The sequence below is a fragment of the Pipistrellus hanaki genome (genome assembly GCF_964339955.1).
Source record: "Pipistrellus hanaki genome assembly, chromosome: 14".
In the NCBI taxonomy this organism is placed as follows: Eukaryota; Metazoa; Chordata; class Mammalia; order Chiroptera; family Vespertilionidae; genus Pipistrellus; species Pipistrellus hanaki.
Window position 1 is genome coordinate 216,013 of NC_140516.1, and position 55,519 is coordinate 271,531.

General features: G+C 40.7%; 1 protein-coding gene and 1 pseudogene across 2 annotated transcripts; one reads left to right on the top strand and one right to left on the bottom strand.

Annotated features, from left to right (window-relative positions):
* The first annotated feature begins 15,641 nt into the window (after positions 1–15,641).
* GHITM (growth hormone inducible transmembrane protein) lies at positions 15,642–51,562 on the top strand. Its single transcript, XM_084904185.1, has 9 exons — positions 15,642–15,782; positions 16,686–16,851; positions 18,316–18,415; positions 19,534–19,645; positions 20,530–20,671; positions 31,520–31,628; positions 38,217–38,405; positions 38,869–39,040; positions 51,039–51,562. The coding sequence occupies exons 2-9, from the start codon at positions 16,720–16,722 to the stop codon at positions 51,121–51,123; spliced, it is 1,041 nt and encodes a 346-aa protein (XP_084760311.1). The 5' UTR covers positions 15,642–15,782; positions 16,686–16,719; the 3' UTR covers positions 51,124–51,562.
* On the bottom strand, positions 27,040–31,480 carry LOC311632547 (tumor necrosis factor alpha-induced protein 8-like protein 3; annotated as a pseudogene). The gene has a single exon. The product of its transcript is annotated as a tumor necrosis factor alpha-induced protein 8-like protein 3 (transcript).
* Positions 51,563–55,519: the final 3,957 nt, after the last annotated feature.

The window sequence follows — 55,519 nt, forward strand, 5'->3', positions numbered from 1 at the left end:
CGGGAAGCAGAACCTCAATTATTTGAGATAATGCTTCATAGAATGGTGGGTTACATTTCTATTTATACATTGCCATCAAAGGAGGGACATAGGTGGGTTGCATGAAATTCATTGGTAATGGATTAAAGAGGTAGGAGAAAGCAAAGCTGTGGGAAACCCCTGGGCTTGAATGAAAAGTAAACTGATGGACACACTTAGGTGGGTAAGGAACAATTAACATGATAATGAAAGAATTTGAGTTGTGCCCTAGGGGCTCCAGAAAAAACGGAAGTTACTACCCTACCGTGTTTTCCAGAAAATAAAACATCCTCCGAAAATAAGACCTACTTACAGGTTTCCTTCTGAGTGAAATATAAGGCATCCCCCCGAAAATAAGGCCCCCCCCATACTCTGTCTCAGAATGAAAATTAATTTACTGTAAACTGGTCACTAGGCCGCCCCGACTGGCGTCTAGTAACCAGTGACGTTATGCGGAGTCCTGACATCACTGCTGTGTGGAGGCAGAGCAGAGGTCGGATTGAGTGGTGAGCGTGGGGTGGGAGAGAGGAGGAGACTTTCGTAGATGCGTGTAGAAGAACAGGAGGATTAGAGCGGAAGGGACGGGGCGAAGGTGGTGAGTGCTGGTCTGTCTCTGGTAACACTACCTGATGCTCGCGGCCGCCCTCATATGACTGAAGGTTCTCAGTCAGTGGCAGACCCTGCTCCAGCCCAGATCCAGGCCCCAGCAAGCCCAATGACAGTCCCCAGGCAGACACCAGGGAGTAAATGTCTGATAAAGGGGTAGGGGGGATGTCTGGCGAAGGTTTTCAGTGGCACAGGGGTGGGGGAAGGGGGATCACTTAAAATGACACAGAAGGATCAGAGGGGGCAATCAAAATGACACAGGAGGATCAAAAAGGTTACTAAAATGGTTATCCCCCTATGATTCTCCTGTGCCATTTTGATTCCCCCTTTGATCCCCCTGTGTCATTTTAAGTGATCCCCCTCCCCCCACCTTGATACCCCAATTCCTTTTTTTTTTACCCCTAGAAATGAGCGCAAAAAGAAAAAGCTACTCCGTGGAGTACAAGGAAGGAATCATGGAAGACTCTTGGGGCCAAAAATCTTACTGCTTTCTGCAAAGAGATGTTGAGTATCCGATTGGTACGAAAATGGTGAGCAGAGTATGGTAACCTCATTGAACAAGTGGACAAGGGAAATGCTAAAAAGTGCAAGTGTGGATCAGGTCGGCAACCATTATTTTCCGAGTTGGAAGACCTGATCTGTGAATGGGTTGTTGACAGGAGAACAGAGGCTTGGTTGTGAATAGGGCTCAGATTCAGGAATTTGCCCTTGCAATGGCACCACAGTTTGACATAGCCCCCGAAGACTTCAAAGCATCATGACACTGGCTGGATAATTTCCTTCAGCGAAGTGAACTGTCTTTAAGAAGATCTACCGGTACAACATTGTTTAGGTTGGAAGATACTCAAGTTATTAAGCGAGCACTTACATTCAAGTCCTTTATTGATGATGCTGACTTCTCTAAATACAATCTTTCCAACATGATTGCTATAGATGAAACTGCATTGTTTATGGGCTAATTGTCTCAAACAACAATTGAACAGCGGGGTGCCTCCTTAGTGTACATTCCCTCCACTGCTTATGAAAGTGCACATGTTTCCTGTATTTTGGCAATTTGTCTGGATGGCACTAAAATCCCACCTTTAATCATTTCTAAGGGCAAGAAGGAAAAGATTGAACGTGTTTTGGGCGTTTTTATTCTTGAAACTGAAAAAGCCTGGGCCACACAAGCAGTTATAAGGAAGTGGGTCGATTTAATGCTGCCCCTTGTTAAGCGAGGGAGCCAAAGAGGTCTGCTAGTCTGGGATGCAGCCAGCACTCACTGCGCTAAAAACATGAAGACATTTCCTCACGAAAGAAAAATAGATCAGATAATGATTCCCGCAGGAATGACAGCCTATCTCCAGACTCTTGATATTGCAATAAACAAGCCATTCAAAGACAATTTGCACATGGAAATTAATGACTACATTGAAAATACAATGGAGAGAAATCAGCGTGGAAACTTTGTGAAACCTAAACTGCAAGAAGTTGTGACTTGGGTGAAGAATTCATGGGAGAAAATCACTGACAGTTGCATTGCAAATGCACTGTGAGCAGGCTACCTTGACAAGAAGTACTCATTTAAAGACAGTGCAATTGCTAAACATGAGATATTTGGTCCACTGATTATGAAAAAAATGGAGTCACAAGAAATTCACCAGGAAATTCAGGAATTGGATTGTTATGATGATGTTCCAGAAGATGATGACATGATTGTCATTGAATAAATGAGTAAATTTTTGATACTGTAGGATTCACAGTTTGTCTGGTTTGTGTTGACAACTACTGTACTATTGTACTGTATACAGGTAATAAATTTCCTTTATTTTCATTTAACAATAAATGTGTACCATATTCTTCTTCATGGAAAAATAAGACATCCCCTGAAAATAAGACCTAGCGCATCTTTGGGAGCAAAAATTAATATAAGACACTGTCTTATTTTCGGGAAAACAGGGTAGTTAATCAAACATCTCACAGATATGTTATCTTAGAGGCTAAAAGGCAAATGGGCTCAGTAAAGAAGATTTAAGTTGATCTTTGTCAGGGAAAATATCAGCCTAGGACATGACTACCCACTATAACCTGTTTTTAGTTAAATATTTAATTTTAAGACCATCTGAAAATTATTTTAGGTCTCTGAGTTTGCAAGACTGCCATGTAGGCCTCCCCTGAGCTTGCCAGGTTAGCATCTTTTCATCCACACTGATCTCAAACTGTTAGAGAGTGGGAATATTTGAGCATGCTTTCTCTTAGTCGACTTGGCCATAAATCCCAGCAACAACTAATAAAACAGCCTTGCAAGATGGATCACTGTCAACTTTCCTGATAACAGGATGCTTACTCCCCCAGGCGCCAGGACCCTATAAATGGCATGTTGACTTTACCCAAGAAAAACTACTTTGTTTAAATTGTTTTAAAATTGTTTGCTCTGAAAAAACAGGAGATAATGAATGGGTATAAATATGGTTGGACACAAAGGGTCAGGACTGCTATGGGGGCTGCATGGAGAGAGAGCAGTCAGCCAGCCAGTTATTAAAAAGGCTCCCTAAATTTTAATTTGGTCTGGACTCCAGTGGTCATTTGTTTACTAGAGTTCGCTTCACAATAAAAGGTGGCTGGAGAGGGCAGAGCTATCAGCTCTCCGACAAAAAGATTACTTAAAGCTTTGTTTAAAAATTACCGGAGAACGCTTTGGGAAAACCAAAATTTAGTGAAAATCACCTTAAGTAGTAATTATTACTTTGGAAAGGGAAATAGGAAAAAATTGTAAATCTGTCTTTATCTATTAAACATGCCTTTAATTAGGGAAAGAAATGTGGTCTAACCAAAGCAAGCAGGATGGGGCGGTGGGGGGGGGGGGGGGGGAGGCAAAACACATGGCAATCCTGTAATATGGATGCCCACTCCCAGTATGCTAATTTAAAGTCTCCTTCTCCCCATGAAAAGTTTTACAAAATTTAGAAATGCATCTGGGATTTCCGCATATGTAAAAAGCTAGCTTAAAACAAATGCGTGCAACTGTCAGATTTTAGATATTAGGCAGTTTTGAGCTAAAAACTTGACTCTCTTTACGGATGGTACAGAATAAAACCCCAGGACTATTTTTTTTCCTGCAAAAAGAAAGATAGTGGCCAAAACCGATTTGGCTCAGTGGATAGAGCTTCTGCCTGCAGACTGAAAGGTCCCAGGTTCAATTCCGGTCAAGGGCATGTACCTTGGTTGTGGGCACATCCCAAGTAGGGATTGTGAAAGAGGCAGCTGATTAAAGTTTCTCTCTCATCGATGTTTCTAACTCTCTATCCCTCTCTCTTTCTCTCTGTAAAAAATCAATAAAATATTTTTTTTTAAAGAAAAGAAAGGTGGTGTATTTGAACCAAACATAAAGATACAAGCTGGTTCTAGCAACAACATTGTATTTCCATAATAAAGAGTAGTTTTTAAAATGCTAATGAACTGCATTCAAAAGTAACATAAAAGCCACCAAGAAAATCAGTAAAATTGTCTCTGTCATAGTATTTATCCAAAGTAAATACCTTAAAATAATTACAATTGGAATCAAATCTCAAAAAAAATTGTTGAAAGATAGATAAATAATATATTAGTTATAAAGATCTAAATAGCCCATGTAAAAACTGGCTATACCCTTTGTTAATTAAGAAGGCTGACTTCTCAAGGCCATCTTTAATGAAAGAATGGGAGGATTTTGCATTTGACTGGTTACAAACTTCCAAAAAATCAATAAAATATATTAAAATAAATAAATTAATTAATTAATTAATTTAAAAAAATGAATGGTTACAAATTTCCTCTAAAGTCATTTGGCAGCTTAAAACTTTGGAGTTTGCTAAATTAAATAAATAATCTAAGTATTTGACTTGCCAGCTCAAAAAATTTAAGGTTCCAATTAAATTGGGAGAAATTATATTTTTATGGTAACTAAATGCCTATAGAGATTTATTTTTGAGAAAATCTTGCCTTTTCTCTGAAAAATTAGGAATTAAAAAATATTATAGCCCATGTAGAAAAATTACAACATTGGTCTAATTACATAAGAAAGATTAATTCTATGATCTGAACCAAATTTTTAATACAAAACCCAGTTTTAATTTAATTCATACATTAAGATAATTATAAAAAGTATATAATCTTGACCTAACTGGTTTGGCTCAGTGGATAGAGTGTTGGCCTGTGGACTGAAGAGTTCCAGGTTCGATTCCAGTCAGAAGCATGTACATTGGTTGTGGGCACATCCCCAGTTTGAGGTGAGCAAAAGACAACTGATCGATGTTTCTCTCACATTGATGTTTCTAACCCTCTATTCTCCTCCCTTCCTCTCTGTAAAATCAATAAAATATATTAAAAATATATAAGAACCTTTAAATCATATATGTATTACTTAAATACATATATATATATATATATATATATATATATATATATATATATATACACACTAGTAACCCATTGCAGGAAGATTCCTGCAATAAGACTTCCTGCTGCACTCTCCCCAGCCCTGTCTGCTTCCTTTCCTTCTCTGCCACCCCACTTGCTTGCTTTTCCCCAGCTTTGCTGCCTTCTGCAGCTCTTCACTTCTTTCTAGCTGTCTCGATATGCAAATTAACCACCATCTTGGTTGGGTAAATTTCCATACTAGCCCTGATTGGCTGGTGGGTGTGGTTTGGGCATAGTGAAGGTGTGGTCAATTTGCATATTACTCTTTTATTAGGTAGGAGATATATATATATATATATATATATATATATATATATATATATATATTGTTATTATTATTATTTTATGGTTTTTTCAGGTTAACTTTCAAGGCTATAACTGAGGGATGATTTTTTAAAACTCCAAGGGCCCAGAGTGATTCAATGGGTTTGTTCTCTCTTCTCAAAAGAAATACTTTAAATATATTTGAAATCACATGGAAAGCTTTATCAAATTAAAATTAATCAATATATTTTACTTATATACATACTAGAGGATCGGTGCACAGATTTAGCACATTGAAAGGCAATTAATTAGAAGGTGGCCGGTGGGGCGGGACTGGGGGAGGTAGGCCAGACATGCCCTGGAGCCAACTTCCCATGGTCCCTCCCCAGCTGGCTGCACCTGGGGAGGTTCCACAGCTTAAAGGGTGTCTAAGGAGTGAGCAGGATTCCTACAGCAGGTGGGGTCCCTCAGCCTGGCCAGTGGGGATCGGGCTGAAAATGGCTCTCTGATATCCCCCAATTTCGAAGAGACGGTTCTTGACGCATCCTGAAATCAAACTCCCTCCTTTCTGGCTCCAGTTGTGTCACCGGAGAATTGCAGTTGTCAAGTCACTGCAGCTCAGCAACTCCTGCATTGAGTGTCTGCCACCTAGTGGTCAGTGCGCATCATAGCTACCGGTCAGATGGTCAGAAGGTTGGCCAGTCACTCAGGGTTTTATGTATAGATATATTTTATATTTTTAAATATATATTTTATTGATTTTTCACAGAGAGGAAGGGAGAGGGATAGAGAGTTAGAAACATCAATGAGGGAGAAACATCAATCAGCTTCCTCCTGCACACCTACCCAGGATGTGCCTGCAACCAAGGCACATGCCCCTGACCAGAATTAAATCCAGGACCCTTCAGTCCACAGGCTGACAGTCTATCCACTGAGCCAAACCAGTTTTGGCGATATATACATATATTTTAAATGTTATGAAGTTTTTGGCCTCTAAGGAGGGCAAAATAAAGTAACAAAATATTTATTAAAATCCAAGCAGAATTTTAAGATATAATTTTAATAAGAAAAGCTTCTAGCTGCCTGCCTGCATTTTAAACAGGCTAGAAGTGAGGCAGCATTTGTGCCTTGTGTATCAGACATATAAGTTTACTAAATTTACTTGCTTTGGTTTTTAATAAAGATACCTACTTAAATTGCTTAATAAATTAGCTTTTTAAAATATAATCAAGGTCTCAAATAAATTAAATTATATGAGAAGCCAATATTTTTATAACATTGAATCCAAATAAAGTCTAAGAAAGTTACTGAAGGCTTCTCATAATCCCTCTTTATATGCAAATAAGCCAAAGGGAATACTCTTTAAAAATACAATTCTAAGCTTAATAATAAGGAGAAATTTTAAATTTTTCTAATCTCTTCCACTTATATTTACAGGGTAAACTAAAGATTATTGTTAAAGTACCAAATCTGACAATAAATAGTAGTCAACATAATGTAAGGAGGGTCATTGTAATAGTTATTCGGCCGCATGACTCAGTATCCAATCAGCAGCCCTATAGGTTGTTTGGTGTAAAAAAGAAAGAACAAGACTTTTAAAGAAACTCTAAAAGCTGGCTTGGAGAGATCCAAGATGGCAACTTAGGTAAACACACCTAAACTGCTGCTGTGCACAACAATTTCAAAACTACAACTAAAAGACAAAGTGTCTATCACCCAGAACCATGGGAAACCTGGCTGAGTGAAAGCTGTACAACTAGACTGAAAGAGAAAGGAGCATTCAGGACAAAAGCGCTGAAAAACTGAGGTACGGGGCGCAATATGGGCTGGGGCGCGATATGGGCTGGTGGTGGATACCAGCTGGCAGAGGATCCCGGCTGGCAGAGGGTGTTGCTTTCTTCAACCCAAAGAGAGACAAGCTCCCAATATCTCTGAAATTCAGTTTCTGGGGAGAAGCAAGACTATCTGCCATCAGGTCGGAAAGTGAGGGTGACTTGCTTGCAGAGCTGTGTGCAAGAATAATTATTTGCTGTGTTTGGGCACAAGATGCAGGGACACAGTCAGAGAGGTAGAGACAGCTGACTGTCAGCCATCACTGTTTGCCACACCCTAGCGTAGTCACACCCTGAGAATATGTTCCATACAATCTATAAACATACCCAAGCTCCAAGCAGCGGCTTTTGCATAAGAATGGCCTTCTCTATTGCAGTTTTACCTAGCAAACTTGCAACCTGGTACAGACAGCTCCAAAGCCTCCAAGCTCTAAGCAGAGAGGAGAGGACTGTGGTTCTTACTGTAGCTCCTGCAGGGTGGCCTCAAACAGTAGCTGACATGCACCCCATTGGAGATCCAGAATCCAGTGTATCTAATGGTTAGTGTGAGTCACCAGATTTCCACTCCTCACATCCATAAATGACACATTTGGGAGGCAGACTCAGCACCAAAGGCCCATCGAAACAAGGCCTACACCATAAGTGTGTCTCCACTGCAGCAATTCTTCCATTATCAACACAGCGGGTCCTCATAGCCAATTGGCCTGGAGGTCAATTCCTCCCAGTGTCCCAACAGCAATCAAAGCTTAACTAAACCAAGAATTTGCACTCAGCCCACAAAGGGGTGTACCAAAAGCAACCATCTTGGGTGATTGAGGAAGCTGAGCTACTGGCCCTTATAGGTTACCTACCACACAAAGCCATTCCATCAACATAGGGAGGCAACCAAAATGCAGAGATACAGAAGCATGTCACTAATGGGAGAGATGGAGGAAAGTAAACTACTGGATGACAGAGTTCAGAATCACATTTATAAGATTACTCAAGAATCTTCTAAAAACCACAGAGAAACTTAAGAGACCTTCAAGGACCTTAATGAGAATACAAAAAGAAAATAAAGGAAAAGAAAAGAAAAGAAAAGAGAAGGAAAGAAAAGAAAAGAAAAGAAAAGAAAAGAAAAGAAAAGAAAAGAAAAGGGACCAGTCAGAAATGAAGCATACACTGTCTGAAATAAAGAGTATACAAAAACTCAAGTGTAGATCAAACCAAAGATCTGGAATATGAGGAAACAAAAAACACCCAACCAGAGAGGCAGAAAGAAAGAAGAATCCAAAAGAGTGAGAATAGTGTAAGGAGCCTCTGGGATGGCTTTAAGCATATCAACATCTGAATTTTCGGGGTGCCAGAATAAGAGAGAGAACAGGATATTGAAAGCCTATTGAAAGAAATAATGACAGAAAACTTTCCCTACCTGGTGAAAGAAATAAACTTACAAGTCCAGGAAGCGCACAGAACCCCAAACAAAAGGAATCCGAAGAGGACCACATCATATTTAAAAAGGAAAAAGACAAAGAGAGAATCTTGAAAGCAGCAAGAGAAAAATAGTTAGTTACCTATAAGGAAGTACTCACACAACTGTCAGCTGATTTCTCAACAGAAATTATGCAGGCCAGAAGGGAGTGTCAAGAAATATTCAAAGTGATGAACAGCACGAACCTACCCAGCAAAGCTATCATTCAGAATTGAAGGTCAGATAAAGAGCTTCACAGACAAGAAAAAGCTAAAGGAGTTCATCACCATCAAACCAGGACTGCATGAAATGCTGAAGGGTATTCTTTAAGAAGAGGAAAAAGGTAAAGATAAAAACTAGAACAACAAAAAGACATCAAGTACATACCTACCAACAAGTGAATCTAAAAATCAAGTGAATAAAAAAATCTGAAGAACAGAATGGACTGGTGAATATAATAGAATCAGGTACATAGAAAGGGAGTGGACTGACAATTCTCAGGGGGAAGGGAGTCTGAGGGGTGTGGGAAGAGATTAGACAAAAATCTTACACCTATGAATGAAGACAGTGGAGGGGGTTAAGGGCATGGGGTGGCGTGGGGAATCAGGTGGAGGGGAGCTATGGGGGTGAAAAAGAGGAACACCTGTAATAATCTAAACAATAAAGATTATATATATATATATATATATATATATATATATATATATATATATATAAATATAATAAACTGGTGAATATAATAGAATCAGGGGCATAGAAAGGGAGTGGACTGATAATTCACAGGGGGAAAGGGGTAAGGGGGGTGCAGAAGAGCTGTACAAAAAGTGTACACCTATGGATGAGGATAGTGGGGAAGAGGTAAGGGCAGAGGGTGGGGTGGAAACTGGGTAGAGGAAAACTTTGGGAGGGGTAAGGAGAACTATTGTAATAATCTGAACAATAAAGATTTATTAAATTTAAAATAAATAAATAAAAATAAAAGCTGGCTTGGAAATTATTCTGAAAGAAAATAAATAGAGGTTTCCTTCAAATGTCTAAAAAACTATAATTAAAAGTCAATGTATCAGGCCTCATAAAGGAAAGTAAATAATTTGTGTTTTTGCCTCTCTGACAAAGTTTATATAGTTACTCAGAAACTATTAGCAGAAATTTAATTAATGTTATTTACTGTCCATAACCTAGAACATGTTTAAAAATTAACTTTATTTCAGAATAATTTAACTTGACTAATTGAAATAAGTGAATATTCAAGAAAACTTAATTGTACTGGACAGGAAACTGTTCCTGAAGTATTAACTAAATTTTTTGCTGATAATTCATCTCATAGTAAACTTTATTAATATGCAGTGAATACAAAGCAGTCATATTTCTATACAGAAAATTTAAATGAAAAGTTATCAAGATTGCATTGTAAAATTTCCAAAAGCCATCTAACATTTAAATTTTAAAAAAAGGGGATGAGGGGGATAGTAGAATAATGTCCTGTAAGAAAAAATCCTGTAAGAAAATTACATCAAGCTTTAATTGCTTTAAATTTTTACTTTGAAAATTATTTTTCATTTGTAATACTGATAGCAAGACAGACACCCATGAAAATACACTTGGTTTCAGAATAAGCCAAAGGAAAATTGTTTGGGCAAAATGAAAGGATCCCAATTCTTTTCTAATTTATAGAAAAGAATTCCTTTATTAACCTTGGGTCAAGAATATTTTTGTATATTTCCAGAAAACTCCTTCAAGCCCCTGTAGATTCCTGAAATAACGAGTCCAGAGAGGAACTACTAAGACTGCTCCAGCTACAAAAATAGCAGTGGTCCCCCAAAACAGAGGAGAAACAGTCCAGAAATGAAGATGGGGAAGACACCTTGCCATGCTAGCAGTCAGCAGCTGTGTGTCACTGCAGGTTGCCCAGGACCAAACCAGAGAGGGTCGGACCTGCATTGCCAGCATTTGTCCATCATCCAGAACTAGAATATCATTGCTGGCATATACACATAAGTAACTGTTGAAATTTGGACTCAAAATAATTGGACATTAAAATTGGGACTCAAAGAACTGTTGGCCCAAAAAGAAACTGACTACAGGCTAATTCCTTTAATGCCTGACAGCAATTTAAATGGACTTGATAGAACTCTGTTCTTTCCATTGAATTTAAAAATCTTAAAATGTACATTATTGTTAAATTTAAAAAGTCAAAAAGGGCGAGATGCCAGAAGCCAATTCCAGCATGTCATAATTACAATAGTTTTAGCAAAAGGTTATGAAACTGCCCTAACCAGTTTGGCTCAGTGGATAGAGTATTGGCTGTGGTCTCAGGGGTCCCAGGTTCGATTCCGGTTAAGGGCATGTACCTTGGTTGCATGTACCCCAGTGGGGGTGTGCAGGAGGCAGCTGATCGATGTTTCTCTCTCATTGTAGTTTCTAACTCTCTATCCCTCTCTCTTCCTCCCTGTGAAAAATCAATAAAATATATTTTTAAAAAGAAGAAAAAAAGAAAATAAAAGATTAATGAAACTTGGGGGCTCAACAAGGGCTGAATCACATATGTAATCACCTGTTGGATTGGCTAATAGGCACTTCCCCTACACCTGAATAGAATGTTTCTTTGCTGCTAGATAGCTCAGGGCATCTTAATCTACATGTTATTGCTTCTTGTTGGCTAAACACCTGGACAGCTATAGGCTATTCACCAATCTGACAATGTACCTTACCCTTTGAAGTTTATGTCTCCACCTTGCCATAGGAAAATTGTGTTAATAAAAAGCAGGGGTCCTAGATAACTAAGGACTATGAACTAAGAACTTGGAACTTTAGCTCCTTTTGCTGAAACTTCTCTGACCACCAATGCCTTTCAAAATTATCTTTTATCTCTGGGCTCTTTCCTACTCTATGCACAAACTTTATCCAGATTGCTGAATCTTTTGTAATGCTGGAACTAGAACCCTGGCAGCTAGTATCTGGAAGGCCTTTGTCTGGCTTCATCCTTGGCCTGATCTGGTTTTGGGATTTGGGTATCCTTGACTCTGTTATTAAAGACCTTAAAGGTCATGTTTAAAAGGTCTCTTTGGGGAGTTTGTCCCCTCTGGGCTTGTAGGGTCATGACTGCTGTATTTTCTCATGGTCTGAGCAAGGCGAGAGAGGAAGCCTGCCGGATTTTGTGTCTTTCCTCGGTGAACTTTGCTAATTTTTTTTTTTTATAATTAATTGCTTTGTGGGCTGCGTTTCTCAGTCTTTCTAGGTAGAGAATAATGTGGTTTTAAGACCTGAGAACTGCCTGCTCTTCCTGCTAGTTCCATTGTGGGTCCTTGGTAGGGGCAGCACCCACTCCAACTGGGAGGGTGGGGTGCAAGGGGCCTGCCAGAAGAGGGTATCTGCATGGCCCTGGGCATGAAGCCAGATCTGGCATGAGCAATCACCAGAAGGGGCACTTTAAGGCTAGTGGGAGTGGGGGGAGGAAGAGAGCCCAAACCTGCTCCGGAGCGGGTGTGGACTGAGGGGTGAGGGTGGGACCCGCTGGGGAGGGTGCGGGCTCTCAGGCTGCTGGGAGGGGGAGCCATAGGCTGAGGGCAGGGATGATCTGCGGGATCCAATGTGAGGAAGGAGGGGGTCGGGATGGGGGCTGAGAGGAGGAGGGACAGTGTGCTGGAGAGCAGCTGTCACAGAGAAGGACGGCTGGCTGTACCTTGAGAATTAATCTGCACCAACATATGCAGCAGGGCTATTCTGAAACCTATAGCCAGTAGGGTACAGAACGCCTCGGACTCCCACCCAATCTGCTCTTCAGATTAGCTGAGTGCCGGTCTGTGCTTCATACGCCAGATGGATGGGTTTACTTGCCTTGCTTCTCTAATAAATGTGCATGCTTTTTTTTTTTTTTTTTTTTTTTTTTTTAATAAATTCACTTTAAGACAATGTGACCTGTGCGCATGCATATAAGCCTAACTAGTGGTCATGGACAAGGGGGGGGGGGCATAAGTGGGGAGTGGTTTGGGATGGGAATGGGGAGGGGGGGTGACAATTATGTGATACCATAATCAATAAAGAAATTTTAACAAAAGAAAACAACTGAAGATATGTAGTTAAAAGCATTTTAAAAATTAAAATATTAGCCAAGAACACTATATCAGGGAGGATCCAAGATGGCTGCACAGGTAAACACCTAGCTGCAGCCACACACAACAATTTCAATAAAATACAACTAAAATATAAAATGGACATTGCCCAGAGCTACAAGAAGTCGACTGATTGAAAATTCTACAACAAGAAGGAAAGAGAAAACCAGAAGGAAAATCAGAGGAGCTGTAAAAGCCTAAGGTACAGAGACACGGCTGCGGACGAAGCCGGAGAGGAGGGGAAGGCTGAGTACCTGGCTGGCGTTCCCTAGCGGGAAGGAAATAAAAGCTTTAGACTGGGCTGAACCCCAGTCCGACAACGCTGAACCCCAGTTCTGGGCCAGACCCTGGGGACCCAGGCTCAAACAGAGGGAGATGGTCCTGTGAGGCAGAATCCCAGGGGAGCGGCAAAAAGCAGAGCCCCCGGAGTCACGCACATTGCGTGTAGAGGACGGACTGTTGATTCTGATGCTAGATTGTCCTAGTGGGAAGGAGACAAAAGCTCCGGCTATGCTGAGCCCCAGTTCCGACTGCTCTGAACCCCAGTTCTAGGCCAGAACCTGGGGACCCAGGCTTAAACAGAGGGAGCCTGGGCTGTGAGGCGGAATCCCAGGGGAGCGGCGAAGGGCAGAGCCCCTGGAGTCGTGCACATTGCGCACAGAGGACGGACTGTTGATTCTGATGCTAGACTGCCCTGGCGGGAAGGAGACAAAGGCTCCAGGCTGGGAGGAGCGCGATGAGGAGCAGGCATAGGCAAGCCGGGCGCTGGCAAGGAGCCAGGCGACAGGGCCCCCGGGGGGCTGGGGGAGGTGCTGCTGGGCCCTCAACCGCTGATCGCCTGCCACGGAGCCGAGGCCGGGGGCTGCTTCCTGGGTGGTGCCGACCCCGGCAACAGGCTGAAGCCATGCAGGAGGCCGAGGAGAACAAAGGGGCACTGCGGGCCAGCCTGATGAGCTTCCAGGATGAGGAGGAAGAAATCGAAGAAGTTTTCAATGTGAAGAAATCAAGTTATAGCAAAAAGATAGTAAAATTACTTAAGAAAGAATACAAAGAAGATCTTGAAAAATTGAAGATTAAGACAGAACTCAACTCAGCAGCCAACATTGCAACATAAATGCGTTTAAAAAAAAAAAAAAGAAAAGACAGAATGTTGGAGCGGCAGCAGCCAGGCCCAGAGTGGCCAGGCCCAGGGCAGTGGCAGCCGGGCCCGGAGCAGCAGCATCCAGGCCCAGAGCAGCCAGGGCAGAGGCGGCTAAGCCCAGGGCTGCCAGGCCTGGAGCAGCCAGACCCGGAGAAGCCAGGCCCAGAGCAGCCGGGTCGGGAGTTGCCAGGCCTGGAGCAGCAGCATCCAGGCCTGGAGCGTCAGCAACCGGGCCCCAAGCAGCGGCCAGACCCAGAGCAGCTGGTTGTGGAGCAGCCGGAGCAACAGAGGCCAGGCCTGGAGCAGCTTGCTCCTCGCCTGCCCCAGGGCTTCTTCTCAGACATGGCTGGAAACTTTTGGGGGAACTTGAGGGTCTGCTGAATCAAGTGATGAAGGCTTAGATCTGGATGTGTTGAGTTGTTGTAGCGCTGGGGTGTTGATCTGTGAGTGCCTTGTGTGGGGTCTGGATGAGGTTGGTTGATCTATTTGGAAGTGTCTTTTGTGTGAAGTGTATCCTTGGGCATGTGGAGGTATTATTGATTTGAGAAAATGCTAAGTAATTGATTTACTACCTGAAAAATTTAAAGTTCTGAAAGTTTAAGGTCTCTTGCCAAAAAGAGGTTTTAAAGCTAACACCTTAATTTTAGTGGAAAAAGGGGAGGACAAGCCCTTCCCACCCAGAACAGGTAATCCAATTCCAGCCAGCAGCTATCTTTAAACAATGTGTTCATTTACATTTGAATTGCTATGCCTTTTGACAGCCTAAGGGCAAGTTTACATGTAAACAAGTTTGCTTCTCAGTTCCCAGGGCAGAAAAAATAAGGTTTAAAATTATTAGATTTTAAAATTTATTCTTAAAAATATAAGTTTATTAATTTAAAAAAAAACAAGGAAATTAAAAAACCTGATGAACAATATTAACTGTTGATTATAATAGAATCAGAGATACGGGAGGGGAGTGGACTGACAATTCTTGGGGAAAAGGGGAGTGGTGGATGTGGGAAGAGACTGAACATAAACTGTGCACCTATGGATGAGGACAATGGGGGGTGGGGAAAGGGCAGAGGGTGGGTGGAAACTTGGTGAAGGGGGAAAGAAATGAGGAACCTTTGTAATAATACGAACAATAAAGGTGGATTTTAAAAATAAATAAATAAATAAAAATAAAATATTAGCCAAAAAAGACAATGTGTTTATTATTCATTTGAATGTATTCCCAGGAGTATGACAGTAATTGAGTTGGGGACAGCACTCTCCCTCTGACTTAAGGGCTGTCCCCTAGCACCTCTGTGTCTGTGAGAGGTGCTGGCACAAAAATATCTAAACAGTCCTCAGAACCACCTGGACCACAGGCACACCCTGCGGCATCAGCCCTTCATGCACGTATACACTGCAGCGTGAAACGTGCAGTGTGCAGGCCACGCAGCAATGAAAAAAACGGAAACTCCTAGCTTGCTCTCCAACCTCCTGTAACTTAGATCCTTTCCAGATTTCAGGCGCTAAACCAGTTGGCTCCCGTCTGAAACCTGACACTGTCTATACTTTCCTGAGGAGCCACAAAAGACCGCCAGAGCAAAGAGTCGGGTAACTCTCACACCACGTCTTGCATGTGTTGAATAATGTTTGTAACCGCTGGAAGGAAACCGTTAAGACAGAGCTCTGGCCACTGGCCTGGGACTCAGGCCATCCCTTCCAACCCCCTGGCACTGGCCCCGCCCCTCGGCCCAGACCCCGCCCTCGTGCCCGCCCCTCTGTCGCAGGTCGTCCTGTGATTGGCTGTCTGTAGTGCGGCCGCTTCTCCGGACGTTACGTCACGCCGTGAGCAGGGGAGCTGCGCGCGCTGACGGCGGAGGCGGACGAGCTGAGCCGCCGCTGCGTTTCGCGCCTGAGGGGCCGTGCGGGTGAAGCGACCCGGAGCTGAGGTGCGGTTCCCGCTGCGGGCGCCCGAGGTCGCCGTGCTCTCGGGGCCGGGGCCGCTGGGGGCGCCGGGGCCGCCGGGGGCGCGAGGGCGGCGGCTGCGTCACAGCCCGCGGCGCGTCGCCTGTGCCGCCCGCAGTGACCTGTGGCCGGGCGGCGCCGGGCCTGCGCGACCGGGCTCGCCTCGCTGCCTCTCCCTGGACCGCGAGTGCTGAGTCACCCGCCGCCCGCAGGCGAGGGTGCCCGCGGCGATGTTGGGTGGGTGGACGGGGCGAGGCTCGCGCGGGCGCTCGCCCCGGCCCGGGCCGGGGGCTGGGGCGGCCTCGGGCGCCTTTAGGGTCGGATCCGAGGCCCAGGTCCAATCCGGGTCCTCCCACTGTCCTGGGGCAGGCCCCGCGAGCGCCCCCGCGAGTGCAGGCGGAGCTGGTGCTCGGTTGACGGTGGGGACCCGTGGACGCAGGGCTGGGAACAGAGCCGGACAGACTGAGATGGGCGTTCTCAGCGAGAATTACGGGCTTTGGGGTGCAGGTTAAAAATACATATTCCTGCGTCCCACCCTGGAGGTTGGATCATTAGGACCAGCAGAGTGAGAGTCCGGAATCTACACTTAAAGGTGCATCCCAGGTGGTTTTAATAACTTGAATACTTTGCATCCCATTGGAAGAGAAGTCATTTTGGCACGTTTGGCAGAAATGTGTTTGGTTTCCATTGATGTCTTATAAACTTGCAATGCAGTGTGACCTTAGGTACTTGTCTCTTCCTGGGTTTTGTAGGACGAATTTCCTGAATTAACAAGGGACAAGCAAAAGATTAAAATTTTAAAAGCTCACTTAGTCCCTCTTTTCAGCCAAATATGATTGGCCCCTTTTTGTCCCTGCTCACGGTGGTTTCTGTCTTTGTCTCTCCAGCACCTGCGACCTGCGGGGAGCCTGGCGCATCACCATGCTGGCCGCGAGGCTCGTGTGTCTCCGGACGCTGCCGCCGAGGGCCTTCCGCCCGGGCCTTTCCACCAAGGCCGCCCCTGTGCTGAGGGGCCCCATCAGGAAGGACCCCTGGCCCTTAGCCCCCAGCAGGGTAAAGATCACCTGGATGCCGCTAGGGCTGGCTCTCTGCTCCCCAGCCAGCTCTCTGCTCCACCATTAGTCATTTACTGGAATAGCTAGCCTTGAAAATGCCCCAGATTAGCTCTTTCTCCCCATTAGTTTTGTATCTTTCTGTTCCATCTTCAACTCGTGTGAAAGAGAAAAGGAACTAGAACTTTTCCGTTTTTTACAGCTCTTGGTTTCTCATTAAAATAACTAGTGAAGGATGAGAGCTATAGTGTAGCATAGAGATCATGGAGCCTATAGTGAAAAACTTTACCCTGGGATTATTACCAGTTGTCAATCATATTACTAAACTAGAGGCCTGGTGTAGACATTCGTGCAGTGGGGGAGGGGGGGGGTGGTGGTGGTGGTGGTGGTGGTGGTGGGGGGGGGGGGGGGTGTCCCTCAGCCCAGCCTGCACCCTCTCCAATGTGGGACCCCTCGAGGGATGTCCAACTGCCCGTTTAGGCCTAATCCAGGCAGTCAGACATCCCTCTCACAATCCAGGACTGCTGGCTCCCAACTGCTCATCTGCCTGCCTGCCTGCCTTCCTGATTGCCCCTAACTGCTTCTGCCTGCCAGCCTGATCACCCCCTAACCACTCCTCTGCCAGCCTGATTGATGCCTAACTGTTCCCCTGCAAGTCTGATTACCCCTAACTAACCTCCCCTGCAGGCCTGGTCACCCCTAATTGCCCTCCCTTGCAGGCCTGGTCCCTCCCAACTGCCCTTCTCTGCTTACCTGATCACCCACAACTGCCCTCCCTTGCAGGCCTGGTCCCTCCCAACTTCTCTCCCCTGCTGGCCATCTTGTGGTGGCCATCTGTGTTCACCTGCAAGCAAGATCTTTGACCACTTGGGGGCAGTCATCTTTTGTGTTGGAATGATGGTCAATTTGCGTATTACTCTCCTGTCATTTAAACTTTTGTTTAGGAAATAGTAAAATCGGGCAGGTAAGAGAAAGCCATTTCTTTAGATAATAGAATCCTGACATTCAGAGAACTATACATTTTGGAACGGGAGGTAGATAAGGACATATACAGAATCTAGAAGAGATTTTACCTTTTAAATGAACCGTTTCACTGTTGAAAAGGAGCTAAAATGGAGATAGTAGTCATTCCTTTGGCTTTGTGTTAAGGAAAGAAACTTTATTGAGCTCATTTTCCAGATGGAAAAAAAATGTAGCTAATAAAGTCTGTAGTTTATGAAATATACATTCTGAAACTTTAAGAAGTTAAGTTGTAAAGAATTAGCAAGTCACTTTGAAGTTAGAGCACAAATACAATGGGGTCTCCATTTAACATTTAAATTGGCTACCGTACTTTCATAGTGAAAGTACATGCACATAAAGTACCAACTTTATATAGAGTTTTTTAGTGTAATAAGATCCTGTTTTATCGTTAATGTTCTGTTTTGTTGTGGGTGGTGTATGTCTTTATTTTCATATGTATCAGGAATATGCCACCAAGACAAGAATTGGGATCCGGCGTGGGAAAACTGGACAAGAACTCAAAGAAGTAGCAATGGAACCGTCAATGGAAAAAATATTTAAAAGTAGGTGCCTAACCAGACCTAAGCCTAGTTCTCCGGGAAGGCCCTATTAACTGGCTACCCTAGAAGCTTCTCGGAAGCTGTACCTTCAGTTCACAGTTTGGAATTCAGCTTTGCAAGTTCAGAAACTAGATTGTTAATCTACTCAAAGCCAGCCAAGGTTCCTTAACCTTGCAAAATGTCAATATATTATGTGGGAGACAGCCCTAATCGGTATCCCATGGGATATTTCTGTTCAGTAAATTGGCCCTAGAAACCAAATTATATGAATACTATGGCCATAGAATAGTAACATTTGTGTACAAATTTAGACTAAAGGAAGTAAGCTGGTCTTCATGAATACCTTTATCTAGTTAAGTTCTTTCTTTCTCAGTATTAAAAGCAAAAGCACCCTCTCCCTTAATTCAGCGGCATAAACATGGTTCACTTTTTTCCTTAACTCCATATATAAAGCACCATCTTTGCTACTGTCACTTTAGACACAACGTGATCTCTTAACATTTCTTTCTTTAAAAAAATTATTGCTTGATTGATTTTAGAGAGAAGGGGGAGAGAGAAAAGAAAACATCAATTGTCTACTTTATATGCATTCATTGGTTGATTCTTGTATGTGCCCTGAACAAGGGTCAACACTAACCAACTGAGCTTCCCAGCCAGGGTTCTTTCTCATCTTTGCTTTCTAGTTGTCATGAGAACATACCCCAAACTTTTGAAAAATATATATTTTATTGATTTTTTACAGAGAGGAAGGGAGAGGGATAGAGAGCCAGAAACATTGATGAGCGAGAAACATCGACTAGCTGCCTCCTGCACACCCCTCACAGGGAATGTGCCCGCAACCAATGTACATGCCCCTGACCGGAATCGAACCCGGGACCCTTCAGTCCACAGGCTGACGCTCCATCCACTGAGCCAAACCGGTTTCGGCTCAGCAGTGTTCTTACTAGTCCCCTAATTCTAAGGCCATTTCTATATATACTAATTATAGCTATTACAAAGAAGTATGGTGTATAATTTGATTTCCCTCATTTACTCTAAGCATGGGGAAGGGCTTACTGCCAGCATTTTAATTTAGTTAAAACATGACAGTGTTAACCTGCATTTTCTCCTGTGTTCTGCAGTTGATCAGATGGGAAGATGGTTTATTGCTGGAGGGGCTGCTGTTGGCCTTGGTGCATTGTGCTACTATGGCTTGGGAATGTCTAATGAGATTGGAGCAATTGAAAAGGCTGTGTAAGTAAATTGTTCCCAAACAGTTCTAGCCTTAAAGGCTCCAATTTTCTTCTCATTCTTACCTTTGTCCACTCGGAATGTTTTATGTCAAGTCTTGTGTAGCAGAAAAATGAATACAGATAGGATCTCTTATTTCCCTGACCTATATTTATTCAAACCTAAATAAAATTCTTTTTCCAAGGTTATATATATATTCAGGTAAGGAGAAAATGTGTTGCTTTGTATATGAGTCAAATGCTTATGTCTCTTATTTTTTTTATTATGGCTGTGTTTATTTTTTAAGTAGATTTATTAAGGCATACTTTTTATAAGTTCACCCATTATGAGTATACAATTCAGTGATTCTTGAATGTATAGAGGTTCAACTATCACCACAGCTTTTTTAGAACATTCCCATCACCTGGTAAAGATCCCTTATGCTTAGTTGTAACCCTTCCTTTCCCAATCCCAGGAAACCATTAATCTACTTTTTGTCTTTATAGATTTACCTTTTTTGGACATGAAGTATGAATAAAATCATGCTGTGTGTGGTCCTTTGGGCCTGGATTTTTTCACTTAGCACAATGCTTTTGAAGTTCAGCATTTTGTAGAATGCATATATCTCATTCTTTTTTTGTGTGTGTTTTTAATTGCTTCAAAAATTTCCATCACCATTTATACCCTCTATGTTCTTTTCCACCTCCACCCATCAGCCCCCCCTATATGTCTTTATCATTTACGTTTTATGGTAACTTCAATGTATGCATCGTTTCCGAGATAAATAAGGTGAATAAGATTTAGAGCAGTAACATATTTCCCAAGACCTCCCAGCTACTCTGATTCAACCAAAATTCACATTCAGAATCTTATAAATTAACATTTATTTATTCATTTATTTTTTACAGAATTTGGCCTCAGTATGTGAAGGATAGAATTCATTCTACCTACATGTACTTAGCAGGAAGCATTGGTTTAACAGCCTTGTCAGCCCTGGCAGTGAGCAGAACTCCTGTTCTCATGAACTTCATGATGAGAGGCTCTTGGGTTGTAAGTCAGCTATTTTTTGTTTACCTTTTCCACTATGTATCAAAAGATTAGACAAAAAATATTGGGACGGTGTTAAAGGGAAAGAATGCCTTACTAAATTTAACAGGTTTTTGTTCAAATAATATATGAAATTAGTAGTGCAGCTGAGCTAGAGTAAAAATTCTACAGTGAAGTACTACGTCAGCTATATTTTCTTGGATGTGTATTTTATAGTGGCAAAGGGGTTAGAAATCAAACTTATAGGAATGTCCTATTTATCTAGCAGATAAATGTCTACCAAACTGCCTGTATTTTGCATATCTTATAGCAATTTAAGAGTACAATAGTGCTACAACTATTCTGAGTTTCCTTGATCACCCTATTTTGAATGAGTGTTTCTCTTTTTTTTTTTGTATTTTTTAAAGCACTTTTTAATCTCTTTTTTTTAATTAAGGTATTATATGTGTACATTGCCTTCCCCACCTCACTCCAATACATGCCCTTACCCCCCAGTGTTTTGCGTTGTCCATTGGTTATGCTTATATGCATGCATATAAGCCTGTCAGTTGATCTCTTATCTCCCTCACCTCTCCCTAACCTTCCCAATGTAATTTGATAGTCTATTTGATGCTTTGTTGCCTCTGTATCTACCTTTTTGTTCATCAGTTTATAATGTTATTTATTATCCACAAGTGAGTGAGATCATGTGGTATTTTTCTTTGGTTGACTGGCTTATTTCACTTAGCATAATGTTCTCCAGTTACATCCAGGTTGCTGCAAATGGTAAGAATTCCTTCTTTTTTTATGGCAGCAATAATACTCCATTGTGTAGATGTACCATAGTTTTCTGATCCAGTCATCAGCTGATGGGCACCTAGGCTGTTTCCAAATCTTAGCTATTGTAAATAGTGCTGCTATGAACATAGGGTGCATATATCCTTTCTGATTGGTGTTTCTAGTTTCTTAGGGTATATTCCTAGGAGTGGGATTCCTGGGTCAAATGGGAGTTCCATTTTCAGTTTTTGAGGAAACTCCATACTGTTCCCCACAGTGGTTGCACCAGTCTGCATTCCCACCAGCAGTGCATGACTTTCTTTTTCTCCACATCCTCGCCAATACTTGTCATTTGTTGATTTGTTGATGATAGCCATTCTGACAGGTGTGAGATGGTACCGCATTGTCGTTTTGATTTGTATCTTTTGGATAATTAGTGACTTTGAGCTTGCTTTCATGTGTCTGTTGGCCTTCCTTCTGTCTTCTTTCGAAAAGATTCTATTTAGGTCTGTTGACCATAAGTTGTATAATCTGCCTATAGATGTTGGAGATTAAACCTTTATCAGTGATAACGTTTGCATATATGTTCTCCCATACAGTGGGCTTTCTTGTTTTGTTGGTTTCTTTTGCTGTGCAAAAGCTTTTTATTTTGATGTAGTCCCATTTGTTTTATTTTCTCTTTAGGTTCCATTGCTCTAGGAGAAGTATCAGTGAAGTTTTTTCAGCATATGTCTGAGATTTTGCTGCCTGTGGATGCCTCTAGTATTTTTATCATTTCCCATCTTATGTTTAAGTCCTGTATCCATTTTGAGTATATTTTTGTGTATGGTGTAAGTTGGTGATCTAGTTTCATTTCTATGCATGTATCTGTCCAATTTTCCCACCACCATTTATTGAAGAGACTGTCTTGACTCCATTGTATGTTCATGCCTCCTTTGTCAAATATTAATTGAGCATAGTGGTTTGGGTCGATATCTGGATTCTCTATTCTATTTCATTGGTCATTATGTCTGTTCTTGTGCCAGTACCAGGCTGCTTTGAGAACAGTGGCTTTGTAAAACAGCTTGAATCTGGTATTGAGATACCTCTTACTTTATTCTTTTTTCTCAGGATTGCTTTGGCTATTTGGGGTCTTTTTTTGTTCCAGATGAATTTTTGGAGAGTTCTTTCTAGGTCTGTGAAATAATGCTGTTGGTATTTTAATGGGGAATGCATGGAATCTATAGATTGCTTTGGGTAGTATGGATATTTTAATGATATTGATTCTACCAATCCATGAACATGGTATGTTCTTCCATCTGTTTATGTCTTCCACTATCTCTTTTTTTAGAGTCCTGTATTTTTCCACATATAGGTCTTTTACCTCCTTAGTGAAGTTTATTCCTAGGTATCTTAATTTTTTTGATGTGATGGTAAATGGGATTGCTTTTTTGGTCTCTCTTTAAGTTAACTATTGGTGTATAGAAATGCCATGGATTTTTTGGTGTTACTTTTGTATCCTGCTACATTGCCAAATTCATTTATCAAGTCTAATAGTTTTTTGATGGAGTCTTTTAGTTTTTTATGTACAATATCATGTCATCTGCAAATAAGGACAATTTTACTTCTTTTCCAGTTTGGATGCCTTTTATTTCTTTTCTTGTCTAATTGCAATGGCTAATGCTTCCAGTACTGAGTCATACAGGAGTGGTGAGAGTGAGCATCCCTGTCTTGTTCTTAGGGGAAATGGTTTTAGTTTTTGCCCATTGAATATGATGTTAGCTGTGGGTTTGTCATATATAGCTTTTATTTTGTTGAGGTATGATTCTTCTATTCTCACCTTGTAGAAAGTTTTTATCAAGAAAGGGTGTTGGATTTTGTCAAATGCTTTTTCTCAATCAATTGATATGACTGATTTTTATCTCTCAATTTGTTGGTGTGATGTATCACGTTTATTGATTTTCAAATATTTTACCATCCTTGCATCCCTGGGATAAATCCTACTTGGTCATGGTGTATGATCTTTCTGATGTACTGCTGGAGCCGATTTGCTAGAATTTTGTTGAGGATTTTGGCATCTATGTTCATGAGGGATATTGGTCTGTAGTTCTCTTAAATTGTGTTGTTTTTATCTGGTTTTGGTATTAGGGTGATGCTGGCTTCATAGAAGAAGCATGGAAGTGTTCCTTCCTCTTGAATTTTTTGGAATAGTCTGAGGAAGATAGGTTTTAGTTCTTCCTTAAATGTTTGGTAAAACTCCCCTGTGAAGCCATCTGGCCCCAGGCTTTTGTGTGTGTGTGTGTGTGTGTGTGTGTGTGTGTGTGTGTGTGTGTGTGTATATATATATATATATATATATATATATATATATTGATTTTTTACAAACATCAATTAGAGAAAATCATCGATCAGCTGCCTCTTGCACACACCCCATTGGGGATATGCCCGTAAGCCAGGTACATGCCCTTGACTAGAATCGAACCTGGGACCTTTCAGTCCGCAGGCCAACGCTCTATCCACTGAGCCAAACCTGTTTCGACTGAGCCAAACATGTTTCGACTGGCCCCGGGCTTTTATTTGACGGAAGCTTTTTGATGACTGCTTCAATTTCTTCCATAGTTATTGGCCTGTTGAGCTGTTTGATTCTTCCTGATTGAGTTTTGGAAAGTTATATTTTTCTAGGAATATGTCCATTTCCTCCAGGTTGTCCAGTTCATTGGAATAGAGTTTTTCGCAGTATTTTTTAACAATCCTTTGTATTTTGATGGTGTCTGTTGTTATTTCACCTCTTTCATATCTGATTTTGTTTATTTGGGTTCTCTCTCTTTGTTTCTTGGTTAGCCTGGCTAGAGGTTCATCAATCTTGTTTATCCTTTCAAAGAACCAGCTCTTGGTTTTGATGAACTTTTGTATTTTTATTTTGGTCCCTATGTCATTTATCTCTGCTCTGATTTTTGTTATTTCATCCCTTCTGCTTACACTGAGCTTTTCTTGTTGCTCTCTAACTCTTTGAGTGGAAGGGTTAGGTAATTTATTCCCATTCTTGTTTTTTGCAGTAGGCTTATAGTACTTGAATTTCCCTCTCAAGACTGCTTTCACTGTGTCCCATAGATTTTGGATTGTTTTGTCATTTGTTTCCATGATGCTTTTTATTTCTTCCTTGATCTCTCTGGTAACCCAGTCATTTTTTAGTAGCATGCTGTTTAGTCTCCATGAGTTTGATTTCTTTGGATTGTTTTTATTGTAGTTGATTTCCAGTTTTATGCCACTATGATCTGAGAAGATGCTTAATATGATTTCTATCTTCTTTTTTTTAATCAAACTTTATTGTTCATATTACTACAAAAGTTCCTCATTTTTCCCCCTCCACCAGGTTCCCACCCCACCCTCTGCCCTTTCCCCACCCCCCATTGTCCTTGTCCATAGGTGCACAGTTTATGTTCAGTTTCTTCCCCCATCCAACATTCCTCTTTTGTCAGTCCACTCCCCTCCCGTATCTCTGATTCTATTATAATCAACAATTAATATTGTTCATCAGGTTTTTTAATTTCCTTGTTTTTTTTTTAATTAATAAACTTTTATGTTTTTAAGAATAAATTTTAAAATCTAATAATTTTAAACCTTGTTTTTTCTGCCCTGGGAACTGAGAAGCAAACTTGTTTACATGTAAACTTGCCCTTAGGCTATCAAAAGGCATAGCCATTCAAATGTAAATGAACAGATTGTTTAAAGATAGCTGCTGGCTGGAATTGGATTACCTGTTCTGGGTGGGAAGGGCTTGTCCTCCCCTTTTTCCACTAAAATTAAGGTGTTAGCTTTAAAACCTCTTTTTGGCAAGAGACCTTAAACTTTCAGAACTTTAAATTTTTCAGGTAGTAAATCAATTACCATATTTTCCGGCGTATAAGACGACTTTTGAAACGAAAAAAAGTCAACCGAAAATCGGGGGCAAAAGACCAAAATTGCACAAAAATTACCTGCAGATCTTGACGGCAAAGTAAGTCTTTTCTTTGAAGTGGGGTGTAGTCTTATACAGCGAATATAAGCCTAAACCTATGTTTTGACTAAAATTTGGGGGTCGTCTTATGTGCTGGAAAATACCGTACTTAGCATTTTCTCAAATCAATAATACCTCCACATGCCCAAGGATACACTTCACACAAAAAACACTTCCAAATAGATCAACCAACCTCATCCAGACCCCACACAAGGCACTCACAGATCAACACCCCAGCGCTACAACAACTCAACACATCCAGATCTAAGCCTTCATCACTTGATTCAGCAGACCCTCACGTTCCCCCAAAAGTTTCTAGCCATGTCTGAGAAGCAGCCCTGGGGCATGGACAGGTGAGTTGCGAGCTGTTACGGGCCTGGTTACTCTGGGCCTGGCCGCTGTTACTCTGGGCCTGGCCTCTGTTGCTCTGGGCCCGGCTGCTCCAGGCCTGGATGCTGCTGCTCTGGTCCAGCTGCTCCCCACCTGGCTGCTCCGCGCCCTGCTGCTCCGGGCCTGGCCACTACTGCTCTGGGCCCGGCTGCTGCCGCTCCGGGCCTGGCTGCTGCTGTTCCGGTCCTAGCTGCTCCCGACCTGGCTGCTCCGCTCCCAGCTACTCCGCGCCTGGCCGCTGCTGCTCTGGGCCCGGGTGCTGCTGCTGTAATGTGCCTTAGCATCGGTCTCTTGGTGTTCTTTTTGCTTGGGACTCTGAGCTTCTTGGATTTGTGTGGGTTTTTTCTTCTCTATCTCAGGGAAGTTTTCTGTCATTATTTCTTCGCACAGGCTTTCTATTCCTTGTTCAGTTTTCTCTCCTTTTGGAACTCCTATTATTCTAATATTGTTTTGTTTCATGTTGTCCCAAAATTCCCTTAGGCTCTCCTCCTGCTTTTTAAATTTTTTTTTCTAGAAGCTGCTCTACTTGGGTATTTTCCTCCATATTGCCTTCTAGCTCACTGGTGCAGTCCTCTGCTACTTCTAGTCTACTCTTGATGCTTTCTATTGAGTTCTTTACAGATTTATGTTATTTTTCATTTTTTTTTTTTTTTTTTTTTTTAAGGGTAGTTTGAATTTATTAACAAACTAGAGAAAACAGCACACAATGACTATGAGAAGCCAAGAAAGATGGGTGGGGTTCACTTTGCCTGACTCTCCTGTGCAGCCGGAATAGACCCTCCTGGGCCTCACGGACTGTGCTCCTTAGAGGATGGAAGGGGGTCCCGCAGGAAGCACAGTTCTCTGCTTCTGCGTGACAGGTGGGACTCTACCCCCCACTGGAGGATCATAGAACTGCACAGCTAAGATCCAGAAAACAGAGCTCTTTTCCCAATTTGCAGCTATACCTTTTCACACCTTTAGATTCATTTTCAATTTTTTGAAATAGCACGTCTAGAGACAGATTGAAAGCCCATCCCACCAGAGACTATTGTTCTGTTCTTTGCTGCTTAATAGTCGATCCAAGTGGCTCCCTCACACTCTGAAGAGAAGACCCTACATTAGCGTCTTCAAAGTCATGAACATACGTTGTTTCATTTGATCCTCACAGCAGCCCAGGGAGGGAGGCAGGCAGGCAGGCAGGCAGGCGGGCGGGCAGGATCCAAAGGATGGAGTCACAACTGGTAGAGCTGGGAAACCAAACCATGTCCTCTGCCTTCTGGGCCAGGGCTCCTTCTACTCAACAGGTGAACTGAGCTCTCCTTGATGAGCAGGGCAACCTTTCTGCTTAGCGTAGAACAGTGGTCGGCAAACTGCGGCTCATGAGCCGCATGCGGCCCTTTGGCCCCTTGAGTGTGACTCTTCCACAAAATACCACGTTTGGGTGTGCATGTACAGTGGTATTGAAACTTCGTGGCCCATGTGCCAAAGTCGGTTTTCGGCTCTCAAGAGATATTTCCATCATCGTACTGTTGATATTTGGCTCTGTTGACTAATGATTTTGCCGACCACTGGCATAGAAGACATGTCCTTTGGGCTCGCAAACAAAGGTGATTTAAATTCCAGACCTAGTCAGCAAGCTCAGGGGACAAACACACCTGAGCTCAATTCAGCATCCACATCAGAGGGACGAAAAGGACAGAACATGGGCATCTTTGACGAGGGTTTCTTCCCGTTTTCTTGGTGCTCACCCAGACCACACTGGAGGCTGTACCCAGAACGCAGCAAAGTCCAGGAGGAAGGAAGATATTCAGAGGACTTCCTCATCTAGCAATTTATTGATTGCTTCACACATCCTCTTGAAGCTGGATCTACAGTTTCCATCCAGACTATAAAGGGTAGAGAGGAACTCCACATCAGCAAAGTGGTTGAAGACGTGGTTGATGAGCCCATGGGTCCTGGGGGTCAGGTGTTGCTGCACCAATTCCTGCACCAGGTCCTTGCATTCGTGCAGGAGCTTGGAGAGCACGTTCCTATCAAAAGTGTATTCCACCTCAGAAGCTGACGATAGTCATGGTGGTCTGGTTCAGCTTCTTCCTGAACTTCTCCATGATAGTTACCTCCTCCTGGTTGAACTGGTTGTTCTGGTAGAGGATCCCAATTTTGATGGCCACCTTGATTAAGTCTTTCATGATCTTGTGGGCTTCCTTCTTGTTGTGGGTGTGCTCTTTGACTTTGTAGAGCTCATCAAAGATCTCACTGCTGGTGTCATCGATCAGCATGTTGGCCACAGTCTTGCTGGCTATTTTGCTCAGAATCTTCTGGGCTTGAAGGGCAAAACTCTTGGAACTAAAGACATCAGGACCTGCAGTGGCGGTGGGCTCACCCTCACTCTGCTCGCCGGAATCTGAATCTATGCTGCGGGCTGCGGGCTGGGCGTCCACAGTCTCTAGCCCGTCTGCGGGGCGCTGGGAGCCAGCGGGCATCCTGGCCCAGGTTGTCGGGCGTGGGTGGTGCAGTCACCCGAAGGCATAGCCCAGGAGGCATGGGCTGGGCTGGCACGGCGGCCACAGCTGCGACCAGGAGGCAACTCCCCGCTCCCCCCTCCCGGTGCCTTGGCCGGTGCCTGCGCAAGGGGAGCCTATTTTTCATTTTTTCTTGGCCCTTCATTTCCTCTTGGTTTTTACTCATATTGTCGAATTTGTCTTCCATTCTTTTCAGCCACCTAATGACCATTTCTCTGAATTCTTTCTCTGATAGGTTGCTTGCCTCTATTTCATTTATTTCCTTTTCTGGTGATTCCTGCTTTTCTTTCATATGCAGGCTGTTTCTTTGTCTCTCCATAGTCTCACGTTTCTGGGTGCCTGGTTATGTAGTTCTCTCTCTCCTTATCCCAGGTGAAATCTGACCTTTCCGTGTTTGAGTGTAGAACTCCTGTGAATCCAAGTGTTTGCACCAATTGGGGACCGGTGTTCTGAGGCTTGCAGCTGTTCGGTGGTTGCCATAGTTGTAGATTTTCAGGCTTCCAATAAGACCCACTTTCCCCTTCAAGATGGCATGGTCTGATGAGTGTTTCTTGTACATTTTTTATTTTACTAAATACCAAAAACTAATTTCAAGGGTGGTGAAATCACCCTATTTTTCTACTCTCTGGTTGAAGAGATAAACTAGAGTAAGTGGTAAAGAATATACAATAAGAAGTAGAAAGTTTTATTTATTTATTTATTTTTTTAAAATATATTTTATTGATTTTACACAGAGAGGAATTGAGAAGGACAGAGAGTTAGAAACGTCGATGAAAGAGAAACATCAACCAGTTGCCTCTTGCACACCCCCTACTGGGGATGTGCCCGCAACCAAGGTACATGCCCTTGACCGGAATCGAACCCGGGACCTTTCAGTCCGCAGGCCGACGCTCTACCACTGAGCCAAACCGGTCCCGGCGAGAAGTAGAAAGTTTTAAATCAGTTGAAAGATTATTTTTGTCTTGGACTAGTAGAGAAGTCCCGTGAAGTTTTATCTCATCAGGGCTATTGAAGCCTGTCATTTCTTATTTTAGGAGAGTACAAGGGTATTGCAAGTTTGCAAAAACAGCTTGAGCAAAGAAAGCAGTTATTAAAAGTGCCTTTACAATTCCTTAGCATATTTGAGGGCTTGAGTGTGAAGACGACATTAAGGGACTGTGTGATTGGCAAGCTGAGAGGAGTGCCTAAGCAGTGAGGCCATTGCAGAGGACTGGAACAGCAAAGGCCTTGTGGGTATTGGAGTATGGAGAACTAGTGTGGAAGTGCCAGTGTACTAGCTCTGCCTTTGCAAGATCTGATGATAAGAATGTGAACTAGAACAGTGAGTGTGAGGCTGGACGGGAAGAGAAGATGGGAGAGTCTATGTAATAATACTTAGAGATGTCCCATGGCACACCAGTTCTCTATAGGTAGCCCAAATCCATCCAACCTCCAAATCTGTAACATTTACACAGATTGTACATTCCAAAAGGAATACTTACAGTATCATAGCCATGTGGACAGTCAGTATTCTTAGGATATTATTTCTCAGATGGGTGGCATGGATTGCCTAGCCTACAGGTTCTACAAGGCACAGAGTAAGCATGTGCATTCTCACCAGGAATGTTAGTTGAATCAATAGTACATCATTTACAATAGTGCTTTTTGTAATTAAGCAAGCATGGCTATATGAAGAAGATCAAAATTCACAAAGGAAAAAAAAAAAATTCACAAAGGAATTTAGCCCCTAAAATAAGAATGTTAAAGAAGTTTTGTGCATGGGCTATATTCTCCTGTGGGCATTACCCTGTTTCCCCGAAAATAAGACAGCATCTTATATTAATTTTTTCTCCCAAAGTTGTGCTAGGTCTTATTTTCAGGGGATGTCTTATCTTTCCATACACTAGGTCTTATTTTCGGAGGATGTCTTATTTTTGGGGAAATACGGTAGATCACTCTCATATGCTTTTACTCTTGTACTTATGTAAAAATTTAGGAAGCCAGACAGATGCTTCAGTGGTGAAGATGTAGTCTTTTTTTTTTTTTTTTTTTTTTTTTTTTTTTTTTTTTTTTTTTTGAGGGGGCGGGGGTGACATGTCTGTAGACACTGATCATTGTATTAAGTGTCTTTGGAACAGAGGAGAGTTATCTTGACACCTCTTGGCAGCAAGGGGACCCACCATAAACCTTCCCAGACAAAGAGAAAGTTCTGAAGTAAGTCAAACAGGAAAGAGTTCTTAGGCACAATGAACAGAATTAAAGAGGCATAAGCCTGAGGCATGTTTGTGCAGCTGGAGTGGAGACTGGAAAGTTGAAAGGCAAAAAATGGAACTGGATCATGAAGGTGCTTAAAAGAAAAAGTGTAATTGTGATAAATAACCTGAAAATGCTTTGCACAGAGATATGTGAAGTAGTTTTTAGTAATTGTCCATTGGAAAATGGTAGAATAGAACTCAGCATGTTGTTCTGTTTAATGTGAATGGAAGCAGCAGGTGCCTGTGTGTCAGACAGACAGTGCAGATGATGAGGCAGGTCTGGAGCATCACACAGGATTCTTAGCATCTGGAGAAAAACCTTCCCAACCAGAAGCATTTGCATTCAGTTACGGTGTTCATTTGTTTTTAGTAATTGGCCAAATAAAATACATGCTATCTGATTCTGTCCAAAAGCTACAAGTTTACAGTTTTCCCTTTAAATTTCCTGGCTATTTGTTATCATCTTTCTTCCATTACCTATATTGCTTTCTTGTTATATACACAAGGAATCTTTACAAATCATAATAATGGAAACCTAAGGCAACGAAAAGGGAAGAGGGCCAAGTCAGCCAGAAAGTTTGAAGGAAAGAAACAGTCTTATTTCTTCTCTTTTCCATATATATATATATATTTTTTAATTGGTATATCTTGATTAATATTTTTAAATGTTATTAGTGCTATACTAGAATGTAATTTAAAAATAATTATTCTGGGACTTGTAAAGAGATTTTGTGAAACCTATGTCTAAAAAGAATAAAATTTTTAAAAGATGACGTTATTAAGTCAAAGCTTAATTCTGTATTCACTTAAAACTGTCTGCAAATTTAAGGGTGTTGGCACTCTTGTAACTTGGCCAAATGGAAATAAAGACCTTTTATGTGTTGGAAAAAACATGGTTTCTTGGAAAGATTAACTGAAAATTAGAACTTGTGGGCTTCTACTTTGTTGTTGTATAAGGATAGATTTTTCTTAATAATATGTGTTCTTTCAGACAATTGGTGCAACCTTTGCAGCCATGATTGGAGCTGGAATGTTGGTACAATCAATACCTTATGACCGGAGCCCAGGCTCAAAGCATCTTGCTTGGTTACTGCACTCTGGTATGTTCTAGTTTTCAGTTGTTATTAAATAAATCTTTAATACCACCTTTTAAGTGGCTTTTCACAACCACACATGCTTTGTACATAATTTAGTTAAGCTTCATGTTTAGAAAAACTTGGTAATTTTCTACTTACTACTGTTTATATACTAAGACCATGGAAATCCCCAGTACTAATCTTACCTCCTGTATAGTCTAATGCAGTGGTTGGCAAACTGGCTCACGAGCTACATGAGGCTCTTTGACCCCTTGAGTTTTTAGCAAAAGCCAGCTTAGGTGTACCCTAATTAAGTTAATAACAATGTACCTACTTATATAGTTTAAGTTTAAAAAATTTGGCTCTCAAAAGAAATTTCAGTCATTGTACTGTTGATACTTGGCTCTTTTGACAAATGAGTTTGCCAACCACTGGCCTAGTACATGCAGAGATTTTCTTTTCTGTGTTTTATCTAATAACCAAGATGATTTTATTTATTTCTTTTTAAAATATATTTTATTGATCTTTTACGGAGAGGGATAGAGAGTTAGAAACATCGATGAGAGAGAATCGTTGATCAGCTGCTTCTTGCACAACCCCTACTGGGGATGTGCCTGCAACCAAGGTACATGCCCTTGATTGGAATTGAACTTGGGACCTTTCAGTCCGCAGGCCGACGCTCTATCCACTGAGCCAAACCTGTTTCGGCAACCAGGAGGATTTTAGACCTGATACCCATCACAATATATGTTTGTGACTAATGCATTTAGGGCAGTTCTTGGCACAAGGTAACATTGGGCAGGGCAAAGGCTGTCAGCCCTGCTATTGCAGGGCAGTTTTCATATCCTTGTAGGTATATTCTGTGATTTTTTTCTTAATTGTTGCAAGACAAATATTTGAAAGTTCAGACAAAGTTTCCTGGCATAGTTTGTTTCTAGGTTGAATAAAGAGCCAACCAGATCGAGAAACAAAAATGCTTCCTTGGTGCATGTTCTCTACCACAATGCAAGACATTTTATAAGCATTTCCCTGAAACTTCAGGGAGACATACTGGGAAGTGTTCTAGCATGGTTAGTAAATGGAAACCAGGTTTTTGGCACTCAATCACAACTTGGGATGAAATATGTCATTTATGTTATTCATATGCTATCTTTATTTTGGTAACTAGGAGACAGCATGATTTCCCAACCTTGTTTTCAAGTCTCTTTGGTGTTAGGTTACTCAATCATAGATGATCTCCTTGGAGATTTGCAGGACAAATCACTGTTTGAGAGGGAGATGGTCCCTTTTCTTCTATCGGGTCTAGTAATAATTAATGTCGTTTTTAACATTCGTTTAAAATCTTGCTTGGCGTTGACTTGTATTGACATAACCTTCAAACACGTGGTATCTACAGAACGTGTGAAGTGCAATTAACAAGTTTTGCTTGAAAAAGTTTGTGTTTGGTTTGGTTTTTGTTGCAAAACTAGGGCTAAGAAGATGGCGGATGAAGAGCATATTCGGCACTGCATGCTTTACGAGTTCCAATTAGGAAGAAAAGCAAGTGAGGCTGCAAAAAACATCTGTAGTGCTCTTGGTCAAGATGCAGTTAGCGCCAGAAAATGCCAGCGTTGGTTTGAGAAATTTCGCGAGGGAAATTTTTCGTTAGATGACAAGAGTGGTCGAGGCCGTGTGTCCAATTTTGATCAAGAAGCTCTTCAAGCTCTTTTGGTGCAAAATCCTCAAATTACCCAACAAGAGCTTGCAACAACTTTAAATTGTTCACAAAAAACAATTTCCAATCAATTGCGTGCACTTGGCAAAGTCCAAAAGTTTGGAAAATGGGTTCCTCATTGAGTTGACCGACAACAACCGTAATCAAAGAGTCACAATTTGCAGTTCGCTCCTCTTTCGTCAAAACCGTTTGCCGTTTTTAGAGCAAATTGTTACTGGAGATGAAGAATGGGTGCTGTATGTTAATTTGAAAAGGCGGCCTCAATGGTTGGACAAAAATGAGGCTCCGCAGCCCACGCCAAAACCTGACTTGCATGCGAAAAAAGTGATGTTGTGTGTTTGGTGGAATTTTAAAGGAATTCTTCATTATGAACTTTTACCATCTAACCAAACCATTACAAGTGCAGTGTATAGTGCCCAATTGGAAAGGTTAGCCCAAGCTTTAAGAGAAAAAGAACCCGCGCTGATTAATCGGAAGGGCGTAATTCTTCACCACGATAACGCACGACCGCATACTGCAAGAATCACTGCTGAAAAACTGCGCCAGTTGGAATGGGAAGTTCTCCCTCAACCTGCATATTCTCCTGATATTGCCCCTTCCGATTACCATTTGTTTCGTTCTTTGCAAAACTTTCTTCTTGGAAAAAAATTTAATAATGAAGAATGCCTCAAAAATGCATTGACCGAATTTTTTGCATCAAAATCACAAGAATTTTACAACAGAGGGATTAAAATGCTTCCTGAGTGTTGGGCACAAGTAGTAGAAAACAACGGCAACTATATTGTTGATTAAATTTTGTTGTATTGTTTAAATAAATTCGATTTAAAAAAGTATTAGAAAATGACATTAAGTATTACTAGACCTAATATTACCAATGACCTGCTTTTAGAAAAAAAGTATTTAGAAGAATAGACTATGCATTTGTTAATAAGACTTTCATTGAATCACCAAAATTTTCGCCATTTGAATTTTTACATTTACATTTATGTTTCTAAATATCTAGGCTACTGAGTAGTTTTAGCAGGCACCTGTTTCCCATTTTAGACAATGAGTTCTTTGAGGAAACAGGGTTAGTGTCTTTTTATCTAGGATAAATAGGCAGGCGGCAGCCAATCAGTGGCTCTCATCATTGATTTCCCTCCTCTTCCCCTCTAACTCCTTCTCTCCCCTCTTGGTCTCTTAAGTCACTTGTTGAATTGAATTAAGCATTTCTACCTGCTTTGCTTACAAAACACCTTTTAATCTGATGTTATTGTAGCATATAAGTTATTTGGATCAGTATTTTATGTGTGTTGGTGGGAGTGGGGTCCTTAAGACCACTAATTCACTCAGCAATTGATTAGTATTCAGAGGTGAGGTTTATTACAATGAAAGGATGCACGACTGGATCAGCAAGAGGAAAAGATATATAGGCAGAGTCTGGTGTTGGAGAAATACACAGTCTTTCAATGTTCTCCTTCCTGGGGGGCACACCAAGAATGGGAAAAGAGGAAGAACGTGTAGTTTTTCTGCCCAGGGAAGCCAGTAGACACTTGGCCAGGGTTTTTATTTTTAGTTTGTTTATTTGTTTGTAAATATGTTTTCATTTATTTCAGAGAGGACGGGAGAGGGAGAGAAAGAAATAACAATGATGAGAGAGAATCACTGTTGGCTGCCTCCTGCACACCCCACACTGGGAATTTGGCCCAAAACCCAAACCTCTGCCCTGACCAGAATCAAACTGAGACCTCCTGGTTCATAGGTCAATACTCAAATCACTGAGCCAGGCAGGCCAGGCCCAAGGTTTTTATTGAAAGCTGATCATGTAGGCACCCTCCTAGCAACTATCAAAAAACAGACTCCCTGCCCCGGCAGGTGTGTACAGTAATTGGAGTTTCAGCCTCACACCAAGGGTCACAGTTTTGATTTCTGATCAAGGGCATGTACCTGGGTTCAGGTTCAATCTCTAAATCTTTAGTCCCAGTCGGGGCACTTGTGGGAGGCAACCAATCAGTGTCTCTCACATTGATGTTTCTCCCTCTGTCCTCCTCCTTCCTCTCCATTCCACTCTATTAAAAAAAAAAAAAGAAAAAAAAAGAAAAAATATCTTCAGGTGAGGATTAACCACAAAAACAAATAAAAAATCCAAACCAGACTCCCTGAAGGAAAGCAGGTCTTTAGCATAACTCAAGTGTTTGCACCAGTAGCCTCACCCTGTCAGAGAACTGTCCAAGTGCCAGCTTCTCAGATAAGAAGCAGGACTAACCTGGCAAGCAGGCCTTTGTAAAGACAGCCCTAGGCCTGCTATGTTAACCCAGAGCTGCACAGTATGATGGCCAATTTATTTATTTTTAATTGTTGTGGCTCAAAATATGTTTTATTCTTCATAAACATATTAGGAAACTGGGTAGATATTAGCATATTCATATTGTATAATTGAGGAAACCAAGGATGGATGAGTCATACACTAGGAAGCACAAAAGTCATTGGCACCCCAGTCTTGTTTTTCCAAGTCCTGCACTATGCCCGTTTATTATTCCCTGGCAAGATTGAGATGGGACCCAGAGGGGGTTTGGATGATTCAAGGACTCAGCATCAAAAGGACATCAAAGCTGACATTTTTTATCCAAATGTTTAGTACACCAGTGGTCTCAGTCAGGACCAAGTGATACTTAGCAGGCATTACTGAAATGCTCGTTGAAAAACTATTCTATTTGTGTTATTCCCCCAACTTTATTATGTAATTGACACATAATATTGTATAAGTTTAAGGTGCAGCATGTTGATTTGATACACGTATGTGTAGCAGAATTATTACCACCATGACATTAAATAACACCTCCATTCCATATTTGCCATTTCTTTTTTCCTAGTGGGAATATTTAAGATTTACTTTCTTAGCAACATTCAAATGTATGATGCAGTATTATTAGCTATAATATCTGTCAAAAATTCAGAAATAACAAGTAAAAGCAGTGAATTACTGAAATAGTAATTAGTAAAAGTTAATAGTACACACATCAAAATGACAGTCTGCAAACTGGGAGCACTTAACCAGAAATATGGAATGAGGCTCAGGTATCTATACTAATTAAAGCCTAGGTGGTCCTTGTGCCTTTGGGTGGTGCCCTCACATCATCACAAGATGGCCACCACAAAATGGTTGGCAGGAGAGGGAAGTTGTGGGCTACCAGGTCAGCAGGGGAGGGCAGTTGGGGACAGTCAGGTCGGCAGGGGAGCAGTTAGTGACAACCAGGCGAGCAGGGGATCGGTTATGGGGTGATCAGGCTGGCAGGCAGAAGTGGTTAGGAGTCAAAAGTTCCAGATTTTGAGAGGGATGTCTGACTGCCGGCAGTTGGACATCCCCTAAGAGGTCCCATATTGCAGAGGGTGCAGGCCAGGCTGAGGGACACCCCCTTCCCTTGCACATATTTTGTACACCGTGCCTCTAGTTCTATATAATAAAAGGCTAATATGCAAATTAACTGAATAGTGGAACAACTGGTCGCTATGATGTGTACTGACCACCAGAAGGCAGACTCTCAGTGCAGGAGCTGCCCCCTAATGGTCAGTGTGCTCCCACAGGGAGTACTGCTCAGCCAGAAGCCCTGAGCCAGGCTCATGGCTGGTGAGCACAGCAGCTGTAGTGGGATCCTAGAGCAAAAAGTATTTTAAAGTTATTCATCATGAAATACAATTAGTTACCTTACTACTTGACCTAGAAATGTTATTCTCACAAAAGAAATACACTAGTATTGAAGTTTTAGTATGAAGACAGCTCTGTGCCTATTCTGAGTTAAACTATGCACATTTAATGTTTAAGAAAAGGGTAACTTGTTCTACTCACCATTGAGATAATGCCTTATCTAAGATTTATTTGTTTATTTCTTTATTTATTTATTTATGGTTCATTCTCACCTGAGGATATTTTTTCCATCGATTTTTAGAGACGATGGAAGGGGAGAGGGGGGAGAAACATTGATAGCCTCCTGCACATGTGGGCCTGCAATCCAAGTACATGCCTAGACTAGAAATTGAACCCGGACCCTTCAGTCTGAGGGCCAAGGTTCTTATCACTGAGCCAAACTGGTTAGGGCAAGATTTATTTTTCAGTTGAATTCTGTTTACTTGGTTAATTATATTGATAACTTTCACTGTAATTTTTATGAGGCTGTTTATAAATATTTGACAACAAATTACTTTTTACAAGTTATGATTACATTCCTTATTATACAGTGTAACAACAGTGTCCTTGAAGTTTCTATTGTACATTTAAAAAGAAAAAAAAAATATATATATATATACATATACATACATATATATATATATATATATATATATATATATATATATATATACATACATATACATATATATATATATATATATAATTGATTTCAGAGAGGAGGCAAGAGGGAGAAAGAGACACACCAATGATGAGAGAGAACTATTGATCAGCTGCCTCCTGCATGTTCCTTACTGGGGATCGAGCCTGCAACCTGGAGCATGTGCCCTGACCAGAAATTGAACTGTGACCTCCTGGTTCATGGATCAACACTCAACCTTGAGCTACATTTAAGATTAGCATAATATACTCACTTTCTCCTCTTACTTTGTTTAAGACTAAAGTTAGGTTCTAATCCAAAAAATTAACTACAGCACAAAATTTGACAGTCACTAAAATGTAGGTTAGTGTTTGTACTTGTGAGTTGTGGCTGTTTGACTAGGAATAATGCTGTTATTGTGATTTTAGAATCTGGATAGCCCCAAGTTTTGGTTGTAGGATTTTGGGAGTAGTGTCAACATAAATAAGGGGAAGGCTTTTTTATTGAACTGCTTAATATAGGTTCAAAGGGCATGTTAGAAGTGGCATTTTCCCTTTGGTTGTTTAGTAAAAACTAACCACTTGTTTTCTCCAGGTGTGATGGGCGCAGTGGTGGCTCCTCTGACTATATTAGGGGGGCCTCTTCTCATCAGAGCTGCGTGGTACACGGCAGGCATCGTAGGTGGCCTCTCCACTGTGGCCATGTGTGCGCCCAGTGAGAAGTTTCTGAACATGGGAGCACCCCTGGGAGTGGGCCTGGGCCTCGTCTTTGTGTCCTCACTGGGTAAGCCACTGTGTTTGACAGTTGGTTCTTGGTTCATGATGTACCAAAATCATCTTAGATACCCAGGTTTCTTACTGGAGGGAAAAATATTTAGTCATTTTTAAAAGTTGTTTAAAAGATCTGTGCTAATTAGACTGGATTTTCTTATTTGGCATCATAGCAAATCATTACTATTGGTTTACCAAATGCATCTAAAATGGCAAAGTTGGTCTGCAGAACATGAGCATTGCTCTGATACAAGAGCCTTCCTGTAATGTGGGTAAGCCACCCTTTGCAGAAATGAGTATCATGGGTTTTGAATTGAATGTATATAAAATTAGACCATTTTTATAACTGAGATGCTTTTTTAATCTGTTCAGTATACAAAAAAAAAAATTAAAATAGCATTAACTATATATACAGTTAGAGAAAAGACCCTTTAAAAAAAAATAAAAAAACACCTCTTTTCCCATTTTGATTTCAGGATCTATGTTTCTTCCACCTACCACTGTGGCTGGTGCTACGCTGTACTCTGTGGCAATTTATGGTGGATTAGCTCTTTTCAGCATGTTCCTTCTGTATGACACACAGAAAGTCATCAAGCGTGCAGAAATAGTGCCAGTATATGGAGTTCAAAAATATGATCCCATCAATTCGTAAGTAGTCTTTAATGTCTTTGTTATATAAAACATTAGTTTTATTTTGTCCTGTTTTGTTTTATGATTATACTAGAGGCCTGGTACATGAAATTTGTGCAGTGGGGGTGGGTGGGGCACGGTGTTTATCCCTAGACCCAGCTAGCACCCTCTCCAATCTGGGATCCCTCTCACAATCCAGGACTGCTGGCTCCCAATCGCTTGCCTGCCTGATTGTCCCTAACCACTTCTGCCTGCCAGCCTGATCACCCCCTAACCACTCCCCTGCCAGCCTGATTGATATCTAACTGCCCCCTGCCAGCCTGTTTGTCCGCAACTTCCCTCCTCTGCTGGCTTGGTCACCCCTAACTACCCTCCCCTGCTGGCTGAGTTGTTCCTAACTACCCTCCCCTACTGGCCTGGTCCCCCCCAACTGTCCTCCCCTACAAGCCTGGTCCCTCCCTACTGCCCTCCCTTGCTGGCCCTCTTGTGGCAGTCATCTTGTGTATTATTAGAGTGGTGGTCAATTACCTCTTTATTACATAGGATAGAATTAGTTTCTTAGGGCTGCCCTAACAAACTGTACAAACTGGGTGGTTTAAAACAAGAGAAATGTATTCTCTCACAATTGATAGAAGTCTCAAATCAAGGTGTTATCATTGTTGGTACTTTCAGAGGTCTCTGTGGCAGATTCTGTTCCTTGCCGTTCTTGTCGGCTTGGCAGAGCCAGCATTCCTTGGCTTGTAGATACATCACTCAGAACGAACTCTACCTCTGTCTGCACGTGGCATTCTTCCTGTCCCTGTCTGTTGCTGTCTCTTCTCTTCGTATGAGAATGGGAGTCATATATGATTAAGGCACACCCTACTCCAGTGTTCATCTCAACTCACACCTTAATTTTATTCACAAAGATCCAGTTCCCAATAGGGTCACAGTCACAGATAACCAAGGATTAGGACTTGGACATACCTTTTTATTTCAACCCACAACAAAATTTGTCAAATTTTACTATTTTATTTCTATTGCTGTTTGGTCTATTCTTTCTTTAGTAAGCTGTGTATCTATAGAAATTTTATTTTATTGCAACCAAGTAATATTTAGATATTCAGTTAATTCAGAATAATTAGTTTTATGGTGTTCTTGTTGGTCAATTTTAATATTTAACATATTTTAGAACTGAAGAAAAGATGTATTGGGTATTCATTGGAAAGTGTAAGTAATTGACTTGAAATGTTTAATCGAAAAGACTTTTACTAAAAATTGGAAATATCTTAGTATGAAAATTTCATTTTGGAGATATTTAAATTTAACTGATATTAAGTATTATATAATAATGCTTTTTTCCTTTTTTTTCCACCAAAGTAGGCTATTTTATTGAATAATTTCTTGAGTTTCATGGTGTTACCACATATTTTTAAAGTAACTTATTTTTTTTAATATATATATTTTTATTTCAGAGACGAAGAGAGAGGTAGAAATATCAATGATGAGAATCATTGGTAGGCTGCTCCTACATGCCCTTCCCTCCGACTCCCTGGGGGTTTGAGCCTGAAACCTGGGCATGTGGCCCTGACTGGGAATCTAACAATAACCTCGTGGTTCATAGGTTGATACTTCACCACCAAGCCATGCTAGCTAGGCTAAAGCTATTTCTTTTTCTTTTTTTTAAATTGTATTTATTGGAGTGACACTGTTAATAAGATCATATAGGCTTCAAGTGTACATTTTTATAATCCACTAGAGGCCCGGTGCGTGAAATTCGTGCACTCTGGGAGTTGTGGTCCCTCAGCCCGACCAGCACCCTCTCACAGTCCAGGAGCCCTCGGGGATGTTTGTCTAGCAGCTTAGGTCCACTCCTTGTGAGTCTGGCTTCTGGCTGAGTGGCACTCCCCCTGTGGGAGCACACGGTCTTTCTGCTGTTCGGTCAATTTGCATATTAGCCTTTTATTATATAAGATGATCTATTTGAGTGCTGTACCCCCCATGCAAAGTCAGTTCATCTGTCACCATATAGTTGGCCCCTTTACTTTCTGCCGCTCCCCCTCTAGTAATTACCATCCATTGTTTGTCTCTGAGTTTCAGTTTTATATCTCACATATTAGTGAAATCACGTGTTTCTTAGCTTTTTCTGACTGATTTATTTCGCTTATGGTATTTTCAAGGTCCATTCATGTTGTTGCAAATGACAGTATTACACCTTTTCTTATGGTTGATAGAATCTCATTGTGCGCTAGTATACGTACAACATCTTGACCAAAAGACACGTTGGTTGTCTTCATGTCTTGGCCACCATGAATAATGCTGCAGGGAACATAAGTGTGCCTATATCTTTGTGAATAAGTGTTTTAGAGTTTTTCAGGTAGATGTTGCTGTATCATATGGTAGCTATTCTTAATTTTTAGGAACCGCTATACTGTTTTGCATAGTGGCTGCATTCCCACCACCAGTGAATTGGGGTTCCTTTTCCTTCACGACACTTTTTATTACTTGTCTTGTTGATAATAGCCATTCTAACAAGTGTGAGGTGATATGTCATTATAGTTTGGATTTGCATTTCGCTAATAGTGAAGTTGAATCTTCTTTCATATATCTGTTGGCTGCTTATATGTCTTCTTGGGAGAGGTATAAAATTTTTTGCCCATTTTTCAGTTAGGTTTTTTGTCTGGTGCAGAGAGTTAGAAACATCAATGAAAGAGAATCATAAATCAGGTGCCTCCTGCACACTCCCCACCGGGGATGTGCCCGCAACCAAGGTACATGACCCTGGCTGGAATCGAACCTGGGACCTTCCAGCCCACAAGCCGACGCTCTATCCTCTGAGCCAAACAGATTTCGGCCACATTAATTTTTGGATTAAGATCTAAATATAAGATCCGAAACAATAAAGTACATGGAAGAAGACATGGATACTAAGTTTATAGACCTTAGTCATAGAGAACATATTAGGAATTTGACCCCAAAGGCAAGGGAAGAAAAGGTAAAAATAAATGAATGGGACTATATCAAACTAAAAAGCTTCTGCACAGCAAAAGAAACTACTGACAAAACAAAAAGGCAACAAATAAAATGGGGAATGATACTTGCAAACAATAGCTCCAACAGGGGTTAATATCCAAAATACATAAAGAACTCATACAACTCAACTTATTAGTCTTTTTTTAATACTAAAATTGTAACGATTTTAAAATGTTGCTATAATGCTTACAGATTCATAATAGTTTCTTTGGATGAAGGGGGAGTAGGGCCTAAAGGAGAGGGTATATTACACTTAAAATTGCCAGACTTGTGTCTAACATAAAGGTGTGGTTTTTTTTTTTTAAATATATTTTATTGATTTTTTACAGAGAGGAAGAGAAAGGGATAGAGAGTTAGAAACATCGATGAGAGAGAATCATCGATCAGCTGCCTCTTGCACACCCCCTACTGGGGATGTGCCCACAACTAAGGTACATGCCCTTGACCGGAATCGAACCCGGGACCTTTCAGTCCGCAGGCCAATGCTCTATCCACTGAGCCAATCTGGTTTCGGCACAAAGGTGTTTTTTAAAAAATTATTATTAAGATATTATATGTGTACATATCGTACCATTGCCCCCCTCCCATAGATGCCCTCCCTCCCGAGAGTTTTTTTGTCCATTGATTATACTTGTATGTATGCATAAAAGTCCTTCGGTTGATCTCTTATCTCCCACATATCTCCTCACTATAATTTAACAGTCTGTTTATTGCTTTACTGTCTCTGTATCCATCTTTTTGTTCATCAGTTTATAATGTTCTTTATTATCCATAAATGAGTGAGATCATGTGGTATTTCTCTTTGGTTGACTGGCTTATTTCACTTAGCATAATGTTCTCCAGTTACATCCAGGTTGCTGCAAATGATAAGAATTCCTTCTTTTTTATGGCAGCATAGTATTCCATTGTGTAGATGTACCATAGTTTTCTGATCCAATAATCTGCTGACGGGCACCTAGGCTGTTTCCAAATCCTAGCTATTGTAAATTGTGCTGCTATAAACATAGGGGTGCATATGTCCTTTTTGATTGGTGTTTCAAGTTTCTTAGGGTGGAATTCCTAGGAGTGGAATTCCTGGGTCAAATGGGAGTTCCATTTTCAGTTTTTTGGGGAAACTCCACACTGTTCTCCACAGTGGGTGTACCAGTCTGCATTCCCACCAGCAGTGCATGAGGGTTCCTTTTTCTCCGCAACCTTGCCAACACTTGTCATTTGTTGATTTGTCAATGATAGCCATTCTGACAGGTGTGAGGTGGTACCTCATTGTCATTTTGATTTGCATCTCTTGGATAATTAATTAGTGACTTTGAGCATGTTTTCATGTGCCTCTTGGCCTTCTATCTTTTTTTTTTTTTTTTTTTTTTTTTTTTTGCCTTCTATCTTATTTTGAAAAGATTCTATGTAGGTCCATTGCCCATTTTTTAATTGGATCATTTATCTTTTATTAAGTTGTATAAGCTGTCTATAGATGTTGGAGTTTAAACCTTTATCAGTGATAACATTTGCAAATATGTTCTCCCATACAGTGAGCTTTCTTGTTGTTTTATGATGGTTTCTTTTGCTGTAAAAAAGCTTTCTATTTATTTATTTATTTATTTATTTATTTTTAAAATATATTTTATTGATTTTTTACAGAGAGGAAGAGAGAGGGATAGTTAGAGAGAGGGATAGTTAGAAACATCGATGTGAGAGAAACATTGATCAGCTGCCTCTTGCACACCTGCTACTGGGAATATGCCCGCAATTAAGGTACATGCCCTTGACCGGAATCGAACCTGGGACCTTTCAGTCTGCAGGCCAACGCTCTATCCACTGAGCCAAACCGGTTTCGGCAAGGTTTTTATTTTGATGTAGTCCCATTTGTTTGTTTTTTCTTTAGCTTCCATTGCTCTAGGAGAAGTATCAGTGAAGTTTTTTCAGCGTATGTCTGAGATTTTACTGCCTGTGGATGTCTCTCGTGTTTTTATGGTTTCCCTTCTTATGTTTAAGTCCTGTATCCATTTTGATTTTATTTTTGTGTATGGTGTAAGTTGGTGATCCAGTTTCATTCTTTTGCATGTATCTGTCCAATTTTCCCAACACCATTTATTAAAGAGACTGTCTTGACTCCATTGTATGTTCATGCCTCCTTTGTCAAATATTAATTGAGCATAGAGGTTTGGGTTGATATCCGGATTCTCTATTCTATTCCATTGATCTATATGTCTGTTCTTATGCCAGTACCAGGCTGCTTTGAGAACAGAGGCTTTGTAATACAGCTTGAAATCTGGTATTGAGATACCTCTTACTTTATTCTTCTTTCTCAGGATTGCTATGGCTATTTGGGGTCTTTTTTTGTTCCAGATGAATTTTTGGAGAGTTCTTTCTAGGTCTGTGAAGTATGGCGTTGATATTTTAATGGGGAGTGTATTGAACCAATAAATTACTTTGAGAAGGGTGGACATTTTGATGATGTTGATTCTACCAACCCATGAACATGGTATGTTCTTCCATCTGTTTACATCTTCCTCTATCTCTTTTTTCAGTGTTGTGTAGTTTTCCACATATAGGTCTTTTACCTCCTTAGTTAAATTTATTCCTCAGTATCTTAGTTTTTTTTTTATACGATGGTAAATGGGATTGCTATTTTAGTCTTTTTTTCTGTAAGTTCATTATTGGTGTATAGAAATGCCATGGATTTCTTGGTATTAATTTTGTATCCTGCTACATTGCCGAATTCATTTATCATGTCTATTAGTTTTTTAATGGAGTCTTTTAGTTTTTATGTACAATATCATGTCATCTGCAAATAAGGACAATTTTACTTCTTTTCCAATTTGGATGTCTTTTATTTCTTCTTCTCTAATTGCAATGGCTAGTACTTCCAGTACTATGACAAACAGGAGTGGTGAGAGTGGGCATCCCTGTCTTGTTCCTGTTCTTAGAGGGGATGGTTTTAGTTTTTGCCCATTGAGTATAATGTTGGCTGTGGGTTTATCATATATAGCTTTTATTATGTTAAAGTATGATCCTTCTATTCCCACCATGTTGAGAGTTTTTATCAGGAAAGGGTGTTGGATTTTATCAAATGCTTTTTCTGCGTTGATTGATATGACTATGATTTTTATCTCTCAATTTGTTTATGTGATGTATCACCTTTATTGATTTGCAGACATTGTACCACCCTTTCATTCCCGGAATAAATCCTACTTGGTCATAGTGTATGATCTTTCTGATGTGCTGCTGAAGCGATTTGCTAGAATTTTGGCATCTATGTTCATGAGGGAATTGGCCTGTAATTCTCTTTCATTGTGTTGTCTTTATCTGGTTTTGGTATTAGGGTGATGCTGGCTTCATAGAAAGAGCTTGGAAGTGTTCCTTCCTCTTGAATTTTTTGGAATAGTCAGGAGGATAGATTTTAGTTCTTCCTTGAATGTTTGGTAAAATTCTCCTGTGAAGCCATCTGGCTCCAGGCTTTTGTTTGCTGGAAGCTTTTTGATGACTGCTTCAATATCTTCCAAAGTTATTGTCCTATTGAGATTTTTAGATTCTTCATGACTGAGTTTTGGAAAGTTATATTTTTCTAGGAATATGTCCATTTCCTCCAGGTTGTCCAGTTTGTTGGAGTAGAATTATTCATAGTATTTTGTAACAATCCTTTGTATTTCAGAGGGGTCTGTTGTTATTTCACCTCTTTCATTTCTGATTTTGTTTACTTGGGTCCTCTCTCTTTATTTCTTGGTTAGCCTGGCTAGAGGTTCATCAATCTTGTTTATCCTTTCAAAGAACCAGCTCTTGGTTTTGTTGATCTTTTGTATTGTTTCTTTGGTCTCTATGTTGTTTATCTCTACTGTGATTTTTATTATTTCCTTCCTTCTGCTTACACTGGGCTTTTCTTGTTGCTCTTTTTATAACTCTTTGAGTTGTAGAGTTAGATAATTTATTACAATTTTTCTTGTTTTTTCTTGCAGTAAGCTTGTAGAGCTATGAACTTTCCTCTCACGACTGCTTTTGTTGTGTCCCATAGATTTTGGATTGTTGTGTTTTCATTGTAATTTGTTTTCAGGATGTTTTTTATTTCTTTCTTGATTTCTCTGGTAACCCAGTCTTTGTTTAATAGCATGCTGTTTAGTCTCATGTGTTTTATATCTTTGTATTATTTTTATTGTAGTTGATTTCCAGTTTTTTGCCACTATGATCTGAGAAGATGCTTGATTTCTGTCTTCTTGAATTTGAAGAGACTTTGCCTATTTCCCAAAATGTGGTCTATCTTTGAAAATGTCCCATGTGCACTTGAGAAGAATGTGTATTCTGTGGCTTTGTGGTGAAATGTTCAGATGTCAATTAATTCCATCTGGTCTAGTGATTGATGTTTCTTTGCTGATTTTTTGTTTAGATGATTTGTCCAAAGGTGAAAGTGGGTTATTAAAATCTGCTACTATTGATTGTATTGCTATTAATCTCTCCCTTAATGTCCTCCAGCAAGTTTTGTTTTTTTTGTTTGTTTTTTTTTTTTAATGTATTTGGGTGCCCCTTTATTGGGTGCATATATGTTTACCATAGTTATTTCTTCTTGTTGGATTGCTGCCTTTAGTATTATGAAGTGGCCTTCATTATCTCTTGTTACATCCTTCACTTTGAGATCTAATTTGTCAGATATAAATATTGCTTCTCCAGCTTGTTTTTTCATTTTCATTCGCCTGGAAAACCTTTTTCCATCCCTTCACCCTCAATCTGTGTGCATCTTTTTTCTGAAATGGGTTTCTTGTATGCAGCAAAATATATGGGTCTTGTTTTCTTATCCAGTTCCTTATCCTATGTTTTTTGATTGGGGCATTTAATCTTTTTACATTTAAAGTTATTGATAGGTACTTATTTTTTGCCATTTTTATTCTGTACCCCTGTGTTCCTTCTTCACTTCCTATTTTTTTTATTTTTACAGCAGACCCTTTAGCATTTCTTGCATTGCTGGTTTGGTGGAGATAAATTCCCTTAATCTGAAGTTCCTGATTTCACCTTCAATTTTGATTGATAGCCTTGCGTGGTACAGTGTTCTTGGATTCAGACCATTCCTTTGCATGACTTTGTATATTTCATCCCGTTCCCTTAAAGCCTGACGAGTTTCTGTTGAGAAATCAGTTGGTAGTCTAATGGGGGTTCCTTTATATGTAACTTTCTCTCTCTGGCTGTTTTAAAAGATTTTTTTAAAAATATATTTTATTGACTTTTTTTACAGAGAGGAAGAGAGAGGGATAGAGAGTTAGAAACATCGATGAGAGAGAAACATCGATCAGCTGCCTCTTGCACACCCCCTTAGGCTCTCCTCCTGCTTTTTAATTTTTTAAAATGTACATGACCAGACTGGAATCAAACTTGGGGCCTTTCAGTCTGCAGGCCAACACTCTATCCACTGAGCCAAACCGGTTTCGGCTGCTTTTAAGATTCTTACTTTGTTGTTGGTATTCACCAATTTAATTATAATGTGCCTTGGCGTCGGTCTTTTTGGATTAATTTGCTTGGGGTTCTGAGTTTCTTGGATTTGTTTGGGTTTTTTCTTCTCTATCTCAGGAAAGTTTTCTGTCATTATTTCTTGAAACAGTTTTTCTATGCCTTCCTTGGTTTTCTTTCCTTCTGGAACCCCTATTATTCTAATATTGTTTTGTTTTGTATTGTCCCAAAGTTCCCTTAGGCTCTCCTCCTGCTTTTTAATTTTTTTTCTAGAAGCTGCTCTAATTGGGTATTTTTTTCCATCTTGTCTTCTAGCTCACAATGTGTTCCTCTGCTGCTTCTAGTCTATTCTTGATGCTTTTTATTGAGTTTTTTACAGTAGCAGTAGCAATGTCATTTTTCATTTCCTCTTGGTTCTTACTCATATTGTCAAATTTGTCTTCCATTCTTTTTAGTCATCTTATGATCATTTCTCTGAATTTTTGCTCTGATAGGTTGCTTGTCTCTAATTCATTTACTTCCTTTTTTGGTGATGCTGCTTTTCTTTCATATGTGGGCTATTTCTTTGTGTCCCCGTGGTCTCTCTTTTCAGGATGTCTGTTTATGTAGTTCTCCTGCATTGATTTAGAGGCACAAAATACAACACAGTCAGATACAACACAAAAGGCACTAAACAGAAATGTATTTGCGTTATTAATAACCTCTAATAAAGGTGACTACTAGAGAAAGGCAAATTAGGGGATAAGAGAGAAAGAAGAAGAGGAAAAAAGAAAGGAAAAAAAAGTAGTGTCAAAATGAAATTGGGAAACGGGCGGGGGGGGGGGAATAAGAGAGACAAGAGAGAAAAGGGGAACAAACTATATATATATATATATATATATATATATATATATATATATATATATATATATATATATGTAAAATTGCAATAGGACAACCACTAATCCCAGTCAGTACATTACAGCAACAGTACTTGGAGATTAATATAAACTATAATATCAAGCAAGGCAAGGGGAAACATAAGTAAATAATAAACAAAAAGAAAGCAAATAAAAAATGCCAAGCAACAATAACAAGAGTAGGCAAATCAATCTCACTAAAAAGCACAGAAATTCAATCTGATCAACATTCACGCAAACAACAACAAACGAACAGAGAGGAAAACAATTTTTTAAAATACATATAGTTAAGATAGCGAAGAGAGTGGTATGTATGCACTTAGAGCAGGGCATTGGAAATTAGATATATAAGCTGAGATCGGTTTGGCTCAGTGGATAGAGCGTCGGCTTGGGGACTGAAAGTTCCCAGGTTCGATTCCGGTCAAGGGCATGTACCTTGGTTGCGGGCACATCCCCAGTGGGGGGTGTGCAAGAGGCAGCTGATCGATGACTCTCTCTCATTGATGTTTCTGACTGTCTCTCTCCCTACCTCTCTGTACAAAATCAATAAAATATATTTTTTTAAAAAGAAAGAAAGAAATTAGATATATAAGTAGGGTGAAAATTTTAGCAGGGGGTATACAGAAAGAATAGAGAAAATATAATGCAGGAAAGGGTTAAGATAAACAGGCCACCAAAAGGGAAAAGGTTATGAAGAGAGTGATGGCATAAAGGTCGAGTTGAGATAGGGTTAAACGATGCTACAGGAAAGATGAAAATAGAATGAAGAATACTAATCCAAATGTAAAATAAAGAGAAAATAAAATGGCACTTAATAAAAAGAAAATGGAAACAAAAAAGATGAAATAGTAATAGTAATAATGATGATTAAAATTAAAAATGTAACTAAAAAGGTAAAATCAAGTGAGGAAAAAAGAAAAAATTTGTTAAGTAAAAGATATAAAAAAATGAAAATAAAATAAAAAATTAGCATGAAAAATGTGCAGTAGTGAAGGTCATTCCTCTGTTATTGTTTGGCACGCCTGTTTCTCAGGCCAGACAGTATTGCAGTTCCCTGCGTTCCACTGCACCTCAGTGTTGTATGCTAGTCCTTATTTTTAAGTAGGCTGTTTCTTAGTTACTTATGTCCCTTTATTTTTGATTAATTAAAAGTAATAATAAAAGAAGTCAGTTTGTAATTCAGCCCTTAGGTGGCAGTGATTCTGGATTGACTTTCCCATCTTTTTGGCTGCTCTAGCTATCTTTTTCTTTGGCACTCAATACCAGTTTGTGGAGGTGGGCTGTCTCAGAGCTGGCTCCCAAGTGGTCTCTACCCACTCTCATCCCCAGTTTCCAGAAAGGCAATTTCCCCCTGCAGTCTCCCAGGATATGACAAACTGGGTAGTCTTTGCTTAGTGCTCAGAAGCAAGGGGATGAAGAGGAACAAGCCCAGGTGTGCACAGGATAGGTTTGTGCAAAAGTTCAAGCAATCTGCACACCTTTCAAATTCTTATGCTCTCCCTCTGTGTCAGATCAGATTTTAGAGATTCCCCTTTGTTAGCAACCTTGAGGACCCCCTTGCACAATCAGGGTTCACGCCAGACCCAACAGCGAAGTCGGGGGGGAGGGGGCTTTTGTGGGCACAGATTTTCCTGGTCCTCAGGGTCTTGCAGCGTACGCGTTTCTCTCTGCCACACTGCCACTTTCGGAGCCGCAGTGGCTGAGTAGCCGCCGCCGCAGCCGGGACCCAATCCCTCACGTTATCCCTGGCAAAATCTGACCTTTCTGTGGGTGAGTGAAGAACTCCCTTGAATCTGCGTGTTTGCGCAGATTGGGGCGTCACAGCTGTTCAGTGGTCTCCACAGTTGTGGGTTTTTCAGGCCTCAGATAAGATCCTCTTTTCCTTGCAAGATAGAGTAGTTTTCCCTCTGAGCCGTAGCTCCGGGAGAGGTCTCCACCATGGTGCAGGCTGCCTGGTCAGGAAACCTCCTCCAGGAGTCCCCCACCTTCTCTTAGAGTCCTGCAATCCCTTAGCTTGCCAACTAACACTCCCCGAGCTCCTTCTATCTGCTCTGGACTAGGCTCAGAACAGGTCCATCTGTTCTGTTGCCATTTTTCCTTCCTCCACAAAGGTGTTTCTTTGTGTGTGGTGGTGTTTTTTGTTTTTGTTTTTAAATATATTTTATTGATTTTCCACAGAGAGGAAGGGAGAGGGATAGATTTAGAAACATCAATGAGAGAGAAACATCCATCAGCAGCCTCCTGCACACCCCACACTGGGGATGCGCCCGCAACCAAGGTACATGCTCTTGATCAGAATCGAACCTGGGACCCCTCAGTCCGCAGGCCAACGCTCTATCCACTGAGCCAAACTGGTCAGGGCTGGTTTTGTTTTGATTCTTGTATTGTCTGGCACCCATTGTCCAGACAATGTCCCTCATCAAGATATTATAGTGTTGGATAGAATAATGATTTTTAGACTGCTCATTGCCATTTAAAAGGTTAATTTGCCAGAAGAAAATCTTGACTATTTCATTGTCGAGGACTTCCTTAGTTAGCATATCTTGTTTTAAAATTTCTAGCTTATATACCTAAGATAAATAATCAGTATTGCTTTTTCTTCTTTTCTAGATTAAGAAATAATTTTTATCACTGTTATTAGAATTACATGCTTAAACGGGTATTATTTTCTTTTCTAGGATGTTGGGAATCTACATGGATACTTTAAATATATTTATGCGAGTTGCCACTATTCTAGCAACTGGAAACAGCAGAAAGAAGTGAAGTGACTCCGCTTCTGACGTCATTAGTGCATCAGGTTCCTGGCTAGTCCGTTAGGGCAGGTATTCATTAAATAGTTTGTTCAAGCAGCTTTTGTTGAAGTTTAGAAGATAAGAACTTGTCATCATGTTGAAATGTCCCAGTAATGTGATCCTTCAGGTCTGCTTTTTCTTCTGGAGAATAAATTCAGAAATTCTCTGCCAGATAAGCGCACGTGTTCAGTTCTCATTTTTGAGTAATTTTGAAATGTTTTAATGAACATGAAAACTGATGTTTGTGTTTGAGAATTTAAGTGTTTTATCTTAAATTTTGTTTTGTTTTGTTTGTTAAGTAAAAATTAGCAAACTTGTGTTTACCTGTTTAGATTTTGAAATGCAGAATATTAACAAGCAATGTCATGAGTAGCATGGAGATTTGGTAAAGGGACCAGAAAGAAAGAAAGGGTCACCTGCAACCTTCCTTTGAATACTGGCCTTAGGACTTGCTATTTGGAAACAAGTGATCACTTTAACGTTTGTCTCCTGAACTTTCCGAAAGCATTGAACGCAAAACAAAGGCGTAGGTGATGGTATTGCCTGCTGTTCCTTTTCAAGCCTCTTTCCAGTGTAGATGTGACCATAATGCTTCTCATTGTTTGACATTGTTAGGGCACTCCAGAATGTAATCATACAGAATTCCTGGTATAAAATATGTGTATGTGCAAGCTTTATCTTTGAATATTCTAGAACAAAATATTCCTTAAAATACTTCCTCACGATAAAATGTTCAAAATATACCAACAATTGCTGAATTTTTTGCATATTTATTGAAATGTTTAATAGAATACATGATTGTTTTTTTCACCTCTTCAACTTTGCTTTAGTAGAAAAACCTGTTAGTGGTTTACACTATGAAGGCAGTTTTTGTCCTGAGACTTGGTTTCTGGTGTTCCCTCTCAGATAAAGCACTAAAAGAAGGAAAGCAAAGTTACTCTTTCTTCTTCGAATATATCAGCCAGAGTTGTAATGGGCAGAATACTTCCTGAGAGTCCTCTAGCAGAATTTTCCTTCTCTCCTTCAGACTGTTCCTTAGCTCTCCTGTGACATTTATAAATGAGAACAAAAGAGTTATTTTTGGAAGTTCTTAATGAAATGAGGATGATTATTGAAATGAATGGTGTTTTTTACAAGAATTTATTACAGTAATCCAGAAAAAAATATTCTAACCACATCAAGTTACCGAGGATGCTTATTTTTGAGATATTAAAGGTTCCAGCCAGATGGTGATTGGTCTGTAATTTTTCCATCTGAACCATATGCATATTTTTTGAATAGGCATTTGTTCAAGAAAGCGGCTTATTCTCTTCCCAATATAGTATATATTGTGCAGTGTGATTATGACCATGTACTGACAGCTGGACTGCCTTTATTTGAACCCCAACTCTTCCACTTCTTATGTGACCCAGGCATTATGTCACAGCACTGTTCCCATTTTCTCATATAAAATGAGGAGGACAGCAGAGCCTACCTGAAGGTGACATGTGCTGCCACTTCGTAAACACTGGGCATTTTAGCTACTGGTTGGTTTGTTTTTTGTTATTTTCCCCCTGAGAAAAATTCTATTTTTTCCCTACTTTGGTTCTGGTACAATGTAATTGTGACCTTAATGTGAAATCTTAGAGGTCCTTTTGTCTTCAGTCATATCTTGATGCTTGGATGGTATCACACACACAAAACAAAATATAATTTTAAGCATTGCTGTTAGGCAGAAGCTTATCCAGGAAATCAAGGGAGGTTTTTTTTTGTTTTGTTTTGTTGTTGTTTTTTTAGTGACCTAGTTTTTTACTTTTCCTGGCTTTACTAAGACAGTGAAGACCTTTCAATAAAAAGTGTGTCTATCATGCTAGCTGGCCAGGGTAGGCACATCTCCATGAAAACAGCCACTGTTCATTACGGTGTCAATACAAGAAGCGAACAAAGGACTGAGTTTCCAAGCTATCCCAGGAGGAAGTCTTCAAGTAAATATAGTAGTTACAGTGCACAAAAATGGGCATTTCATACAGCAGAAGGATGTGGAGGATGAGGAGGGACATGGAGAAAGATGGCGGGAAATGAGAAGCTCCCTTGAAACCTGGTTTCCTGCTCACAACATGTGTGTTCTGTGCTTAGAACACTGACCTCTTGGCCTTTTCTGTGCTCTTTGAAGTGTTAGCATCATGTTCCCTTTAAAGTTGTTCATCTGTATAGATGTGTCCACATTGGAATTCCTGGAACTAAATAATACCAGAGATTTGTATCATCCCAGTAGGGTGGGGGCGTCTAGAGAGTCTGGTGTGTGTATATTGTGTGCTAAGCCCTTTGCACAAATGATAACCTTCCTTTGAACTAGGTGCTGCTGTTCTCATTTTGCAAAGAATTACACTGAAGCCCAAGTTTAATTTTTGTAACAAGATCATATGGCTGGGAAGGAGAAAGTGGTAGAGTTGAATGATCTCCTAATCTGTTACCCTGAGAAGTTGGTGATGAATGCCATAGGGCTGAAATCCTATTTGAGAATCAAAAGTACTGTATCAAGACAATAGGCAGGCTGGGATTCTATTGAGCATACCTAGGATGCTAGAATTCTAGTGTTTATCAAAAGGAATTGACTCGGTCAAATGGTGATGCTTTACTTCCTCAGGTCCTATTTTTTTTATTTTTTATTTTACAGATTTTTTACAGAGAAGAAGGGAGATGAATGGAGAGTTAGAAACATCGATGAGAGAGAAACATCAGCTGCCTCCTGCACACCCCCTACTGGGGATGTGCCTACAACCAAGGTACATGCCCTTGACCGGAATCAAACCTGGGACCCTTCAGTCCGCAGGACACTCTATCCACTGAGCCAAACCGGTTAGGGCTCAGGGCCTATTTTTTTATAGAGAGTATCAGAAGTTCCAGTCCACTTGGAGCTACAAATCAAGCCTTTTTTTTTTTTTTTTTTTAAAGGTGAGTGTAGTCAATAAGATGACTACTCCCTAAATGTACTCAATTTATGTCACTCAAAATGGAAGCCATTTTTCAGGAGAAGACATGAAGGCTCTGACCTGCAGGACTTGCTCTTCAGCATAGCAGCTCACGAAGATGGAGAGAACACCCCCAGTATTAACACTTGAAAGCAGCAAAGGGACATTTTGTGTCAGAAGCAAAGATGAAGTCAGAAGTCTGATGGGGGAGGGGATGTGTGGACTATCTGGCCAGTGTCTCCCAGGGCTACTGGCCAATTAGCATGAGGGCAGGTCCAGCACAGTCTCTTCTGGCCTTAGCTTTCCATTCTGCCTGGTTCACAGCTAGTGAGAAGTCAGTCCTACCTTCACTGGAAGGTTGATGGGTGGAGGGGTGTTACAGCCTTGCCGGTGCATTTGGGACCTGGGGAGTGTGGCAACAACCCAGAATACAGGATTGATATTTTCTGGCAAGACTAAATTGTCATTTGTTCTCACAATGAGGCACACAAGTCTGGAAACAAGTTTTTAAAAGGCTAGCTCTAGCTGGATTAGCTTGGTAGATAGAGCATCAGCCTGCAGACTGAAGCGTTCTTGGTTTTGTATTTTAAAATATATTTTTATTGATTTCAGAGAGGAAGGGATATGGAAGATTTGATAGAAACATCCATGATGAAAGGGAATCAGTTGGCTGCCTCCTGCACGCCCCTTACTTGGGATCGAGCCCGTAACCCGGGCATGTGCCCTTAATCGGAATCGACCTGGGATCCTTCAGTCTGCAGGCCAATGCTCTGTCCACTGAGCCAAACCGGCTAGGGCAAGGGCAAGGGTCCTGGGTTTGATCCCAATCAAGGGCATATGCCTAGGTTGTGGGCTTATTCCCCAGTAGGGGGCATGCAGGAGGCAACCAATCAATGATTCTCATTGATGTTTCTCTCCCTCTCCCCAATCAGTAAAAATGTTTTAAAAAATAAAAATGCCCTCCACTGAGACCCTTGTAAAAGCTCTCTGATCAGCTGAAGCATGGTGTCATCTGGCCATGGTACTCCAGACTAGGCTTATGTGTGCGTGAAACACGTGGGCTACTCACATGTGTCCCACTGGGAGTGCACATAGCATCCCAGCTGTGGAAAACGATTCGTGTGATGATCTCAGAGAGGGTGGGCATGTCTTAGTTCCATCTACTCAGTAGCCGTGTTATCTCGATGCTAAGATTCAGTATTTTTTACACTGTCAATTTCTTTTCTTTTTTTTTAACATAACTAGTGTATCTTAAAATTAGTGGCATTTTAGAACTGAAGAAATATGGTATTTTCCATAATTTCCCAATAGTTCATTATCCTGTAAGAACGGGTATCTAAAGGAAAATCATGCTAATCATCAGTAGCTATTAACTTTTCCCGTTGATTCAGAGGGAACCTTTCACAAGACAGTACT

Coding starts and splice junctions, on each gene's coding strand:
- GHITM (XM_084904185.1), top strand. CDS start 16,720: ATGCTGGCCGCGAGGCTCGTGTGTCTCCGGACGCTGCCGCCGAGGGCC. Junction 20,672..31,519: donor TGATGAGAGGCTCTTGGGTT/GTAAGTCAGCTA, acceptor GTGTTCTTTCAG/ACAATTGGTGCAACCTTTGC. Junction 39,041..51,038: donor AAATATGATCCCATCAATTC/GTAAGTAGTCTT, acceptor TTTCTTTTCTAG/GATGTTGGGAATCTACATGG.